At 42.0% G+C, this 58,730-nt stretch overlaps 1 pseudogene; it reads right to left on the reverse strand.

The window, feature by feature from the left end:
* Positions 1 to 24,756: 24,756 nt before the first annotated feature.
* Positions 24,757 to 25,107, reverse strand: LOC144708250 (BTB/POZ domain-containing protein At1g55760 pseudogene; annotated as a pseudogene).
* Positions 25,108 to 58,730: the final 33,623 nt, after the last annotated feature.

Raw genomic sequence — 58,730 nt, forward strand, 5'->3', positions numbered from 1 at the left:
CCTCATTTTAGTGCAAGCAGGCAGGTGTTGCACATGAGATACCTTGTCATCCATGCTGGGCTAAGCTCCTTACGTGTGACTGAGCCACAATCAAAACAAGCCATTATAGATGCTCATTATATCCTTGGGACGAACGACACTGAGCAACTAAACGCATGTGATGACTTTGGTTCATCTACATGGGGGGATCTCATACTTCTAATGAGGAGCGTAGTCACTATAACATGTCGGTCAACACAATGTGACTAGCACTACGTATAATTATGCAAACAGTTTGGCCTACCAAACTAGAAAAAAGTTCCTTAATATTGCCTGACAAGGTAGAAATCTACGTATCAGATGCTGGTTGCTAGTATCGAGAAGAGGGATGTTTATGACATCATGGCATTTAATGTGTTGAAGAAACCTGTGTTGGTTGACAAATACTGGCAGATGATCAAGGATTTTGCAGGCTCTTGTGATGGCTACCGCCCTCACTTTCCAATCAAATTGCCAACATCGAATAAAGCAATTACTATTATTCAAGCTATAACAAGAAATCTTGATAGCATCATGCATTGTATTAGAGATGCTACAATGTTTCAAGTAGTACCATATAATCATGAAAATCATTAGTCTACTGTTTGTTTGGAGATAAAGAACAAGATGACTAAATATGTGACAATCCTCCGTCGCAACCAGGCCTTCATAGTTGCTGCACCCATTGATCCATCCATGAAGCTGCGTTTAGTTGACCTTGACTACCAGGAGGAGGTGATAACTTATGTCCCCAAATTTAGTTACTAAGCATGGGATCACTAGCGATCAGAGCAATGTTCATCCAGTTTATTTTGGATGTTTTCTTCCATCTTGGACAATTACAGCTTTTTTAGTGAAATACTCAATGAGTTATTTCCAGATAATGAGCATACAGCCACTGTTGCTCCCGTGCATGAGCTAGATGTCTATATTACCTCACCTCCTATTACAAGGATGGAGCCATTGCACTAGTGAAAGGTCACATGTGAACACTCATATATAGGGTTATTAGTGATTGTGAATGAATTCATGTTAGTCTTGGCAACAAGTGCACCCTTAGAAAGCGTTTTATCCACCTGTCATGTCATCATCAACTACAAAAAATCTAGATGGACAACAGAGAGCATCAACCTAATCCTAACACTGAAGTGTTGGTGGCAAGCGGATGATGACATCATCAGTAATAGCAACATAGATGATAAAGAGACCAACGAGGACCTGAGAGTTGATTTGGCTGACCTTCTATTTTGCTTCAACCTGTTCAAAGATTTAAACAATGTTTTATGTATTGATGGGCGATCTGCCACGTCAAAATTGTCTTCTTTTCATTAAGCCAGATTTCCACATGTATTTCTATAATGTCTCCAAATGTTATATTCATAAATATTGTTTAAAATACTTCACGTCCAAATGAAACCTAATGTTATTAAAATTTTAGATATAATGCTTTTAAGTTTGAGTATGATAATGACGAATCTAATAGTTATAAATAAATTTTGTGAATCATAAATATTTTATAAAATACTCACGCCCATGTTAATCCCAATGTTCTTAAAATATTTATCAGGAGACGCCTAAGTTTGACGATCATTTTAATTATTATCTTTGTAGTGGTAAAATCCAATAAGTATCAATGTGCTCATGATGTTAAATAATGTCACTCTAGTATTAAACATGGCCCCAATTTGGGATAATACTATAAATATTATATATGTAGTTGTGAAATTCAATAATTATGAAATTAATTTCACTCCAATAGTTATTTTATTACCTTAATAATTTTTTTTTAATATAATGGTATTCTAATTGTAAGAAATATTAAATCACAATAATGGACCCTTAGTGAAAGTTTGTGTGATGTGCGATGCAAAAGTGTGCACAAATTCACAGCAAACATAGACACCGTTTCTTGTGTGACAAAAAATTGCACATATGAGAAAATTTTCAGACCAGACTACACAACCTTCCCTATCTCAATTACATGCTTAAAATGGCAAAATTATAATTTAAGTCAGGCCTGTGGTGAGTCAAATACCTTAGGCTACCAGTTTGGCTCATCAGCGTCATAGAGTCAATGAGAGGGGATAATTCTTTTATGGTGAAACTCTACCTAGCTCATTGGACAATTATTGTGACTCAGTTTGATCTTCCCAATTTAATCATCACTTTGATGACTAAGTAACAGTTGTGCATTCCAAATTTAATCATCTCACACATGTCCATCATATCTCCCTTGAATACTTTGATGTGATTGCTTTCTCAACCAATCATGATCAGATCATGAACATGCGCTCCCAGGAGCAAGTGCATATCAGATGTAATATATATCTATATTGTTGGGTTCTGTAGGCCTATATCTAGATGAAGAAATTATAACGATTCGCAGCAAAAGACTTGAACGCATCGAACGACATCATACCTTTCAACGAATTGCATCCATGATTTCTTGGATCCAGGAGTGAGACGAGTCGAGCTGCTCACGTGTGAAGCCTCTAGACATATCCATGCGACCCTTGGCACGTTGAATCTCCTCCTTCTCCTTGACGAACCCTGTTCTACCTCCGTCGTCGTCGTTACGCCGTTCTGATTGCATCGTGCTTGGAGAGGGGTGTGGAGAGAGTGGAGAAGAAGGGGAAGGCCACGTGAACAATTCTGGTCTGGGTGAATTTGATTCAGGACCTTCCCCTATTTATACTAAGTGGGTAATTTTCATAAAAATCCCCAAAACTTAAGTGTATCTTCCAACGTCCAAAAGACCATTTGCGTGTGACCCTCTAGGCACATGTATTACTCTAGTTAACGACTCTAGCGGCCCAATAACATTTTTTGACCTTCCAAATTAATTAACTACATCAACATGTAGATTAATTAATGCCGGATCAATTTAACCCAATCGATAGGTCGAGTCTCCAACCCGTGGGGTGCCATGCTACACCTCGTGCTCTAGAAGATACAAATGAGTGTATATCGACTCACTCATGGAACCTGTTCGTCATCAGTTACTGTGAATGTATAATCCTCATCCACATAATGCTCCTTGGATGACTTAGGGTATCTTCAACTGTCAAACCCTAATTGGTCATCCGAGTTAGTGATAATGCATTCAAAAGGGAACCCGGGGCCAGCGGGGGGGGGGGGGGGGGGAGGGATCCTACGGGACCATACGTGAAGTATACTCTTTGCTTTTTCCTCTTACTACGGCATAAAAAGTAATACAGTAGCCGAGGCTATGGCGATCCGTGATGGCCTACTCCTCTGTGAGCAAAGGAATCTTCACAATATCGTCGTAGAATCAGACTCACGGATTTTGGTTGATATGCTTCGTCTAGGTACATGCTCCTAGTGGTGATTATCCCGAGTATGGAGAGACATCATGCGGTGCCGACCTCGCACACGATGCTTTCATCATCAGCTGCAGGAAGGCAACCAGACAGCAAATGCACTCGCCAACCATGTGGTACATGTACGAACCCCCTCCTCCATCTTTCTTTCTTCGCAGGCGCTCCCTTCGACAGCTAGAGGCTGCTATCACGTCGATCGTCTCGCCATGCCGACCCTCTGCATACAATGAATCCTCGTAAGCCTACGGGATTGGAGGATTGCGTGGAACGCTGGAGCGACAACGGCAGACAGCGCCCGCCTCGACTAGAGATCTCACCACACCCAACATCACCGAACTCCATCATCATCGCGGGGCGGCTCTAGCGGAACAACGACGTGCACATCTCCCAAGCGCCTGCACGGTATCTTTTATGTATCTTTTCTTTTTCTTAACATGGGCGTGGACGAGTGGGATCAGAGTGTAATTGGGATATTTATACTCGCTCCACGCCTGTAAACATTGATAAACACTCCAATTTATAAATAAAATCCCCCTAGGTGGCATCCAAGGCACGGATGGATTGGTCTACGGGCACAACCCCGGGGTTGGCCGTACCCGACATCGTGCTTTTGCCAATAAAAAAAAATGCATTCAGAAATACCAAGTTCTATGCAAGCGTTCAACGACTTTATCCACCAGACATCACTTGTGCAGCCTCCTACTATCGGAGAGAAGTGGACTTGGTGTAATCAGCGTCAAGCCGATGCACGTATGTACCAACGGATCGACCGTTGTTTCACCAATAGCACGACGCTAATGCAGTGCACCATCATGATTGAGATCCTCCCGAGATATTATTCAGATCACTCACCGATCCTCCTTCTCCCGGATTTGAGTAATCGAGTTCGTCGCCCCCCATTCTGCTTCCAAGCCATGTGGTTAGAGCATAACGACTTTCATCATTTTGTACACAGCCATTGGCATGGAACGATCTCGACATCACCTATGGAGAACTTCAGCTATCGCTTGAGGAATCTCAAACTCCACCTGAAGTGGTGGAATCAACATATCTTTAGAGACGTCCACGTGCCAGTCCAAGCACTCAAGATGGAACTACCTGCCGTGAAGCGACAGTTGCAAGATGTCTGGACGGACGAGGTGGGAGAGCGCCACATTCGACTTAAGGAGCAGCTCGAGGACGCTATGCGGCGCTAGGAGATTTTCTATCTCTAGAAATCGCGTATCCAATGGCTACGCAAAGGTGATAGAAACACACGTTTCTTTCACACTTCGATCCGTCACAGAGCCAGGCCCAATTATACGACTCTACCAGAGACGCATAATAAGGATCGCGCCTAGCTGGCAGATGCAGGAGTGGCATTTTACCGCTCGTTCCTATTCTCACAACCAACTGTGGTGAGTGAGGATCTTCTCGCCTCTATCCCTCACTTGGTGACCAACCAGGAAAGCGGCCTCCTCACAGCCCTACCCACTCGAGCAAAGATCAAGGAGGTCGTCTTTTCCTTGGCTAGGAACAAAGCCCCCGGACCGGATAGATTCTCAGCAAAATTCTATACGGCTTGTTGGGACATCTTAGGCACCAATTTGGTGATCGCTATCAAGAAAGTGTTTACATGTAAAGTCTTCCCTCGTAGTTGGAAATCTACTTTTTTGGTACTCATACCAAAAGTGGCTCTTCCAACTACCTTCCGAGATTTTCAGCCCATTAGTCTTTGTAATGTATGCTACAAAGTTGCATCCAAAATCATTACTAACAGGCTAGGGAACCTACTTAAGCGACTCATCTCGCCTGAGCAGTGTGGTTTTGTCAAGGGTCGACAGATCCATGACAACATCATGCTCGTGCATGAGCTAGCCCAGTCCTTGAACGCTCATATTCCAGGCTCAAATGTCATCATCAAACTGGATATGGAAAAGGCCTTTGATCGAGTCGAGTGGAATTTCCTCACCCTAGAGTTGCGCTGCTTTGGTTTCAACACTGAGTTCATCGATCTTGTCGATGCTTGCATAAGAGAGAATCACTTCTCTCTTTTGATGGATGGAAACTCCACTGGATTCTTCACGGCCACGAGAGGTCTCCAGCAAGGCGATCCTATCTCGCTTACCCTTTTCATATTGATGGAAGAGGTCTTCAGTCGATCGCTCACCTGTGCAATCGATCACGGCCTCATCCAACCGTACTTTACGAAAAGGGGATGCCCGATCTTCTCACATTCTCTATTTGCAAACGATGCTATCCTCTTCCTCAATGGATCTAAAAAATCCATTAAGGAACTTATGAGTGTCCTCACGGCATACAAGCAAGCTTCGGGCCAGCTCGTAAACGCCTCAAAGAGTAGCTTTATAGTCGGTCCTTCCACTACTATAAAGCACACTCAGATCATCCAACACTATACTCGATACTCACGAGGATGTCTTCGTTTTGAATATCTTGGATGCCCTATCTTTTTGGGACCCGCGAGGCATCATTACTTTGATACCTTGTTGGGTAAACTCTGAAAGAAGCTAGAGGGATGGAAACTCCGGTTCCTATCGCTTGGTGGGCGTATCCAACTTATTCGACACATCCTCATGAGTATCCCATTGCACACCCTCGCAATTCATTCACTGTCTTCTACGGTCCTCTACTCAGTGGAATGACTATGCGCACGTTTCTTATGGTCAGGTCACCTCGAGGGAGAGTACCGCCGCCATTGGGTTTCTTGGGCGAAAGCATGTCGGCCGACGGATGAGAGGGGTCTAGGGATCAGACGCCTCACGGATGTCCAGGACATGCTCCAAAAGAAGCTCGTATGGCGATTGCGCGCCACATACTCATTATTGGGTTGTTTCATTTACGCCAAGTATGGTGAGTGGGCCCATCGAGAGGTTGATAGTCGGGGTCCTCGACGATGGCGGACGTGGCACCGCCACTGGCTTCAGCTTGCCCAGGTCACCCGCTGGCACATTGGACGAGGCGAGATTAGCGCCTAGTTTGATACGTGGCATGCTGGTGAACCACTCGCGCACCATCCATAGTTTGCCCCACATGAAGTGCGCCTAACAGTGGCTCAGCTGCTTATGGGAAACACGCAACACCTACTGCAGCAGCATGGCCTCCCTTCAGATATTTTACCTAAGGTCCAGAGCACCTCAATGGGGTCTACTCCCGACTTTGCCATTTGGACGCTCACACCCAACGGAACATACTCATGCAAATCTTCATGAGAACATTTCCGTGAGAAATTCCCCATCCAGCACTAGGGTCGTCGCATCTGGCATCCGGCGATCCTTCCTCGAGTCTCCTTTTTCCTTTGGAGACTCTTGCATCTCGGCCTACCGACCAAAGATCGAGTGACCCGTAGAGATTACTCTCTCGGTTCCCGCTGTCACTGCTGTCCCACAACTCCACATACTAAGACCATGGACCACCTTTTCTTCCAGAGTGAGACAACACTCGCATGCTGGCGCCTCATCACCGACCGTTGTCGTCCACTGACCCTGTCTGAGTGTTTTGGCGAGTTTTTTATCTCGCCAACACACTCTACACGGAGCCCCATCCTACACATCACCATAGCTTATCTACGATGGGAGATATGGAAAGGGTGAAATTCTTCTCTTTTTGCAGGTACGCCCATACGCGTTGTGGATATCATGCATCGAGTTCAGCTGTGGCTAAGGCGCATCCACCATCTAATCCCCCCTCGAGCCAGCAGATCAACACTTGCCTACGACCTCCTCCGCTCTGTGGGCATTTCGGTGACACCCTCCCCCTTCCACATTCAGTATTGAGTTATTTATTGGCTTCCACCGCCAATAGGCATCCTTAAATTGAATGTGGATAGTGCGGCCAAAGGGAACCCGGGGCCAGCGGGGGGAGGGGGTATCCTTTGGGACCATACGGGGAGTATACTCTTTGCCTTTTCTTCTTTCTACGACATATAGACTAATACAATAGTTGAGGCTATGGTGATCCGTGATGGTCTACTCCTCTGTGAGGAACGGAACCTTCACAATATTGTCGTGGAATCAGACTCACAGATATTAGTTGATATGCTTCGTCTAGGTACATGCTCCCAGTGGCGACTACACCGAGTATGGCAGGACATCATGCGGTGCCGTCCTCGCACAAAATGCTTTCGTCATCAGCTGCAGGAGGGCAACCAAACAACAGATGCACTCGCCAACCATGCGGTACGTGCACGAACCCCCTCCTCCATCTTTCTTTCTTGGCAGGCGCTCCCTCCGACAGCTAGAGGTTGTTATCACGTCGATCGTCTCGGCATGCCGACCCTCCGCACACGGCGTATCCTCGTTAGCCCGCGGGATTGGAGGATTGCGTGGAACGCTGGAGCCAGAGGGGTGGACTGCGCCCGCCTCGACTAGAGCCCTCACCACGCCCTTCATCGATCCCACTTGACTGAGGCGAGGACATCTCCTGAACTACATCGTCATCGCGGGGTGGCTCTAGTGGGACGACGACGTGCACACTTCCCCGAGCGCCTGCAAGGTATCATTTATGTATCTTTTCTTTTTCTCAACATGGGCATGGACGAGTGGGATCCGATTGTAATCGGGATATTTATACTCGGTCCATGCCTATAAACATTGACAAACACTTCACTTAATAAATAAAATCCCCCTGGGTGGAGTCCAGGGCACGGATGGATCGGTCTACGGGCACAACCCCAGGGTTGGTCGTACTTGGCACCGTGTTTTTTTCCAATCATAAAAAAAAAATGCATTCGAAAATCATCGGAGAACTCTTCTCCGATATTTCACTACCTTGGCCAAGGACTTCATCGCATCATTTTCCTTGAGCTGTCACCTCTTATACCGAGGGTGGACGATCCCATCTTGACTACTCAATCATCTTCGTGAACTTCTCGATGAACCCAAACTAAGACCGTTTAGAATCCTAAGATTAGAGACTCGTCGGCCATAGCCAAAGTACAACCGTCCGTTCACAAGACGTCTTTGGTGTCTCAAGTCTAAAAACCACTTACACAACCATGACGTGAATCGACCTGATTGACAGTTCGGTATATACCATTCATGGATTCGTACGGCTCAATTCAGTGAACTCTTTCCACTAAAGAGCACCCACTATCTATCCTTAGGGTCTCCACACTAATGGCTACAGGAACGACCATACTTATCATATGAGTGAGGCTAGATAGTGCTATTCTATCCGGATACTTTGATATCCTTCTTGCGTTACCTTTGAATAGGAATGTTTAGAACACATGCTTAATGACTAGTGATCTCCATAGTACGATCTCATCATAATTCACTATGTCAGATCATGTATTCATGGACTTCATTATAAGCATCACACATGCACAATAATGAATATGTGGTATTAATGAACATGGAATGAGATGTGAAATGTGTGATTGGCTTGCCGGCCACATATATTTCCGTCATATATGACATGCTCTTGGACGTTCCTAGTAAAACAAAAAAAAGATGAAAACTATTTAGCTTGGTATACTAAGCTTGAGGTGCCTATCTAAGGCCATATAATGCATTTTTCTGCATCATAGCCATATGATATATCATTTACCTGTATTTATGAAGCCGTCTAGTTTCTTAACATATCCTTATTCATTTATTTCCCCATTGAAAAAGGGTGTCTTGATGTCAAGATGATGCAAGTCCTAACCCCCTTGTGCTACCAAGGCCATTAAGATATGGATGGTATAAGTTATTGCCACTAGTTCAAATGTGTCTTCAAAGTCAACTCCAAGCTTTTGGACATAGCCATGTGCGACCATAATGGCGTTGTTGTGTCTGATCACCTATCCGTTCTTAGCCTTAAGGCCAATAGGTTTTCAACCTTTACGGGAATTCACGACATCACATGTTTGATTCATCTCAATGTACTCCATCTCTTCTCCCATAGTACACCACTAAACCTACTCATTTAAAACTTTGAGAATACTTTCTGGTTCCCCTTCTATCACCAAGCAGTCTCCTTGATCAATATGACTTTTCTAAGTGGCTTCATAAAATTGAAATAAACATGTGAACGTCCTTGGTTAGCTCTCTTCAACAGTGAGATTTGCATCGAATAGGGCTCAACTCACATGGAGGTGATACAACTTCAGCTTCCTACGCTTTGGGAAATGGATTGGGCTCGACTCATATGGAGGTGATAGAACTTCAGCAACATTCATCATAAGTATAAATTAAAATTGAGAAATTGATAACATGCATTTATAGTAACTCAATATGACCATATTTACATGTTTATTTGCATTGCATTAATCATATATGCATGTTATCAAGCTTAAACTGATTAAATTAATTTTTAGAATGATATTCTGAATTTTATGTATTTTTTAACATTTTTCTAACAACAGATTATGAAAGAAAAAAATTTTTTGATATTAAAATGATTAAATGTTTCGAGTCAGAATATGGTTTTTTGGATGTTTCGACATTAAATTTAAGAAGGTATGATTTTTCTAAGTTGAAACATATATTTATTTATATTTTTGGGGCTTTATTTTATTAAATTTAAAGTTTAGAATATATTTTAGGTTTATTTTACATTTACTTGCACAGGTGACGTGGACCAATCAGAAAAAGGAGCTATATTTTACCAACTTATGCATTTTGTGGCCCGAGAAAGCGATGATTTAAACATTAGATATTTTTCTCTCCTTGGAATAGTCAACAATGACAATCAGGCGACGTGGCAGCATAATAGAGCGCCATGCGTACATGTGGGGCAGACATGTACACATGGTGCATAGACGTCACATTTCTATTGGGTTATGAGGAGAATTTGCCGACATGGCGCCACATCAGCTGCAACGAAAGCTATTACACTATATATTTAAATAATAAACTATCATTATTCCTTGTTTTTTTTTTTTCTCGGACGACACGTGGCGCGATGAGAGCCATCGATCACAGATGACGAGGAGGAATATCAGCCAATCATCACATTTAATGCCCCAAAGATACACCCTCGTCGATTGACGTGATGGCACTGGTGAGGATTAGGAGAGAGAAATGTTTGACTTAAATGGGTGGCTATAAATCATCCAACTTCAACGCTCGTCATCCGACGACACTGACCTTGGATCAAGCTGCAAATTTAAGGGCAGCCTCATATTTTTGTCCTTTATCTATCCATATCATTGGATCTATTGAGCCAATGGTCTTTATTAAAAATTTATTTAAGCTCACTTCCTCGTAGTGAAGCTCGTTGAAAAAGAGTGAAGGTTGGAAGGTACATCAAGTGTTCCTTAGTCTCTCAAGTGCTTGGGAAGATTCAACAGAGAAGTCGAGAGGTTGATCTACAGCAGGCCATCGTGATCCTGTTGGAATATAGGGATCTAAGTGATGTTACACGAAGTGTCAGGATCGTCTGCCTGTGATACATGATATGTTGGGATCGTTGGCTTGTGTTACACCACAGAAAATGGGCGTAATGAGATGAAACGAGACAATGACGCAATTGTTTATAATTCAACGAAGTTCACATCGGAAGTCTGCAACTTGGATGGTAGGACCCGTTTGGCAACAGAGGGGTCTAGGAGCCAGATAGACTCTGAATGACCCAACAGATCCACTCAAACACCAACGAAGTGGGGAGGTAATCACTACCCAAAGGTGTCCACAGCCGAAGTCATTAACAAACCCAATCCAATACCTAGGAATGAAATTGCTAACTCTCGTATTGGTAGCTAGCCCTATGATAGTAAGATCCAGACAAAGGTTGAACAAAGACGACAATAGAGAAAATAATTAAGTTTGAAATAAGAGGAGGAGATGGTGTGACAAAGTGGGCTTGACGGGCGGTTGAGTCTTGACCAGTACGCTCAATGGTTGGTTGGGTGCCAGGGCGGGACGGGAAGCCGAGAGGCACCTGTTGTGGTCACTTCAGTCGACAGCGCGATGGGTTGGAGTATGTCAAGCGACGGGACAGCCAATCCTGTAGTATATACACGTGGATTGAGGTTGGCGGCCGGAAGGGCCACCGCGGTGGTGGTGTTGCCATGAGGGCACAAGGAGCGGATGGCGCTGGCGGTACCAAGGGGAAAGAAGGGCCGGATTAGGGGCGCCTAGGGCAGTGGAAGACGAAGGTATAGAGGGTTGACAAGGGCAGGTCGAGGGAGCAGCGAGGGAGGCTAGGAAGTTGAGGCTGATGGCAGTCTAGGGCACTAGAGAGGGTCGCCCAAAATGGCCGGGGGTCACGATCATTAGACCAAAGGGGGAGGTCCTCGCTCGCAACTCAATGTGCGTCTAGGGCAACCTGGTGGCTGAGGTTGGTGGCGGCGTGGGCGTAGGCAGTGACCCTGTGGAAGTTGTCGACAATACCATCATGTGACGGGGGGGGCATCAACAGTTGAGCGACGGCGATGGACCAGCGGACCAAGCGTCGGTGACTGTGGTGCATGGTGACTCGTGCGTGTGTATCTGTTGGTGATGAATCCGCAACTGGGTGGCCCACGGTTGGCCGGGAAGAACCACAGTTGGTCTCACAAACCCAAACGCTGATATCTCGAACGGCGGATCTGGCAGCAAGATTGACCATGCAGAACAGCAATGGCTAGACCGAATGGTCTTGTCGGCACGTGCCGACAACGGCGGCCGCGGCGGCTGTTCTTCCGGTAATGGTATAATGCTTCACAGTGGTGAACTGGCGGTGGCTATGGTGTCGGTCGTTTGACGATGTCTTCCTCCTAATTACTCTAGATAACAATGACTGTAATCTCCATGGAGAAGGAGGGAACTTCAACATGAAGAAATAATTCCAAATTTTCAACAAAGAAGTCCAACTATAAATAGGGGCATACCATCCCTTATATAGGTAAGGGTGGTTGCCCTAATGGACCATTAAAGACATTCCCCTAATGGTCCAAATGAAACTCAAACATGAGAAAAAAAAAGACCACGTAGCCGGAAACATGGGGGCCCATAAAAAGGTCCATAATGACAAAACACAGAAGTAAACAAACTATCGGGACCGATCATCAAGCCGTCTACTTGAAGCTCAAGTCCTTTACCTCGGCTCGGGCTCCACAACGCGGCTGCTGATGAGCTTGAGCTTGGTCTTCCCGATAGTCCTCCATCAGTAAGGTTAGCCTTTCACCTTACATTGAATCATTTCGAACACACTTTATTACTTTATCCATCTTCACCATCTATCACTCTCATCCATTATCATCCTCAATCTACTACGTCATCATCCCTTACCTATCCTCACCTTGACCTTCCGTTCATGTTCTCTCTAAACTGTGACGATCTCCACACAAATATCTCTCCTTTCTATTTCAACCAACACATATTACTACGTGTCTCATTTCTACCATAGATCTACCTCATTCTCGCCATCTTTATCACTTGCGTTTACACCACCTATCATGTCATTATAACGATCGCATCTTGCTCCCCTTTCTTATCCATCTTCATTCCAAATTAGTAAAATCCTAACTAGCCATTTATCATATTATTATATACTTTTATCACTCATTCTATATCCTATACATAAGTCCTCTCATATTTGCTTCACCCTAGTGAGATCATATTTTCCCTAATATCCGTTCCCTATGAAGACAACCCGCACTCATCACTAATTAATTAAATTATTTATGAGCATCGGTTATAAATTTACTGATTAAAATCAAATTCTCTACGACGTCATTTTTACCAAATTTTGAGTCTATCAATTGGCGCTGCTTCCGGGGAACAATTATGATTAGGGATTTGACTCTCTTCCTTGGTGATTTTCTTTTGTTTATTTATTTATTTTAGATTTAAAAAAAGCTAAAAATATAATTTCGTGATTAAATTTATGTTTTTTAGGATAATATTGTCCATTTTTTAGTTGGGATAATTAGTTTAGAACTTTCCTTAAATTCTACTTGAATGGTCAATAGAAATGCAAATGTACCTCATTATGAAGTTGAACGTGGGGGACCTACAATAATAGAGATACAAATGATTATGTGGAAGATGTTGATATAACTGAGAATTTAGGACCGATCAACACAAGACAAAGGTTAAATGAATATTCTACACTTCTAGGATGTGAACCCTTAACGATAATTAATGCTCCGATTGCTGAAGGGTCAAATTTTAAAATAGATCATCATATAATTCAATCTCTTCCTACTTTTCATGGTTTTTATCAAGAGGATTCTTAGAAGTATTTAGAAGAATTCACTTTTATTTCTCAAACCTTCCATCTCTGTCCATGTTCATAAATAAAACATATTCATTACACTGCACATTTGATACTTATAGTGAAGTTCATGAATACATGATCCAACTTATTGAATTATGGTGATACCGTATTCACAGATCACTTGTCTTTAAGCATGTGTTCTAAATATTCTAATTGTAAGGATACTTGAGAAGGATAAGGAAGTATCTGAATAGAATAACACTATATAGCTTCACTGGTGGCGACGACGTCAACACACCTTCTGCGGACACGCCGCCACCATCTCCCGAGACGTCCCGCATCATGACTCGTCGCTAACATCAGTTACAAAACCGACCTGACAATGACCAAGTCAACGCACAGGCATCAATCACGTCTCCACCTACACACACCCCATCACACAATATGACACATCATCAATGACAGATGAGAACTGCCCCTTTACGTGACATGATTACACGTCGTCCACTTTTATTTTATGTCATTTCTCGTATTTTCTCTTTCCTCCAAGGCCTATATGTTGGCCAATGTTGCAAGAAACATTTGGTGAATTTATTTTCAAGAATTGAAGTTCACTTCTTAGAAGATTTTCCCTAGTCCATTCCCTCCTCAGACCTCCACTGCCGCCATCGCCAGAGGATCCCCTTGATCATTGCCCTAGGTTCTTTAATCCGCACTAGTCACCCACGCAGGCCGCCTCGCCAGCCGGCCGCACAGACACCGGCCGCGCAGGCCGCCATGCCGGTCAGTTGGATCCGCGACATCTTGTCGAAGCGCACGTCAATTGTCCCGCCAACAACGCGTCGAGAATTTCAAGAAACCTCTCCACGCACTATTCGGTGCTGAGGTATTCCTAAACTCTTTGGTGTCCCGTGTTCTTCATCCAGTGTTCCTCGAGCTTTTATCCACCGCCGTCGGGTTTGCTTTGGATTTTGGATTTTCAAGTGACTAGTTGAATAGGTTTTAAATCTTCAAGCGGACGATTGTTCAAATTTATTGATTTTGGTGCTTAGCATCACCGCGGTGGTTGAAGACAATACTCTCGCCCTCGACGAGGAAAGGGGCTGCACCACCACTATTTCATTGGATTTAATCTTTGAATTCGATCGTGTGATTTGTGATCTGATTTGTCCTGCCTATTCCTTAATCATCCCGGTACCGAGCACCCGTCGTCACCGCTCCCGTCATCCCTTAGTCATTCTGCATCATTCACTCCTATGATGAGTATGGCCAGTCCCATAGCCATTAGTGTGAAGACAATAAGTATAGACATTGGGTGCTCTTTAGTGAAAAGAGTTCACTAAATTGATCCATATGAATCTCTGAATGGTATTATACTAAACTATCAATTAGGTAGATTCACATCATGGTTGTATAAGTGGTCCTTAGACTTGAGACACCAAAGACGTCTTGTGGACGGTTAATCGTACATTTGAATATGACATACGAGTCGCTAATCTTGGGATTTAAAATAGTCTTGAATTGTGTTCACGAAGATGATTGAGTTCTCAAGATGGGTTCGTCCACCTTAGTATAAGAAGTGACAAATCAAGGAAGATGATTCTCAGAAGTCCTTGGGATAGCTAGTGAAATATCAGAGAAGAGTTCTATGATAATTTATGAATGCATAAGTACTAACTCGGATGACCGATTAGGGGTTTCACAGTTTCCCATACCCTAAGTCATCCTAGGAGTGTAAAGTGGATGAGAAACAATGCATGAATAGTAAAAGATGATGAACAGGTTCAACGAGTGAGTCGATAGACACTCCTTTGTTTCTTCTAGAGCAAGAGGTGTAGCTTGTCATCCCATGTGTTCAAGACTCAACCTATTGATTGGATTAGACCGATTTGATATTAACTAATTTGAATAAAGGTTATTGAGCCATGATTCAATAACTAGACTGATACATTGATGGTGGACGTCATCGGGGACGTCATCTGGTCGGCACCGAGTATGATGGCTCAGTACTAAGCTAGTGGTGTCGAACGGCGATGGTGTCGTCGTCCGATGACTAAACCATAATTGGGTTGATGTAACTACAATGCAATGCAAGTGATGTGACCTACGTGTCGTACGTGAAGGCTCTGATTCGAGGGAGGTGCCGAGCTCCGAGCTTGGATGGGGTCACCGGGTGACAGTGATGGTCGCCTCTCGAACCTCGTTGGAGCGACCAATGCATCTACGGCTGAACGAAATCAACCCATATGGCTTGCACATAACAGACGAACTGGTCTGTACTGGTAAGACACTCAATAATGTTGTAGTTTCTTTCAATTACCTCTCTCACCTACCTAGCCCGAGCACGGTGGAGTCAATACGAAAGCGTAGTTCAAGTGATAATTAAACGAGTGGGGGGAGAGGACAGTGTACCTCATCGGTGCGCGGCTCATCGTGTAGAGTGGTCGATGGCGGTAGTCAGAGAAGGTGTGACAGAGAGGAGCCGGAGAATATGACGACGGCTCAACTAGTGTCAAATGCAAGAGTGGTGGAGGATGGAATGAGAGAATGCGGTAGAGGATGATATGGGGAGGCCCAAGATGGCAAGGAGGCTCAAGTAGTATGGCTGGACCCTGCGGGGACCCGATGAGGTCAACACTGACGGATTCAAACAACAGAGGCAAGCGAAGTCATGCAACCTGATGGGATACAAGTCCGTGTAGATGGCTGACGAAGAGCGACGACATTACCGCGTGGCCCCATGCGCCGCCCGTGCCATCAGACCACCATCGTTGCTCCTCTTCTCCCCTCCCCCCCCCTTCCCGCGTTGGCATTTCCCTGTCGCGCGATCTTCGGCAACGGCCCATCACAGCCACTGCCTCTAGCCACGTCCCTTGGCCTACACCACTTGCATCGCACCACCCGTGTTTGTGCCTGCGGCGCATCATCTATGTTCATGCCGCATCGTACGCGCCATCCGCTGGCATTGTTTCCCACAGTCATCGTTGCCCGCCATCGCCACTGTCCATGGCGCCGCCCGTGCTGCCGCTTTGCCGCGCCGTCGCTCATGGCGCCGTCGCCACTGCCCTCTGTGCCCTGCCACCACACACGCTGCCATCAATGCCGCGCTGTAGCACGCGCCACCGTTGCTGCTGCTTGTGCCGCCGTCATCACCGCCCACGCTACCGACTCTGTCTAACCTGCCTGCACCGTCTAGTGCTTTGAGGAATATTACGACAACTGAACGACACAACCAGAGAGGTACCTTGCTCCCCTAGCTCGCTGAGTTAATTTATCTATTGTTGTATATGTTTCAATTACACTCCACCGCGCTCAGGATAGAATAGGTGAGAGGATAATGGAGACGAGATAATCTATTGAGCGTCTTCCCTAGGTACGGTCCAAGGTCATCCATTATGTGAGAGCACCCACGGACTCCATCCGTCTAGCGCCGTAGACATCGTCGTCGCCATCACGAGGGTTAGTAGGTCACCATCACTGTCATTAGTCACCCGCCCCGAAGCCCAGAGTTAGGCGAACCCCACGAGTCAGGGCCTGCACGTACGTTCGCCTATGAATCTTCGCATCACGTAGTTGCATCTCCGTAGATTCATATCCGATCGGACGAGGTCCGGCATCAAACCAGTATCCAAGCATCGTCTTGGTACCCCTCGTGACGATGTCACAGACGTCGTCCTGCATCAATGAGTTAGAGAGTTTTTGGGAGCTCAATGATTCTGCAAATGGGCTTGAAATCGTGTAATGTGTTGTGGGCCTTCAAAAGGCGGACGCATATTTCAGAATCCAGGTTGCTCAACCTTTTTGATGTAAGTTTGTTGAGTTTTCAATTAATATCATCTCTTGTTTGCGTTAAAAAGTGCCTGATCCTGGCAAAGTATAATGATCCAAACTTGAGAGGAAACATTGAGGGCTCAATAGACTTGCATTAAGGTAAGAGAATCTTAGATTTCCATTTTTCCCAACATTCTCTATCCATTTCCCCTTTCATTCCATCACTTTCTCACTCTAAATGCATGATTTCCCTACTTTCTCTCTCTATAGTTATCTATTTCTCTCTTTTAACCTTCATTCATACCTCTCGTTAGTTCCCCCAAAATGTTGTAAGAACCCAACCATGTTCACCTTCAAATTCCACTCCAAATACCTCTTATACCATTTCTTCCTTTTCTATCTATCTCTTCATTTTGACTACTTTCTCTCTCTAATGTCTGTTTCTCTCTCTCTCTCTCTCTAAAATATGTCCCTTTCTCTCTAGCCACCCTCTGTCATATTTCTAATTCATTTGTCAAGAATCTGGCACAATAATTCCTACTTTTACACTAAAAAATTCAGATTTTTCCTCTACCACCGTCATCCTATGCTGCTATGCAACGCGTGTGCGATAGGCATGCCATTCCACCCTCCAGTCAAAATCGGCTAAATCTGGACTGAATTGGGCCGACGAAGTGGGTCCAACTGGTTGGGCCAGCCTAAACTAAGCCAAACCAGGCCTGCCAACCCAAAGGCCCAATAATGGGTATCCGCCACCCTCCGTCGCTGTTGTTGGCCACAGTGGCTGGTGGCAATCGCCGTAAAGGCAAAATAAATAATTTTATATATTTAAACATTGCAAAAAAATAGCAAAAATCTCTAAAATTCATATAATCAATTTCGAGTTCGTTTAGCTCTAGAAAAAAATCATAAAAAATTATCTAATTATCATATTTATTATTTCAAATGGTTTTTATGTTCATCATGTTTGTCTACGTGTTTGTCATGTTTACCATGTTTGTTGTGTTCGTGTGTTCATCATGTGTTTTGTTTTTGTGTTGTTGTATTTCGTGTTGTCTTGTTTTGTCTAAAAAAAGGGGGCCATGCTAAAGTCCCCCCATATTGTTCTCCTCATAAGCGGCCCATCATGACCCCTATATAAGGGATGATGGGCGCCCACCTTAGGGTTAGACCAGACTGTTTTGTTGAATTTGAAGTTCTCATTCTTTTTCTGGTCTCTTGAGGAGAAAGAAGAAGAAGAGGAAGAAGGAGAGGGGAAGAAGAGCCACCCCGCACTGCCACCACTTGTCAAGCCCTCGGCTCCGGCTGTGATCTCTCTAGGTCACCCGCCCTTGCACCTCTACCGACCTCTCCCGATGTTTGCTTGGAAGCTCGTGCTTGCACCACCATCCGATCGCCCCGAGAGCTTGCTCGACCATCCACACATGCACCGTTGTTTGCCTGCTCGTGACGTTTGTTAAATCACCCGCGCTTGCACCATGATGTCGGACGTCATCGGGAACCTCGTCTGGTCGGCAGCGAGTATGATGGCTCGGTACCGATAAGGGATGAGGGTATCGAACGCCGACGGCATCATCGTCCGATGGATGCAGCCCTAATGGGTTATGTAAGTATGACGTGATGAATGGATTTCCTACGTGTCGTACATGCAGGCTCCAACTCGAGGGAGGCGCCGAGCTCCAAGCTTGGACGCGGTCGCCAAGTGACTACGACGGTGGCCTCTTGAACCTCGTCCGAGCGCCGAAGGCGTCGACAACCGAACGAAATCTCTCTGTAGGGCTCGCACATAACGGATGTACTTGTCCACACCGGTAGGACACTCAAATGTTGTAGTGCTCCAATACCTCTCTCACCTACCTAGCCCGAATGCGGTGTAGTCAAAAAGAAAATTTACTGCAAAAGGTAAATAAAACGAGCGACGGGAAAGGATTTTGTACCTCATCGGTGGTGGCTCGTCGTGCAGGATTCGTCGACGGTTGGCAGCGGTCAAAGCGGGTGTGGTAGAGGGGCGCCGAAGAGCGGCGGCGCCTCCATGAGCAATGATGATGCTGGAGCACTATTAAAGCTCAGAGGAAGACGGATCGTGGTCGGGGCCGAGATGAACTGACTAAAGTGTGATGCTGAATTCCAGGAGCACCCGTATGGGGAACTGGCGCGGGCAAATTCAGTTAGGCAATGCGAGCTGCGGCTTGGCACGTCGACGACACGTATGATGACCCCCGAGAAGTGGTCAAAAGTTGGCGGCTAACAATCAGGGCCATGGGCAGGACGTGCGGTCACTCTCGATTCATTTCGGGTGAAGAAAGTAACCCTGGCTGACCAGAGAGGGGCCTGGCTTCAGCAAAGCATCGTCACCGATCAGGACTGTGGAGCTGCACCTCTAGAGATGTGCGGACGTCTGAATTCTGATCGACACTACGGAAGATCGACTAGCTGATGTCGGTCAAACTTCTGCGGTGCTCTCACAGCTGCAATTACCGGCGACGGGCTTCTTCACACTAGCGTGGGGTCCTCCACCAAATCCTGGGAGCCCGTTCGATGGCGGATCATTTCTTCTCTAGATTAAATTGGTCGACGCCTGCAGAGCTCCGTTCGATCGGCGAACCCGTTGAGTCTATCAGACTGAGCGTGGCCTGGCCGGTCAAGTTGTCCAAGGATCAGGCGCAATCCCGTCGGAGATGACCATTGCTCCACAAAATCACCAGGACTGACCACTACGGGGAAGCGTCGACCAAGAACTTGACCAACGTCGTTTGCAGCGGTCAGAGCGGCGGGTATGACTGCGCGGGGTGAAGTTGATCGCCTTAGCGGTAGTTTGTGCTGGAATTAGCAAATCGCCCACCGGCGGGGCAGCTATTTAACCATTGCTGGTGTTGATGGCAGCCGTGGGTGTTCTTCCCTACGGTGGAGTGCCCATGCGTGAATGGGGGCTCCGACTATGAGAATTGGCCGCCCAAAAATAAGGGACGACGATGCTCACAATCAGAGCAAAATCATGGGGTAGGGTAGCGTCAAGACCCCCCCTCCTTCAATTTCCACCTTCTTCCCTTCCACTCCCTCTTCCTCCTTCCTCTGTATTCTTCTCTTGAGCGAAGAAGGAAGACCAGAAAAAGAAACGTCAATTCCTTTGTTGATCTCTCCTGGTCTGCCTGTTTAGGGCGCCCCCTCTTCCCTTATAAAGGGGGAAATGGGTCAAGAAGGGGGAAATAGGTCCATTAGGGGAGCCCTTCTATAAATGGGCTCACCCATTACAAAAGAAAAGAAAGGAAAGCATAAAAAGAAAATGATGCAGGATGACTAAATGTGACGGAACTAGGTGATGACGTGAATTGGATGCTAGACGACTAGAGACGACGGAATAAAACAGACCACAAAACCCACGGTTGGGTTCGAAAACTAAATCTGGTGAAAATACTGATGGTGCAGTCCCTCTCCTCGTCGAGGGGGGCAGTACTGTCTTACAAGCATTATAGTGATGCAAAGCACCAAAATCAATAACTTCGAAAGGGCGATTGCTAGAAGATTCAAAGGCCTATTCAATCTATTCGCTTGAAGATTCAAAATCCAAATCTAATCCGAAGGCGGTGGATGAACACTCGAAGAATACTGGACGAAGAACACGTCACCAAAGAGTGTAGAAGTACCTTGGCACTCAATAGTGCGTGAAGAGGCTACGGGGAATTCTCAATCCGTCATTGGCGGGACGAATGACGTGCGCTTTGACAGGGTTTCGCGAATCCAACTTCGCGGTCAGTAGGCAATAAGTCAAGGGGGGAGTCACCCCCTTGCGGGGTGCGGGGCAGCGCCCCGACACCTAAACGGTATGTGCGGCGACTAGTGGCTGGGAGGGTGTCCGAGGGACGGCGGGCACGGGCTGGTGGCCGGGGACTCTACGGGCACAAGCGGGTGGGGCGTGGCAGGCGCCTGCACAGGGCAGACGTATGTGCAGGCGGGCACCTATGTGGGGCAGACTCCTGTGCAGGCGGGCGGCCTGTGCGGGTGAGCGACTGCGTGGGGCGAGCGCCTGCGCGAGGCGGACGCCTGTGTAGATGGGCAGCCTGTGCAAGTGAGCGCTTGTGCAGGCGGCCTGGCGGGCGGGCGCCTGCGTAGGGCGTATGCTTGTGCAGGGTGGCCTGGCGCGGGGCAGCGGCTTAGGGCACGGGGCGTCCTGGGCGTGGGGCAGTGGCCAAGGGCGTAGGCAGCCAAGGAACAGGGGCGCGGAGGCTAGAGCGCTGGGTGCGGGCGGCCGGGCCGCAGGGCAGGAGCCAAGGGCGCAGTGCACGGTGGCGATCAGCGGAGGCGGCGGTCGGAATGGGACAGGGAGGATGGGGCGAGTCTTCCAAGAAGAAAAACTCCAATTCTTGAAATAAACTTACTAAGTATTCTTTTGCAACATTGGCCTACATATAGGCCTTGGAGGAAAGAGAAAATAAGAAAAAAAATAACTGTCTAGGACGAGGCGACGTGTCGACTAGTCACGTCACGAATGGTTCTGTAGTTGTCATTGGCGACGTGTAATGACGCGGGATATGTCATGCGTAAGTAGAGGCGCGTCGTCGTCGGTGCAATGATGTGGTCATCATCATGGTGGTTCTTCAGTTGACATTGATGACCAGTTAGGATGCAAGGCGTCTCGGATGAAAGTGGCAGCGCGTCTGAAGATAGTGCGTTGACGTCGTCGCCTTCAGAAAACGAGAGGGAAAGGCAAAAACTAGGTGCCCCTCCCTGTGACAATGACGAAGGATGTACGAGATGAGTCGCGAACACGACGAAAACACAACGACGTGACGGGAAAACATAAAACACGAGAGAAAGAAAAATAAAAAAGAGAAGCAAGAATTGAGCATTTATCACCGAATCTTCGACGACGGTGGCGGGCGGCATGGATGACATCGTCGACGATCTTTGATGGAGTGCGCTATCACACAGCCACCCAATTGCCCTGTGCACTTGTTCAGTCACCCCGCGCTTGCCTTGACATCAGGTCGCAAGCATCACTACCTGGTCGCTCATATCGCCCATTAGTCCCCCATGCCTGCACCATCACCCACCGCCCACTCGTACGCTATATCGCCGTGCTTACATTGTCATCAGAATGCCCGCATCTTTGCTTGGTCACTCACATTGGCACCGAACGCCAGTCATTGTAGCATCGCATGGCCACCTGCGTGACCGCCTAGTTGCTCACGTCGCATGCCGATCACCCGCAACAGCACCATTGTTGCCCTTCCGCATTGCTCGTTCACCAGCTACGACGGCATTGTCACCCCGCCGCCTCCGTCAACACCCGTTGTCATGCCTGCACTGCTACCCGCACCACATGCGTCACCACCCATTGTCGCGCCTCCACTACTACCCACACCGCTTGCGTGGCTGCTGTTCTGTTTGCCCGGCCAATTGTGTGGTCTGCCTGGCCACCTGTGCTGCTCACCCGGCTGCCCCCGTTGACAACTTGGGACTTGTGTTGCTTGCCCGGTCATCCGCACCACCTGCATCGAGCCACATCGTACATCCTGTGCCGTGTCACCCATGATTTCTCACTCCGGGACCTCTTCTCCTCGTGCTATGGCTCTTGCGCCACGTCATCTCCGCCAGTCACTGGTTACCCATCCTGGAGCTTAGAGCTTGGTGAAACCCCACGAGTCGGGGCCTGCACATACTTTTGCCTACATTCACTACATCACGTAAGTTCAACCCCGTAGGGAATTACCCATCAGACAATGTCATCGATGACGACCAGCATCACATCCATATCTCTCATAATTTTGTAAAAAATCATCCCCATTTATACCTTCAAATTCCATCTCAAATTCTGTCTACACCCTTCTTCACTTTCTCTCTATCGCTTCATTTTCTCTCTATCTTCTCATTTCGACCTTTTGTCTCTCTAAAATTAATTATTTCTCTCTCAAAAAACCATTCCTATCGCTCTCAAGATACTCTGTCATTTCCATTTCAAATCCCAAAAAACTCATATTAAAAAATCAGTTTTAGTTCCCCCCGACCCCTTGCCACCGCCACCGTGTGCTGTCGTGCATTACTGTGTGGCATTTGTGCAGCAGGGGTACCCCTCTGGCGGCCGATCCGCGATGAGTAGCACACACAACTATAGGGCACATGAGAGCCCTGTGCAGGACTTAGCCAAATCAGACTAATTCCTAACCATTCTGCCAAGCCTGATTGGGTTGACCCAGTTGGGCTGACCCCATTGGGGTGACCCAACTGGGCTGAACCAATTGGGCTGACCCAATATGTCGCCTAAACAGGCCAGACCAGGCCCGCCAGCCCATTCGGTCCACGTCCGCCAATGTTGCTCTATAGTTGCCGCCACCGCTCCACTGCTGTCGGCGGCGCCGGTGCCACCACTGCCAATTGTCGGAGCAGGTAATTTTTATATTTTTATAATTTACAAATGATAAAAATCAGGAAAAAAATGAACAAAAATCATAAAAATAGGAAGTTTTATTTTCTACATTTAAAAATGCCAAAAATAGGAAAACTCCTAAAATTAATTATATTAATTTCTAATTTATTTGACAGCTTAAAAAAATCTAAAAAATATCTAACTCTTCTTCTAAATAGTTCTAGTGATTTTTGCTATAAATTAAATTCCAAACAGTTCTAAAAATATTTATTTTTGATTCATGGTGTTAATTAAAATTAGAAAAATTAGTTTAAAATACTTTGTGTTTTTTCTTTGTACTATTTCCTTCAATTTGAATCGTAGGAAATAAGATAAATTAATTCAAAATTCAGAAAACCAAAACATTATACTTCTCACTTTTAAATTCATTTTCTTCATTCCAAGAGTGAGAAAAAATTTGAAATTAAATTTCTACCTCGTAGTGGTCTACCCTTTACTTGCTCTATATTAATTATATAGTATATAATTAGATATTTCCAAAAATATTGTTGGTCCATAAGTCATAATTAAAACAAAACATTTAAACCCTAAATTTGAACTTATCAATGCTACTGGAAGAAGGTGCCATTATGTGTCTCTCCTTAGTGGATGCCTCTAGAACCGTGAACCAGATAACTAGTGCATGGGCACATAGGCCATCCAGAAGTTTGAACTTATGAAACTTTTTTTCCCTGTTTGCCGGTAAGGGAGTTAATGTCAATACTCTTGGATGTAAGGCCTGCCAATTGCCATGCATAAATGTTCTTCCTTTGAAGGTGTAGTAGGAGATAGAAGTTCAAGTCCTTTGGTTTCATTCATATACCAATTTTGCACATCAATTTTCATCAGAGTCTTGTGAAAATCTCAGTTTTTTACATCCAACCGTTGAAAGCCTTGTGTACTAAAAATAGTCCCCACTAAGAAGCGAAAGATGATTACTACGTAAAATTTGTCTGTCCATACGCGGACAAATTGTGGGAAAAAACTTCCTGCTTTTGAAGCAACATGTAACGTCATTAAACCACTAAATTTCGTATACAAAACCTTTCAAAAACCCACTAAGGATGTTCCAAAAGTTCCATCTTTTCACCTGCCCTGTCAAGTGGCTAGAACGTGGTTGAAGACATCTGCCACAAGCTCTCTGTCAGCGGTGGGAAGGAACTCATCCAACTCCTCGCCTAGGTCACAAACCCTTCCAAACTCCACCAGACACTTCATGCATGCGTCCTTCAGCACAGGAAGCTGATAAAGATGTGCCATCTGCAACCTCCTCAGCGCGTTACCCATAGTAACGTCCTCGGCCAAGCTGTCGTCACAGGCTTCCCATAGATCGCTCACATCATACTTGTCCACCGCAAGAAGAAGCTGGAGGCGGTGGGCATGGAACTTCTCAGCGGCGACGCTGCCATAGTGGTACTGGACAAAGACCTCGCAAACGGAAATGGACATGTCGGCAATGTTGATAGTTGAAAGTTTCCTCTCTTAATTGTCGTGGGAGAACATGCTACGGAAGACGGGCGAGCGAGCGGCGAGAACGGCAATCTGGGCGGTCATGGCCCCATCTGGGGTCTTGATAGTGACGTCAGTCCTGATGCTCTCAGCGAGCATTTGACGGAAGGTGATTAGCGCGGCTCTCTTCATCGTCGCCGATAAGTGAGTGTGAGCCCAGCCCGGTCTCAGTTTGCGCGTGCCGCCCTGTATTGGCGAAGATGAGATAAGGCTTTATATGATAGATATCACTGCACCTAAACAAAGTTCTAGTTTTCACATCTATCCAAACAAACTTAACCGTCTCTCAGCGTGCGCAATTATATTCTCTCTTGTTCTTCCTTTGTGTCTCTATTGTTCTTAAATTGATCGAGTAGTTCGATCTCTTTCTACTCTGATAGCACTATAGTTTAAAATCAACATTTGATTTAGGCCGAAAGAAATAATATTGATTTTTATAAAGGTAGACATACATCAACCCATAGGCACCCATAGGCAACAGTCCTTAAAAAATGTACAAGTGCAGCGATATAGATAGAGATGCAGGTTTTTTCCTCGTCACTCGCTATTTCTCGTCTTTTTTAATCCCATTAGAAGGCCACGTACTGTTGAAACTCGTTGAAGAGAACAACGACCCAAGACGCTACAGTGAAATGCACAATCAACTCGGACGAGATAAATGTGTGGGCGTATAGAGACAGATAACAAGAACGTCTTACGTCACCGACGTGACGTCAACGTCCAAGGCTCTCGTTGCAGGGCACTAGCTTCTCATGTGGCGCTGCAGAGCAACTCCTTCAACTCCCAAGCCAAGGGAGTGACCACCAAGGAATAATGAAGACAAACCAAGGGAGAGAGAGAGGAGAAGAGAGGAAGAGATAAGAAGAATGAATAGAAAACTCATATGCCTTTCCTTTGAGAACAGGTTTGCCCTCTATATATAGAGGGCCAAGTACAGGCTCAGGGAATGTGAAAGGTCTGGAATATGACAAGCCATGAGCCTTTTCATATTCCCCAAGCAAGCCTCTTCATATTCCCACAAAGAGACAAGAGGGGAGGGTTAAGCCTTTTCAACTTCCCCTCCATTATTGAGGCTTGACTAGTCAAGCCCCCCTCTCTCCACATTCTCGTAATGGGGGGGCTGACAAACCTCAACACGTACTGGTTGATGCGAGGAGAGCTTGAGGTACGTGATTTACCACCTTCAAGTCGATGAACTCCACATCGATGCTGAACTTATCAGAAAGCCAGGGCTTGACATTTAGAACCCACTTGAAGTCCTCTCTGGGCTTGAACTGTCTGTTCTACAGCTTTGCGAAGAACAGGTATCAAAGGCGAGTTTAAGATTTAGGGTTGGGATTGGGAATCAAATGTGTAAGTGCTTAAGATTGCAATACAACATCCTGGTTAACGATGAAGTGTAGCACCTTTGCTATCAGCTATGGCTTCTAACACACTCGATAAGTGCGTGGGACCAACAAGATGCGTACCAGGACTGTCCTTTACTAATTTTTAATGACAGGGTTAAAGCAATCGACTTTCACCCGTGAATCTGTGAGTCCGTCAAAATCTTTTTGCAATTTGGTTATCAGTTGAAACCGGACCGTGAAACGATGGTTAATCAGTATATGACTACCTCAAAGTCTTTAAAGTATATATGTCTTGTCACTAAAGATGGTTATTCGTTCGCCTGCATCTAAACTAGTGGGTATCTTGTGTACGCATATCTTGTACAACTATCCATAAATTAATGAATGATACCTTTAAGAAAGGCAGTGAAGGTACAGTAAAAAAACTGTAATCATTTGAAGAACGAATCATAGAGACTGAGAGATAGATCGATTGGTAATTAAACGATAACCAGGGTTAAAGTGAGATCAACTAATTAAAATGAGTTAACGACGAATTGAATAACTAATTCCTTCCTATGTGTTGATGAAAAAAACAAAAAGCGAAGGACAAAAGGTACCTTGGTGGAATATTTGACGGTGCTCGCCAGAGAATGAGACGACCCGGATGACGAACGAGGCGATCACTGGATGAGCACCCTTGATTAACGAGGCTTTAGAGTGAAACCTGATTGTTAATGATCCAAGGGTGCTCTCCATGGAGAGTTGCCTGGAACCGATATTTTATGATGCATGGAAATCCATCAAGCTCTGCTCAATCTTATGAACAGGTATCAAAGGCGAGTTTAAGCTCTCCAGTATTTTATGATGCGTCACGTAGACACATAAAGAAAGATATGGGTAAATGATTAAAAAAAATCAAAGTTTGAAGGCAGAAGATAATGCGAGAGAACGGTCGGAGAACAAGGACAAAGAAAACTATTGAGATGAAAGAGAAACATATTGCCACGACCATTTCCAGAGGCTGATCATGAAGGGATCCGACTTACGGAGATTGCTTGTGGAGGGCTTCTCGGTTCGCCATTGGGCAAGTCGACCACTTGTCTAGACTCGGTTAGCCGACTCGGTCATCTTTTAATACGCAGATTGAAGGAAAGAGGAAATGTAGAGCGACAGTGACGCAGGGAAGAATAGATGGGGACAGTTGATCCGCACTCTCAAACTTATATTACCGTTTCTTTTACCGCCATAACTTCTCCACATGTCTTCTGAAAGGCTTGTAATGTGTCGAACTCATAAAATGACAGCTGTAATGTGGCAAACTGCTTACGCGTAATTCAATAGGTTTTACCCATCAAAGATGAGCATATTTATTTTATTTCTGTGATATTCGTGGACCTATCTATCTGGGGAATGTTCGGCAATCCCGTCTTATGATCAAGAACTTATTGGGCCTCTCGAAAACCCAACAAAAAGGATCAAAGAATGACATCCTGAATGTCTATAGAAATATGTATCGAGATAGATCTTTTATACATACATAAACAAATATATGGATATGGATATAGATATAGATATATAGATATAGATATAGATATAGATATAGATATAGATATAGATATAGATATAGATATAGACATAGACATAGATATAGATATAGATATAGATATATTGACATAGATATGGACAACCCCTTTGGATCTTGGAGTTTGGCACACATCAACGAGTCGGGGCCCGCAAGTACGTCCACATAGGGCACGTATCATTCGTAGTTTCATTCCCCAAGGGAATTTATTCGTTGAGACGTCGTTGACGACGTCTGACACCACTATCTAGGTAACCGAGCATCGTCTCAGTACCACTGGATGACGTCCTAGACAACGTCTGGCATCAGTATCCCATTAGGGCCAGTCCAAGATTTATACCCACAGTTGAAAGTATCGAAGCACAAACCCCTAAAAGCATGCTCTAGGGTGGCCTAGTTGGGCTACCGCTAGGAAAAGGCAAAATTACAGATGTAATTTTGAATGCAGGGTGCAGAGCTATTTGTTTATATTTTAGGAATTGATGGAAACCAAACAATCGGAACAAATAAGAACTCAAAGCTATTATAATTTTATGTTCATTACTCCAAAAAGTGTGTTATTTTAGTCATTCAAATTCACTGTTCCCCAAATGTAGGGGGATGGAGAACATTAGTGAAATGTAATAACAAAGAGAAAATGAATGTAACTTTGATGATATGAATGATGAAAAAGATGAAGAGGATATTTTGTAGAGAATTTATTCTTGAATTCCAAGCTTTTCGTGTGTCTCAGTCGCCTTGGATCCTAGTGTAATTACATGATTATGCATTTTTTACAAGGGTTCACAAGTGTCACCCTAAAATACATATAAATATCAATCTGGGTCACAGAGTATGCCTTGATCACACGGAAATCCTTTCATAAGTGTCTCTATAAATAAGAAAAATAAAATTATAAAATATGTTTACACATGGCATGATTACTCGAGTTTCTTTCTATATCTCCAAAATTTCTATCCCTCAATTTCTTTAATATTTTTTTCATTTTTTGATAACTCCTTGATATGAATGTGTATTCCCATCCATTGGGGAAGTTCTGAGGTTAGTGGATAGAGCCAGGTCATGGCCCACAACTGAATAACTGCTTTTTAAGCTAAAAATTGGAGATTTCTCCCTTTTCCCCAAAAGCCTTATGTATTTGCATTAACTTCCGATAGAGTGCTCTAGCATAAAGCAAATTATCTAACTTAACTCTATTTTCATACGTGACCCTAAAAAAATTATATGTAGTAAAACTGCTTGAATTCTCTGAAGCAAAGGATGTTGTAATTGTATTTGACCAGTGATGGATATTATGTGGTCCTCAAGCCAATCATACCACCATGTTTATTCACTTCATTGAAATAAACATAGATTCATTATTATTCTCGTTTCATGTTTGTAATGAAGTCCCTGAATACACGCAATAAGCTACTGAATTACGAATTGATATTAGCTTCTACTCCACTAAAATTTGTTTCATGCAACAATAATCATGTCCCCACAACCCAAAAATCAGCAAGCCCATCCCACAGTCCACGTAATGTTTAGTATTTACTAGTATAAACTATATCATTATAATGCATGCATGATGTTTTATAAAGAAATACATGAATGCATGCTATGACTCATTAAATTATGATGATACCATAACACGAAGGTCGCTTGTTTTTAAGTATGTGTTTTAAATATTGATATTCAAAGAATATTTGAGAAGGACATCAAAATATTTAGATAGAATAGCAATAGCTCATTATTCTTACAGGAGCTGTATTGACAATCTCGTAGCCATAGGTGTGTATAATCTAAGGACATACAACAAGTTCTCTTTACGATAAGTGTTCATTGAATTGACCTTGATGAATCCTCAAATGCTACTGTAGCAAAATCAAAATCAATCAATTCACATCATAGTTTTTTTTTGAATTTTTGGCCAAAAATACAGTGTCGGGTACGGCCAACCCTGGGGTTGTGCCCATAGACCGATCCAGACGTGCCCTGAACGCCACCTAGGGGGATTTTATTTATAAAGTGAAGTGTTTATCTATGTTTATAGGCGTGGAGCGAGTATAAATATCCCAATTACACTCGGATCCCACTCGTCCACGCCCATGTGCAGGAAAGGAAACGATACATAAGTGATACCTTGCAGGTGCTCAAAGAAGTGCTCGCGTCGACGCCTGACACGAGCCCCCCACATGATGATGGTGGAGAGATAGTGGAGTTGTCCCCGCCTTTAAGAAGTGCATCGATGAAGTGTGTGGCAGGGACCTCATCTGAGGTGGGCGCAGTCCACCCCGCTGTCGCGATCGTCGGATCAGGCGTGAGCACTCCCACCTTGAGTGTGATAACTTGCAAGTTAACATGATTAATTAATGAATTTTACATTATATTTATGTGCTTTATTACATGGAATTTAACCTCATTTCAGTGAATAAATATTTTTAACAGGGCTTTAAATACTTGGCTAAAGGTTGATAAGGGCTCTCATAAATTTTCTGGATTTTTCCATATTTTTATATAATGTTTTGACCAATACTTAGCCAAGATATGATTTTTTAGCATTTATTTATATATATATCAAGGGGCGTCCACGTCATTTGCCCAAAATTTGGGCAAATACATGGATGCATTTTTATATAAATATGAAAAGTTGTTTTTAATAATAATGAATAAAAAAAAGCCGGCGAAAAGTATTCAAAATATATACATATATCTTGAAATGTCGGTTACCCGCGTGCATTAAATGCACACGCTAACTGACGCACACGAACTTTTGCATGTTGGTCGGTTAGCCGCGCACATTTAATACACGCGCAAATCGACACCTTTTTTATTTTTAAAAAAATGATGACGACGTTTAACAGCGTCGATTCGCCGCGTGCATTAAATGCACGCGGAAATCAATGCCGTAAAACATAAATAAAGGTGGTAAGCTTATCGCCCATTTGACTATTATTATTAGTTTTAAATATCGTGGTCAAAAAGTGTGGCTCATTTTGTCGTTTTCTTTTTCTAGAACACAAATTAAATAAAAGAAGGCGACGTGGGTCATTTTTATCCACTCAAAAGAGACTCAAACGCCCAATGATTGCACGCCGACGACGAGGACAATCATGTGTCAGAATGTGATCTGAGAAGGCAGTAAATGAGAAATACTCATGCCAACCAATAGGAAAGCACCATTTCCTCACTTATTGGAGGAGAGATAAATTAAATCTAACAGCCTAGATTAATCCTCACTAAAACCTTCATATCTTGAAATCTAGACGTCCGATTGGGCTGAAATTTTTAGGGTAGGTTCGTCTTTTCTCCCTCTACAATCCAAACGTACACTTCAAGTATATCCTTCGATACGCAATAAAGCTTAAATGTATGACCCTCTAGACTAGTGTACCAGTCTAGTTATTGGCTCCATAAGACCAGTAAATCTTTTCTGTCCAATAAATTAGTTTACTACATAAAACATATTTATTAAACCAATAACAGATAGATTTAATCCAATAGATAAGTTAAGTCATCCAGAAAGGAAGGGCCAAGTTACATTGTATGTTTTAAAATGTACAAAAAAATTTATCAGCTCTTTGGAGGAACTTCTCTATCATAAGTTACTTACCATCCCTAAACAGTATGAAGCTAGTAGAATGACTAGCAGTATGATCATTTGTCAAAATACAGTAAGTGTTCCTGTTTAAGACACTTATATTGGAAAATTAATAGAAAACTCATATTAAATTCCAACTATCTTGGCTAAGGATTTGAATGCATCTTCTTCCTTGAGTCTATCTTATCTTATTGATGGAGAACAAGACCTTGCTCCATCAAAGACGACGCCAAAGACCCCGCCATCATCGGCGACACCCACCGGCTCGAGCCCCGCCCGATTGGTCCACCAAGGCAAGGGCGAAAGGTATCTAGATAGACTTGACTTTCTCCGGCCATTATCCTTGCAAAGGCCCTTCTTGTTTCGTCTTCCCCCTTCAAACCCTCTTCCTTTTATTCCTGCTGTTTTGTTTTAAGAAGTATGTATTAGTGGACTTAAGTGGGGGCCCCTTTCCTAATGGATTCCCCCTCTTTTGGTTACTCCTTAGGGCCCATCACCCTCCATACATATGGGAAGGAGAGGGCGCCCTACGAAGATGAAATCTTTGAAAGTTTTGGAAAAGGAAGGGTCCCCATATCGTCCTCTTGTGAGAGGACGAAGAAAGAAAAAAAAGAAAGGAGAAGAAAAGAGAGTGAGAAGAGGAACGGGAACAAGGTCGACTGATGTCGCACGCTCCAAGCTTCGTTCCATCGGACCACCCATGGCCGGTCGCCAGGCCCGCTACCGTCAGAACCCTAGGTCTTTAAATGGAGGTCTGGAAAGGGGCGAAAATCACTTTTTGAAGCTCTCTCTAAGAATTTGGCCAGGAAGGACACACAAGATGCTTTAGAAGTCAACAGTTCTTTATTCTGCACTCAAAGTTGTAAGTTTTTGATTTGTATTTCAATCTTCTTCTTGAACGATTCTAAAACGCCAAGGCATGGGCGAAATGTACATGCCCTAGAAGTTGGTTTTGAATGAAATTAGCACTGCATTTTGACTCTAATTCAATATCTAATTTTATACCCTTAATTCCACAACAATTTTGAACATTTCTGCTTCATTAGATTTTTAATTTAGGGTCGGATTTTATCTTTTCCACAAATTCTTCACTTTCTCTCTCTAGGTTAATTTGTCTAGTTTCTCCCTCTAGATTTCGATTTTTATTGTTTAGGAATTTGATTTAATACATAAAAACCTAAAAATAAAATTTGATTCGAAAATTCATCCATCTTGAAGTCCAATTTAAAAATCTCTTTCTTGATTATTTAATTCCCAATTTTAATTCATAAAAATTGTCTTAAAATTTTATAATAATTGGGAAATTAGTAATCCGAATTAGTCTGATCTTAAAATTGAAATATTCCTATCTTGATCTTTCTGACCGAAATATTTAGAATCAAAATCGATTTCGATTTTGATTAATTAAAAATATTATTAAGAATAATTAAGATTTAATAATTGCAAAATTAATTCATCTTTGAATTAATTCATTAAAAATTCTTATTTGTTTCCTCCCTGTGGTTCGACCCCTTGCTTACTCTATATTCCATATTTAGTGATTAAGGGAAATTATAAATTTTATTGTATAAGTGTAACCCCAAATCAACGACATATTTACGTGCATTTTTAGGCTTATGAGAGTGCTCCTCGCGATCTGCCACTCCCGCGGGGCCTCCTTTAAAAGTGTGCGGTGCGTGCGGAGGTTCAACAAGCTGAGACATTTGACGCGATAGCATCCCCTAGCGGTCGCAAGGAGCGTCTGCCAATAAAGGGAAAAGGAGGAAGGGAGTGACGTGTGTGCCGCGTGGTTGGCGAGGGCATCTGTTGTCTGGTTGCCTTCTCGTAGCTGATGACGAACGCTAGTTATGCAAGGGCGGTACCACATGATGTCCTGCCATACACGGTGTAGTTGCCATTGGGAGCATGTACCTGCATGAAGCAGTTCGACTAACACCTGTGAGTCCGATTCTATGATAATATTATGAATGTTTCATTCCTTGCAAAGGAGTAAACCATCACATATCGCCATAGCAATTCACATCATAGTTATGTAAGTAGTATTTAACCACGAGGGACCAAAGACATCATGTGGAAGGAATGTTATGTTTTGTTTAGGACCTACAACTAACTTATACCTAGAATTTCTAACCATCTCAGCTCAGATTTCATGAAGGTGAGTTACTGGTCAATGTAGGGTTGTTTGCCCTTGTATTTAAGGAGACACCTCAAGAATAACAATGCAATGATATCCTTGGCACACATAGTAATTTCCCAAAGAATTAATACCAACAAGGATGACTGATTATGGTTTGAAATTTGATTATATCATAAGTAATCTCACAATAAGTAACCCTATTAGGAATTTATGTACATGGTAATGAGTGACAGTATAGGTTCCATGTGATAGTTAATATATTTCTTTATATGTACTCGTTTGTATCTTCTAAAGCCTACTTTATAGTTTGGTACCCAATGGCTATAAAACCAAACAGTGGTCCCCAACATTGGTGAATAAACTTTATTTGGCTATTGGATTCCTTACCGAGACTAATACATGGTCCTCAAAATTTTCACCTAAATGGTTTTTATGACGTCAAAATAGGAGGAATACGATTAAATAAGAGAATCTATGAAAAAATCCAACATATAAAATAGGAGAAAGCCCTAGAGAAACTTTATCCGGGCCAAAGTTCTTTAGGCGCATTTCCTTAATCTCCTTCTATGCTTTGTTTACACCCCAACTCACTCCAATTTAAAATGGAAAAACAATAATGGTCAATGATAACATGATAAATGTGATGGAAATATATGGCCGGCAAGCCAATCACACATTTCATATCTCGTATCATGTTCATTAATAGAAGATATTCATTATAGTATGTGTGTAGTGCTTATAATGAATTCCATGAATACATGATCCAACCTAGTGAATTAGGATGAAATCATAATACGGAGCTCACTAGTCTTTAAGCATATCTTCTAAAAATCCAGATTCAAAGGATACGTGAGAAGGACAGTGAAGTATCCTGATAGAATATCACTATCTAGCCTCACTCATATGATGGGTATGGTCGTTTCGATAGCCATTAGTGTGGAGACACTAAGGATAGATATTGGGTGCTCTTTAGTGGAAATAGTTCACTGAATTGATACGTACAAATCCCTGAATGGTATTATACTGAACTGTAAATCAAGTTGCTCCACATCACTATTTTGTAAGTGGTCCTTGGACTTGAGACACCAAAGATGTCTTATAGATAGACAGTTGTACTTCGACTATGACCTACGTGTCTATAATCATGGGATTCTAAATAGTGTTAGTTTGGGTGCATTAAGAAGTTCACGGAGATGATTGAGTGGTCAAGATGGTTGATAAGCCAAAAAATATGGGTAAATTTTGTAATTTTATGATCCATTCTCATTGTTTATTTTAGCTTATACAATACAATTTATAAAACCTTAACTGAAGATGTATAATGATAAGTATAGGTATCATCTAAGGGAAGCTAGTAATGAATTTAATTAGTGATCCACTTGAAAAATTTGACCCTAATTAGAGTTGATTTAATCTTCAACGAAGAGAAAATCACCCTAATTAGATGAAAATTTTAGAAAAGGGGGTGTAAGAGATGGGAAGAATAGAAGACATGAAGAACTCTAGATTGACTTCTTTGATCCAATACAAAGGATCAATGGGTCAATTAGAGGAGTAGATGAGTAAATTTTGTCTTAGATTGTTTTGGGGAGGATTTGGAAACCAAATGGACTAACTATTATATCATAAAAATCTAATTGATCATAGAAATTGAACCTTATTATATTTTTTTCTTAGTGTGCAAATGGAGTAGCTAGGTCAATTTCTGGGTCTCTCCTTTCAGTCCTAGAAAGGACTTGTACATGCCGCTCAAGCCAAGTGATTTTGAAATGCAGACCAGGACCAAGAGGAAAAGTCACAAACTTCACTAAAATATAATCCAAATTACACTAAGATTCAAGTACAATGAAGTAAATATACCAAATAGAGCCAATCCAGGATGAAGCTCCTCTCTGTCTTGCAGTTGTGGAAGAACCACCTCTAGAATGACCTCCTCTTTGCAAAATTTGGCTTTTATACTTAGGTTACATGGTAAAAATTACCATTTTAACCCCATTTAGTAATATATTTTTATCCATGAATGTAGGCTTGATTCGAATGATTCAATCGCACAGAGAAGGTTGAGACGAGCGCATCAATAAAACAAACACCTCAATTGCACTTCAGGCTCAAAAGTATTAATAAGTGAAGATCCATTAATCTAAACCGTTGGATCAACTTTCATTGATTTAATTTGATTTTTTCTACACACAATGTTGTTTCCTTCTCTAATTGGCTGACGCATTTGAATTTAAAGTGGCAGGTTCATTCTCATAATGCCACTTAACCCGAGTCCTAAAATCAAAATACAGAAAAAACAATAAAAATAGACACAATATATAGTGATTTGCACATACTTGTGCGCCTTGTATATTATGATGGATATATGTGGCTGTCAAGCCAATCACACTACCACGTTTATTTAAGTCCATTGAATAAAATATTTACGTTCATTATTATTCCGTGTGATGTTTATAATAAAGTCCATGAATAGATGCAATGGCTTAGTGAATAATGATGAGATCATAATACAGTGATGACTAGTTTTTTAACATGTATTCTAAATATTCCTATTCGAGGATAGTCGAGACGGACATCGAATTATCCAGATAGAAAAGTACTAGCTGATCCTACTTATTCGATAAGTATAGCTGATGTTGTGGCTATTAGTGTGGCGACACTAAGGATAGATAGTGGGTGCTCTTTGGAGAAAGAGTTCACTGAATTGATCCGTATGAATCCGTGAATGGTATTATACCTAAACGTCAATCAGGTTGATTCAAGTCAGGGTTGTATAAGTGATCCACTGATGTGAGACACCAAGGACATCTCTTGAGTGGACGACTACATTTTGACTATGACTTACGAGCCTCTAATCATGGGATTCAAATAAATTATAGATTGGATGTAGTAAGAAGCTTGTGGAGATGATTGAGTGGTCAAGATGGGATCATCCACCATCGGTATAAGAGGAGATTGACTCGAGGAAGATGATGCAGGAAAATCCCTAGCCGGGGTAGTGAGGATATTGGAAAAGACGTTCTCCAATGATCCCCGTTACGCATCAGTACTAATTGAATGACAGAATAGGGTTTGACGATAAACCATGCTCTAAGTCATTCGAGAGTCTCACGCGGATGCTAGATTATACATATATGATAACCGATGGTAGTAAAGGTTCCATGAGAGAGTTCGAGACTACTCGGTATCTTCTAGAGCACGAGGTGTAGCTTGGCACCACACGGGCTGGAAACTTAACCTGTCGATTGGGTTAAATCGATCTTTATTTAATTAATCTATATGTTGATATAGTTAATGAATGAGGTTGGTCAATAAATGTTATTAGGCCATTAAAGTTATTAACTAGAATGATACATGGGCCTAGAGGGTCACACGCACAAGGTCATAAGGGCATTGGTGGATATATATTTTTTTGGAGGGTTTTTGAGAAAAACCTTAAGTGTAATATAAAGAGGGAAAGGGTCTCATTTGAAGAACCCATGCAAGCCTCATTTGAGAGCCCCCTCCCCCCCCTCCACTCTCTTCTACACTCATCCAAGGAAGAGTGTCTTCATAATGAGGAGATCTTCTAGATTCTCAAGAAGAAGTGAAGAAGAAGACGTGGGGATCCAAGCGCCGAGTGATCGCGTGTACATTTCTAGAGGCTAGACGTGTGAATGGCTTCAAAATGATCTCGGAGCAGCAAACTCAAGGGTGGAACGAGTTCCCAAAGGGTACTACAAATGTTTTGTTTTATAGATCGATTGAGAATTGATCAACCACACTTCCGCATCCATGGAATGTATTTTTCCATGGATGAACCAAATCACAGAACCCAACATATTACCCCCAACGACAGAGCGCCACGTCACTTCCATGCGTGCGTTTTGTATGCACGGCACATAAGGTGAACTTACTGCCCAGAGAGAGAATTTCCTAGAATTTTGCAAAAAAATCTCTGATTCAATGTGCACACACAAATTGATGCAGCCCAAAAAATATTTATGTATATGCCCTTTTTGCTTCCTCTCCCTCCATTTTTCCTAAAAAACCATGAAACAATCTTGGTTTATTTCAATAAAACCTTAAAACTATTTGAATTACTTACAACCACGACCAATAGCTGTTTTAAGGGCATAATTGAATGCAAATTTAATAAAAACCCCTCTGACTTTAGAAATTGCTTTAAAACTCATATTTTCCTTATAAATCATTTCTTCCGCCAATAAATTCCCAAAACTTTCTAATAAAATTTTATAAATTTCTTGAAAATTTAGCAAATCGTCCTCACATTAATAACATCAAAATTAAATTTTGAACCTCATAATTTTATTTAAACATAACTATTACAAGCTTGAATAGGTTCCAAAAATTTCATAAAATTAATAGAAAATTAGGGAAAAATCAGAAATTTACTTGGAACATTAATTACATGTAAACATATAATAAAAACCTATTTTAAATTATTTAAATGCATAATATTATGTTAATTACTTGAATTAAATACCAAATTTAGGGTTTTATTAATGGGATCATCCACCCTTGGTATAAGAGGTGACAACTCAATCAAGATGATGTGATAAAGTCTGTTGATAAGATAATGAAATATCGGAGAAGACTTCTCTAATGATTTCCAAATGCATCAGTTCTAACTCGGATGATCGATTAGGGTTCGACACTTGACCATAATCTAAGTCATCCTAAGAGCATCAGGTGGATGAGGGATTACACGTACACAGTAACTGATGATGGACAGGTTCCATGAGTGGGTCGATACACACTCATTTAAATCTTCTAGAGCATGGTGTGTAGCTTGGTACCCCACGTGTTGGAGACTCAACCTATTGATTGGGTTTAATCAATCCGATGTTAATGTATCTATATGATGATATAATTAATTATGTTGGAAGGCCAATAAAGGTTTTTGGGCCAGTAGAGTCATTAACTAGACTGATACATGGGCCTAGAGGGTCACAAGCAAATGGTCTTTTGGACATCAAAAGGCAGACTTATGTTTTTAGGGTTTTTTATAAAAAATACTCACTAAGTATAAATAGGGAAGGCTCTGAACAGAATTCACCGACGGCAGAATTGTTTAGGGGTCTTTCTCTTCTTCTCCATTCTTCCAACATCTTCTCTCCACTCCAGATGTGATCGGGACAGTGTAACAATGGCGATGGGGATTGAACGAGGATTGTCAACGAGAAGGAGGAGACCTGATGTGTCGATGATAGTGTGGATACATCCAAAGGCTGCACACTTGAGCAGCTTCACTCGTCTCTCTCTAGGATCCAAGAAATCACAGATGTGATTTGTGCAAAGGCACTTCGTTTCAATGATTTATCGATGCGGATCTATTTCATCTAAGTCTATTGTTGCGGAATGTTTTGATATGTTCATCCATATCAAGGCCTTTAAATTCCACAAAAATGAGTTATTAATTATATACATTTTGTATGATTTTAAAATCATTCATCCTGATTTTATCATGTTGTTACCTAATTTAATAGATTAATACATTAATTATAATTTTAATTTTCTGCATATTACGAACACTTTTATCTAACTCATTGATAACATGGAAACTATTGCAAAAATATCATGCATAATCATAAATACCTGCATCTAAATGTCCATATTTGCATGTTATCATGATTTAAACTTAATACAATTTCCTATAGTATGCATTTATGATTTTTCAAGATTTTTGATAATTTGTACAGATTTTTCTGACTTTAGATTCATGAAGAAATTAATTTTAGAAGGCAAATACTACTTATTTATAGATATTAATTGTGTTTCCTATTTTTCTCGGTTTCTTACACATTTCTCACATTTTGCAACACCAGATTTGCAGAGAGATTCCTTTCTTACTATCGAAGGCAAGATGAGCTGGCGACAGCTGGAGGAGAGACAAAATAGAGAATTCGGATGGCCATGATTCATGAAAATTTAAACCTTGATATCTCGAGATCCAACCGCCAGATGACCTGAATTTTTTAGATATTAATTGTCTTTCCTATTTTTCTCAGTTTCTTACACATTTTCTCACATTTTGCAACATCAGATTTGTAGAGAGATTCCATTCTTACTGTCGAAGGCAAGATGAGCTGGCGACAGCTGGAGGAGAGACAAAATAAAGAATTCGGATGGCCATGATTCATGAAAATTTAAACCTTGATATCTCGAGATCCAACCGCCAGATGACCTGAAATTTTTAGGGTAATTTTTGACTTTCTTGCTCTTTCTGTCCACTCAACGGATTTGTAAAATAATGTCAAGAAGAGGGGGAAACTACTTTGAACTTGTGCAACCCTAGTTGGCCAAGAAGGACACAACAAGCTTTTGGAGTCAAATTTTTCAGTAGTTCTTGAGTTATTCTGAAGAGTTTATTATTACCCTTTAGATCTTCTTCTTGTTTGCTTGAGAAAACTCCAAGCATGGGCAAAATATTCATGCTCTAGGAGCACTTATCGAGGGGAGAGTATCACCTTATTTCAAGAGTCCAATCTTAAATCAGACACAAATTAGATAGGTCATATATCATTATTAGGATCTCATTTAGATTGAATCTATTAGTACCCACGTCCTTTTTAGCACTTAGATTCAGTTTCCCTTCAGGATCTTGTTTTCCCCAAGGGAGAATCAAGATCAATAAAGGGTAGAACCTCTTTCCATCCATTTCTCCACTTAGGTATTGATCCTTTCAAGAAAATCTAGTCCTAAGCACTAAAATCATTCTCATCATTCATTCAGGTGATCTGAACCTTCCGATTTCTTGATCCCCTTCTCTCCTTTAGCATTCTCTCTCTATTTATTAGGCATTCCATTCCTTTCTATGATTTCTAGCCCCTAGAAATATAAAATAGATTCTTATTTTGAGGAGAGCTGCCTCCCCGTGGATCGACCCCTTTCTCATTCTATAATTTCTATATTTTGAGAATGATAAGTTTATAAATTTATTGCATAAGCTTAAACTTACATTTAATCGCACCATTTTTAGTCTTATCACTCATGTTGAGTTATTTAAAATATATAAATTAGATACCAATAAATACTTTCTATCTCCACATGTGTAAAAAAATTTCAAGAACTAAATGGTACAGTTATCACTGGTCTTGAGCATTTATTGGAGCCGATTTCCAGGGCGAAAAAGCCGAAATAGGTCAAACATCATTTTGGGATTTAAAAGACAAATAAAATGAGTTTGGCCCATGTTTTCATAAACACAATTAATATGATATCACTTATTAATAGAGGGTAAAAATAAGAAGGAGAAGCCCTCAACTAATTGGAAAAGTGAGGTGAAAATGATAACGAAAGAGAATAGAAAACTTATAAGGATATTTAAATAATTATTGTAAATGTATGAATACTGTATTCTACGTGCAATGCTCCCATTGTGGATGTGCTCAAGCAATTGAAAGCCAGAAGGACAGGACATTCTCCATGTCCCACGTTGTTAAGCCTGGTTAATGTAAGTTTGAAGCTTTCATTCAATCTCTTCACTTCTTTGCACTGGAAAATGTATGATCCAAATGAGACGGTAAGCATTGAGGGCTCAAGAGTCATGCATAAATATCTCTATTTTCATACCACAACCTCAAAATTTTCCCTCCTCTCATTTTCTCACTATAACTATTTTTTTCTCTTCTTTATCTCTATATAATGATCTCATTGATTTAATTTGTTGCCATAAATTTTAATAAAAATATTAACCTTTTTCAAATTCCAAAACATCCAACATGATTATCTCACTATCTCTTCATTTCCAGCACTTTTTCCCTCTAAAATGCATCTCTTTCTCTTTCTAGACCTTCACCTACTTCTCTTGTTCATCTATATAAAGTATAAAAGACAATTCATCATCTAGTCATCCAGATCTAGGGCTTTCTGCCCATCGCCACTCCTTGGGACTTGATTGGGCTCACTTACAGCAAGCCAGTAACAGGTCCATCGATCCACTCACCAGTCTATGGGGGGAATAGTTGCACACCACATGGGTCCATTGGGTGCTTACTCTGTAGGACTTGGCTAAATTTTGGATTAATCTAGAACAGGCTGAGGCGCCCAGATCCCATTCTACACTGATCTTAACCGGTCTACACTCGCGTAGACCAGGCCAACCATCCCAAGTTAGCCACCCCTCTCTGCCCCCGCCCCCCACGCCGCCCGCCACGGCAACCAATCCCCACCGCTTGTAGCTGGAAAAGGAAAAATAGGCTTCCTTATTGATTTAAAAATTCAAAAAAAAAATTAAGAATATCCCGCAAAAATATTATTAAAATCTGGCCATTCTAAACGTCTAGTAAAATTATAAAACATTAACTAAGTGCCTTATTTGTCACTAATGGTGATACATTTATTCTGAAAATCTACACAAATCCAAAATAAGATATACACCCCTGTTAAGTCCAAATAAATTCAGGAAAAAACAGTTTAAAATATTTTAGTGACTTTGTTTGCATTTCTCCTTAAAATAGATCCAAATCATAGATGTAAATTTCATAAAAGACAAAATAAATTGAAATAAATGATTTTAACTTTGAATGGCTTTATTTTATTTCAAACATCAAGAGAATTTTGAAACTCAAAGTGGTTCCTCCTAGTGGATAGACCCCTTGTTTGGCCTACATATACTTTACAGTATTCAACTGGAATTTTATATAAAATATTGTTGTTAAAGTCTGCAAAGCAGCAACATAACCCCTAAATTTGAACTTATTAGTCAATCATAAAAGGGTTTACCATGATGGAGAAGGAGATTTTACAAGCAAAACATTTTATGGATACATTTCAAGGCTAAAAAACTAAACGCCTCATATGACTTGCTTGAGAACCTGAGAAATTACAGATCCAATTTGTGCAAGTGTGATTCAATCATCAGATTTTAAATTCTTTTAAAGGTATTTGATGCAGGGTGATAGGGGAAACCAGGTAGGAAATACTATCTAGTGTAGAGTGGGATAAATCAGACCACAATTCACATGATCGAATTTCAAGATTTAGGTCTAGTGTAAAATACTGATGGTGCAGCCCCTTTCCTCGTTCGAGGGCTGGAGTACTGTCTTACAGCCACTGTGGTGAAAACAAAGTAACCATTTCAATAAATCGATCGCTAGAAGATTCAAAGACCTAATCAACTAATTGCGAGAAGATTTAAAAGCCCAAATCAGCTAATCCGGCAGCGGTGGAAAAACAATCGAGGAACACCGGAAGAAGAACGCCGTCACCAAAGAGGATAGAATTTACCTCGGCACTAGAGCAGTGCGTCACCAAAGAGGATAGAATTTAACTATAAATGAATTATAATTTCAGTGCTGGGGGTAATGAAATACTCAAATAAGAGAAGAGAATCGAGAGTTATATAACAAGAGATGCTGATCTGGATTTATTTATAAACCAGGTGTGACTCTAAGGGAAGTAAAACTTAATTGGAGTCATATCATCACATTTTTTCTGTAATAAGATTTCTACTTGAAGATAAAACACTTATGATCATTGTCAAATTATGACTAAAATAAAATATCCACTTTGGTTACAACTCCTCTAAATATTTAACAATGATTTAAAGTGAACTCTGACCATAATAAAATTATGTATGAGAGCTCCAATCACTATCCTATGGTGATCACAAACTCATACTCACTAGATATTATAATAAAATGATCAATTCTGAAAAAAAAAATAGTATTTTGCATTCTAATCTCAACTGGATCCTAACCACAACGGAAACACAATCAGAGACTTTGTATTTTAATTTTGTTCAGACTACTGTTTTGATTGGATCATGTAATATATAACATCTCCACAGATGTTAGAAATTTATTTATGTTGTATTTCGTAAGAGATGCTGATGTGCCTTTGATAATCACCAATGTGTGACTCTAACATAAATGATTTTTTATCACACTAAGACTTATGATTGTAATATTAATCTGCTCTGATCTGTCTTAGTAAAACTCTGATTGGATTAGATATCTGAATATATTTTAATTATTATCATAATTTACCAATGAAATAAAATTAACTATAACTAGATTCAAAATATGCTCAAGATCTCTAACCAGTATCACATGGTGATCACAATCCTGTAATCTTCAAAAAAGGCCTAACCACAGGTTGAATTATGATAAAAGTTGGTTACTACAAGAAATAGATCCATATCAGGTGGTGATCACATTCCATACTTACCTGATGTCCTAATCAGGTGCAGTATAATGATAAAAATTATTACTATAAGAGTAAAAATTGAATCGGAATTTGATTCTAACTTATGAGATATATAATTAGAAACCAAATATTTAGAGTCTTATTTAATAACGAAAATTAACCAAGGGATATCATTAACGAAAGACAAAATTTGATTAGAGTGGGATTTATGATCAAAGCTTCAATTTGATTACTCTGATATTATAGTCATAACTAATCGATCATCATACTATAAATACGATGAAATCAAATAGCCGATTATATTCCACATCTGGCTAGTGTTTAGAAATTATATAATTTTGTCTGTCTATGGTTAAATTCTTCTTGGGGAATCCACTTGGTGTTAGATGGCTCAAATTCCTGTGGTCTAATGATGGTTTAATTATACGCTACTTTGTCCTATAATTTATTATTATGAGAGTAAAAAATTAATCCAAATTGGATTCTGATTGTATCAGGTACATGATCACAAAGTAATATTTTTATTTGGATCAGTCTAATTATGACTGAATCCCATATCCTTTTGATATAAGATAAATAAAATCCCATTAGTTTCTAACTCATATTGGTATATGGCATCGATCTGCAATGAATTGTGACTAGAATTCAATTCTACTCAAGACCTCTAAGGAACATCATAAGTTGATCACATTCTGATTCTGAGCGGAAGTGCTGATACACAAGTGGATTCTGATAATAAATTTGATTTATGTAACAGTAAAATGATGATCCTTATTGGGATCTAATCAAATCTGACACATGAGTAGTAGCTCAATGTAAGAGTCTTGCATATCAAATAAAATTTGGCTAAGATTAGAAACTTTGTAGTCTACCAATTTCACAAAAAAATCCTATTTGGCTTTCTCTAATATTTGGTATTGTATCTAACAAAGATACAATTGTCATTAAACTCAGATTGATGATTAGAAATTAAATATAATCATCTTTATATTTTAGATGTGATTACTAACCATAATCAAAATCCCATGTAAAATTCAGTATTCAATTTACAACTCATATCAACATTTAACAGTGGTTAGAATTGATCTTTGGCTGGAGCCAATTTTCACTTGAAACCTCAAATCACTATCAGGTTGTGATAACATGCCCCTTATAACTGTAACATCTAATTAGAGGTTAAATTCTGAAATTCTCTGATTTACACAAGATTAAAATTTTGATACCAACTGGATCCTAATCAGATCAGATACATGATCAGGAACTTAATAATTTAATAATAAAAAAATTTTTGTAATAATTTTTATTGCATATTAAATAAAATATTGAATAGGATTAAGAACTGATTTGTGTGATAATATAATATGAGATGCCAATCTGGCTTTGCTTATAATTCAGGTGTGGCTATAACAAGAGTAAACGTTTCATGAGATTCAGAGTTATAATCAGAATTTTACTCAAATAAGAATATCATAAAAATAAAATTCAGGCCAATTGAAATATCTGTAGATTCAAAATATCATAAATAGTTCAGAACTATCTAATATGAACTATTACTAGAGTCCATTGTGATTAAGAGTGCATTCCTGTCGACTAGGTATGTGACGTGTCACTTTGTGTTCTTTTCTTTTGATGGCTCACTCCTCGTGTATGGGCCCATCCTTGGTTGTTTTAGTTCCTTCTTGTCGTCTTTGGATTGTAGGGAGGCCCCTCCTGCATGAATACAGGCCTCCCCCTCGTATGTGTTTGTTGCTTAGTGTTCTAATTGTACCTTTTAAGGGGAGGTGAGGGGGGAGAAGAGTCCATCTTGACTTCTCTTTTCCCCCTAGAAGACCCTTTTAATGGAAGCCCAATAAGCTTCCCCTTAAAAGGGCCCATTAGCCACGCCTAACTGCCATTACTTTACTATAAGGGGGGAGGGGTGGATGTGGGATGGTGGGAGTGATGCATGTTGATTTAAAGAAATCGGATGTAGAATTGTAGAAGCAGTTGTTTTTTTTAATAAGAAGAATCAGACGTATGTTTTGTGAAGGGTGTCTTCCTTCCTCCGTGACGAGAACAGCTCTGGTGTTTTTCTATTTCTAGGCCAAATTAGAAGAGGCTTGCGACTGCTCCCGATACCTCTGTTTTGTGATCCAGTACCATGATCATTGGGTGCCCTCTGGCGCACTCACCGACGATTTGCGATCTTGTTCCACCTTCTAGGTTAACCGTGTGGAAGAGCTTGCCGAGACGTTGTTGATCACAGTACTTTGTTGGTCTTTCTGCCCGCCGACGACCCCCGTGCAATCATCGGAAGACCTTGCGGCTACTGCTGGAGCCCTGCACATCCATAAGAAGTCGACGTCCACAATCGCGGTCCTAAGCTGAAATTGGCCATTCAGGCATCGACGGGAAGCCATCCAACCCTCGCGTTGACTGTGTTTTCTGTTGAACTAACAACTCAGATACGGTGGTAGTAACGTGTCATCCTGGTAATAATGAGAAGAGTACGAATATGTCGAAGGAAGACACAAAGGCGCCAACGGGTCTCACCTCTCATCATCATCAGCAGCCTCCAAGGCACAAATAAATTCACATGCGTCTTCCCCATACTTGAGTAATGATCACTTAACCTAACCATGGTTGAGTTAACCTTACCATGGTTAGGTTAAGGAACTTCTCGTTGTCTGTAACTACGCACATACGATGTACAGAACGATCATCTTCATCATTCTACTTCTATCAATTTTATCTTGTTCAATGGATCGTGTGATCTTCTCTCTTTTGTTAAAGAGTTCAGCCCCTTCTATGTCTCTAAGGGTGCAACCCTAAGTTTATCATGGTATCAGAGCACCTGCTTGAATCAATGGATCAAGAGCTCCTCATAGAGGAAAAAGGCCTCTACGAAGCATCGTCTGCAGACTCACAGTCTGCTCTTATAAAAGTTGTCACTCCAAAATCTCCAATCATGATACCACCCAATGTGGTTCCATCGAAAATTATATTGTCTGGAAAACTCAGGTATTGCCAATCTTAAAGTATCATCGGTTACTAACACATATTACAGATGCCCTTCCTCTTGAGGCACGAGACCCTGAAGATGAATAGTGGGACTTCGACCAGAATTTCCTGGGGTTCCTTTTGTCGTCTATGACTCAATCAGTCATCGGGTGCGTCACTGAAGCTCCTACAACAAAAGCAGCATGGGATATCGTGGCCGAAGACTTTGTATCATCAGCAGAAGCTCACATCCAAGAACTATTGGGAAGATTACACACTCAAACCAAAGGTAATCAAACACTCGAAGAATACATTACTCAGTTTCGAGTCATTAGCAATGCACTGGAAGCATCTAGAGAAAGAGTGGATCAACGTACACTTACTCGAGCACTACTCCGAGGATTGGGGCCTCATTATGCACCCGTCATTACAACAGTACGTGCTAGAGCACATCTAATGACACTTGAAACAGTAATCTCTCATCTGAGAGATCACGACGCTATGCTTGTGCGACATCAAGCACACAAGGAGCCCAAGTTTCCACCAATGGCAAACCAAGCCCAAGCAGCTCCAGTCAACAACAACAATCAAGGAAAAGGTAAAACTGACAACAGTCGAGGCCGTGGTGGTTTTGGCAGGAATGGCAGTCTAGGCGGAGGCAGAAACAACAATCAAAATCGACAAGCTCCAAGATGTCAAGTATGCTCAAGAACTGGTCATCGAGCACTAGAATGTTATGATCAATTTAATTGATCATTCATACCACAAGATCCTCACACGAATCAACAATTTTTTGCTGACAACAGGAGCAACTACAGTCGACAAGCAAATCAATTTGACCAACACCGTCCGCCTCCTCCACAAGCCTACATCACTACTTCTTCCACATCTCTGTCATCATCATACTGATATCCAGACATCGGGGAAACCCATCATGTTGCGGCTGATCCTAACCTCCTGATCGATCCACAAGTATACACGGGCAACGACAAACTGTTTATCGGAGATGGATCAGGTTTGCACATTCTTTCATCAGGTCATGCATATTTACAAACATCATCTAGACCACTAACACTTCAAAACATTTTGCATGTACCATTGATTACCCAAAATTTATTATCTGTTAGACAATTTACTGCTGACAATAATGTCTATGTTGAGTTTCATCCTGATCAATGTCTGGTTAAGGATCCTCGTACCGGGGCAGTTAGTTCTCAAGGGACGCACTGAAGCTGGGATGTATCGCCTAGACATCGCAAGTCAACCACAAGCATATGTCGGGGAACGAAGAACTACAGATCCATGGCATGAACGTCTTGGTCATCCATCTTTCAAAATTTTGGCCACAATGATTTCCCGTTTTGGTTTACCATTCCAGTCAACTTCCAAAACCTTATGTTCGTTCATCATGTGCTCTATCTAAAATGCACAAGTTACCATTCTCTTTGTCTATTTCTAAGACCTTTAAACCTTTGCAACTAATTCACTCAGACTTATGGGGTCCCGCTCCAATTAAGTCACATTTAAATTTTCCTTACTACCTTATTTTGATTGACGATTACAGTAGGTACACATGGCTCTACCCGTTGAAATCCAAAAGTGATGTGTACGCTACTTTTCTTCAATTTCAATCATTCGTCGAACGTCAACTCTCCACAAAAATTATTTCCTCCCAGTCAGACTGGGGAGGAGAATTTCAAGCACTTCATAACCATTTCAAAGACTGTGGCATTCATCATAGAGTGTCCTATCTGCACACGCCACAATAGAATGGGACAACCGAGCACAAGCATCGGCACATCATTGAAATAGCTCTAACACTACTCACCCGTGCTTCTCTTCCGCAAGTCTATTAGGATGAAGCGGCTTCCACAACCACCTATCTCATCAGCCGCATGCCGTCGCCAGTATTAGAGCACCAGTCTCCTTACGAATGTCTCTTTCAAGGTACGCCTGACTTAATGTTTTTCAAAACATTTGGTTGTCTGTGTTATCCAAATTTGCAAGCATATGCACCTAGCAAATTATCATTAAGATCAGAACGCTGTCTCTTTCTGGGATAGAGCGCACATCATCACGGGTACAGATGCCTATCCCTTACATCCGGTAAGATTTACATTTCGTGTGGTGTCCTCTTTGATGAAAGTATCTTTCCATACAAGCAATCACAATTCTCACAGCCTATCAATTCTTTCCAATGTCCTTCACCTTCATTAGCATGCATACCCACTGTCTCACCCTCTAACCAAACACAACATATCAATCCATCCAACCAGCCACCAAATCCACCAGTCGCATTTGACACCCAATCCCCTATATTACCATCGCCTTCACCTTCTTTAGATCAACCTGTGTCTCACTCAACTGCTTCCGAACGCTCCAACTCTGCAACCATTCCCTCTTCCGCCTCAAATTCTTCACCACCATCCTCTTCATCCCCACACTTCCGCTCTCTCAGTTCTCTTTATCGTCAAACCCATCATCTTGCCACCACTACAACCCCCCTCACTGTCTTATTGCCTCCACTCAACCCTCCAAACCTCAAACCTACACTCAAGCATCACAACATTCTTCCTTGCAAAAGGCTATGCACTCCAAGTACCAAGCTCTTGTCTATAATCACACTTGGATCCTTGTGCCCGCTCCTCCTTCCCCTTCCTCCATCCTTGGATGTAAATGGATTGTTTGCCTTAAATTACACACTGATGGTACAGTCGAACGCTACAAGGCACGCCTTGTTGCCCAAGGCTATCGACAAACTGCTGGCATAGGCTTCAATGAAACGTTCAGCCCCATGGTCAAGGTAACATCTATTCGTTTATTATTATCTATAGCTGTTTCTCGCCGCTGGCATATCCACCAGTTGGATGTCTCTAACGCTTTCTTTCATGGTGACTTACCTGAAACTGTGTATATGTGTCAGCCACTGGGATTTCAAGATCCAAAATTTCCAAATCATGTTTGTCTCCTTAAAAAATCCCTTTATGGCTTGAAACAGGCCCCCAGAGCCTGGTTTCTTAAATTGTCTCAATACCTCATCCATCTTGGTTTTACTGCTTCACGCACAGATTCTTCTTTATTTTTTAAAATCATGGCTTCGACCTCACTTTATCTCCTCATCTATGTCGATGATTTTCTCGTAATTGGCTCGGATTGCCGGGGTGCTGTCGATCTTATTTCCCATCTTCATAAAGTTTTTGCAATTCGTGATCTCAGCACCGCTAGTCACTTCCTCGGTCTTCAACTCATCTCTCATCCCCAAGGGCTATTCCTCTCTCAATCGCATTACATCCATACAATTCTAAGTCAGGTTAACATGCTAACATGCAACCCCACAGTAACTCCGGCACCAACATCTCTCACGGCATGCAAAACTGACACATGGGATGCCGCATTATATAGGAAAATTGTACGATCTTTATAGTATCTCACTCTATCTCGTCCTGACATTTGTTTTGTTGTCAACAGAGCCTGTCAACATATGCACAATCCGCAACCCACGCATTGGAAGGCAGTCAAACACCTATTGCGCTATCTTAAAGGAACACAACATCTAGGAGTCATGTTTTATCATAATTCTAATTCCTCATTAAGTTTATTCAGTGATCCCAATTGGGCAGGAGGCACAGACGATCGTCGGTCCACGAGTGGATACTTAATATATCTCGGCAAGAACTTGATCTCCTGGAACAGACTCCAGTTTTATGGTGCAACAATCTGGGAGCAACTTACCAATCTCGAAATCCTGTTTTCCATGCAAGGACCAAGCATGTTGAGATTGATTTTCATTTTGTTCGTGAACGGGTAGCAGCCGGCCAACTCAAGATAATGTTCACCTCCAGTCAGAATCAACCAGCTGATACACTCACCAAGAACTTGTCAAAGCAGCCCTTTCTATGTCTACGACCCAAGCTCAACCTTGTTCCACACATGAGCTTGATGGGGGATGTTAAAGTCAACAACTCAGATACGTTTGCGGTAACATGTCATCCTGGTAATAATGAAAAGAGTACGAATATGTCGAAGGAAGACACGAAGGCGCCAACGGGTCTCACCTGTCATCATCAACAGCAGCCGCCAAGGCACAAATAAATTCACATGCGTCTTACCCATACTTGAGTAATGATCACTTAACCTAACCATGGTTGAGTTAACCTTACCATGGTTAGGTTAGGGAACTTCTCGTAGTCTCTATGTACACACATACGATGTACAGAACGATCACCATCTATCATTCTACTTCTATCAATTTTATCTTGTTCAATAGATCGTGTGATCTTCTCTCTTCTATTAAAGAGTTCAGTCCCTTCTCCGTCTAAGGGTGCAACCCTAAGTTTATCAGTTTCACCCTCCCAGGACAGTTCCCTGGCTCTCCTTGGTGGCTGCCCCCCCCCCTTGATATCTCGCACAAGGCCAGCCCAGAATGCCGAACCCGGTCTGATTCTTACAACGCCGATACGAACGGTCACGCCCGTGTAATACCAAACCGCCGCTCCTCTGTCATTTGGTTTATTGGACTCCAGTGGACGACAGTGCCAGACGGGGGTCCCTTCTGCGATCTCTGACGAAGTTCGTCGGGTTCTCGCCCTTCAACGCCAGATATTCCGTCATCACAAGGCCATTCTTGTTTGGTTGACGACATCTGGACGACGTCCGGGCATCTTCTGTGTCTCATTCAATCTGGGGTCTGCGACTTCTTCGCGTATCTATTCTCAAGAGCTTTGACTTAACCGTGGATGTGGGTATCGACGCACTTACACCGGCTAGTCCGACTGGCCTATTGCTCCAGCAAATCCTGCACCGAGGGTGCCCCTCGACTTTGTCTATTCCTTTGATCAGTGACGAATCTAATTCGTGATTGGATTTGAGTTCAGCTAGCGGCACTATTTATTGCCAAGTTATGCTGTCGCCGCCTTCTTCTCATCAGTCGTCACTTTGACCATGGATTCTGTCACTTGCTTGACTACCGTGAAGGAGTTCATCATTCATGCTGGAATCACCCTTCCTGATGGGTCCAACTTCCTTAGAGCTGCTACTGTTCATCTAAACATCTCTTCTCAACATAAGTCGGCAGGTTACATTCTTCCACTCCCCCTTTTACAGTATCATTATCTTCGTTAGTGCCGGTCTATGAATGCTTCTCTGCGTTGAGTGAGTTTATTGTGTTATAAATAGACAGTAGACTTGTGTTAAGAGATTTTCTTTGACGGTGCCTGATCATCTCATTCTCGTTGTCGGTGTGGACAATATTGGGACGGAGAACGTTCCTCCACTCCGTCGGTCTTCAAACTGATTACTTAGATCATTGGGAGCATGGTCGTGTCTCGACTCTAATCTGTGGCGCTGATTGGGTTACGTCTTAGACCAATTAGATGACATCGTACTTCTCATGAATTTACTCATGTACAGATCATTTGATTTCATATTAGCATGCCTATTCGTCCACCCCATGGTGTAACTCGATCCATTTGACCCCAGGTATATGTGTTACATCAATAAGAGGTGATGGTCTGACATTGGATATGATGAAGGAGCATATCTAACAAGAGTAAAATGTCGATCAGACTCATATCTCTAATAAAACTAGAATCAGATCTGACGTATTATCAATCGATTGTCAAAAATATTTAATCAGAATTCTGAATCGAAAGTCAAGTCAGATCAAAATATCTAACACAATTCAAAATCCTTAAAATATTTCGAAGTTGAATGAAATTAATTTTTTTGAAATAGAATCAAATTTGATTAAAATTACACAGCTTATGTCTATCATAGAAAATAATGAACTATTTAAACTTAATTAGATTAGATACATAATGCCTAGGAATATGAAGTCCGTTTCTTCTTAACTTAATAAGAGCTGGTGATAACACCCTAATTTCTGTCTTTATTTCATGTTATTAGCACAATTTTATGCATTTAAAGAGCTTAAAATGGGGTTGTTATCATATATTTACATGAAAATAGTGTTTTCAAGTGATTTCTGATTTTCCCCTAATTTTCTGTTAATTTTATGAATTTTAAAGGAATCATTGAAGCTCGAAATAACTATTTTTGAATGAAAATGGCATATTTAATATTTAATTTCGACATTTATCAGCATGGGGATGAATCAGTGAATTTTCTAGAATTTTTTACGAATTTTTAGGATTTTTCTGAGATTTATTTGAAGAGGAAATGTATTTATTTCAATGAAAAAAGGTATATTTATAAGAAAAGAAAAAGTACTTTTATAATTTTTGAACATTGAAGGGCCGTTTTGCAAACTTTCGTTGCAAAAAGACCCTGAAAACAGCTCTCGGTCGCCACTACAGGCGTAAAGATCTAATTTAAAATTCTCCAGGGTTTTATTGCAATTACTTATTTATTGTTTTAATATTTTAGAAGAAAAGCGAAGGAGAGAGAATGCGCAAAGGGGTATATCTATAATTATTTCTGGGCGGCGTCGGATAACAAATATTTATTTTGTCAAGGACTTACATGAAAATTGCAGGCCGATTTCTTGGAGCGACTACGTGGCCTCATCACGACCGTCAGATGAAAATCTGACGGCGACCAGTGATAGAGGCCAGTTGCAGTAAGATGACCGCCCGTGCGACGCATGCGAAGCGCATCCACGGGCGGTGACGTGGCAAACTACTGAAGGGGAGATCGGTGAAGAAACGCACATGGACGTGCGTATCGAAATGTATGCAAAACGCGCCGTTTGAGTTTTCTTTTTTTTCTTATTTTCGCAGGGGGGTACGTGGTGCAATGAGGATGCGCCCGCCTGGAGGAGTTGAAGAGTCATCGTCCACTAAGCAGACGACACGTCAGCGATCGGGGAAAAAAAATATAATATGAATAAATAATTTAAATCCAATGGTTAATCTCGGTTTAAATTCATTTATTCATAACTTTTGATCCAAAACTCCGATTGAGACGATTTTTATGGATTTTCTCGTAATGATACCCTCTTTCTATCTGTATGGTTGGATCAGTGAGATCAAGCCTAGATTGATAGATATTAGTGAATTACTAATTAGGGGTAAAATGGTCATATTTTCCATTTTACCTTGGTATAAAAGCCAAATTTCGAGAAGGGGGGATCATTCTTGATGGTTCTCTATCACAACTGCAAGACAGAGAGGAGCCCCAGCCTGGATCAACCTGTTTGGTACTTTTTCCCTTCATTGTATTTGAATTCTGATGCATTTTGAATGAAACTAGTTAAGTTGTTTGTTCCTTCTTCTTGACTCTGATCTGAACTTCTAAATCGCTTGGCTTGAGCGGCATGTACAAGCCCTGATTAGGATTGAGAGGAGAAAGTGAGGAATTTAACTAGGCATTCAACTGCATTCCCAAAGAAAAATTCTAAAAAAATTAGATTTAATTTTTAGGAGATTAAAGTTCCCCCATTTCATTTCTGAATCAGCAAACTCACAAAACCAACCAAACTCAAATCAAAAATTTCTTCCAACCTCTCTAATTGACTTCTTTGACCATTTTATTTGGATCAAAGAAGCCAATTTAGAGCTCCCCATTTCTTCTTTTCATCTCATTTCTTCTACCCCCCTTTCTAAATTTCTCTTCTAATTAGGGTGAATGATCCTCGTTGAAGATCAAATTCACTCTAATTAGGGTTAAACTACCAAGAAAACCATCAAATTGAATTCCTTACTAGCTTCCCTTGGACGACACTCGTACTTATCACTGTACACTTTAAGTAGAGTCTTTATAAATTTTATTGCATAAGCCAAAATTTACAACGACAAGGGCTAAGAACTGCATAATTTCTACCCCTATTTTTGGCTTATCAGCTGGTGATCAGAGTTTGGCTATAACAAGGTATGAATCTATTCATAATGAAGCCCTGATTGGACTATGGTGTCTGATAATAATTTAAATATAATCAGATTCATATTCTAATGAGGACCAATTTTTTACCATTGTCAAAGCCGTATCAACTGAAATATTGGATTATACACTGTAATCAATCATAAATAATGATCTCAATTGAATTATGCGGGAGTCAATGTATGCTGACATCCTATGTTAGAACGAGTGATAGTGAAAATCAGTCATAAGGGAGGAGGAAATAGTGTTTAATAATTTTAAATTTAGTTTTTATTATCTTAATTTAAAAATCACCCCTCATTTGATTCTAGGACAATGTTTTACCTTGCTTGAGGAACCCGCCTACTTGGGTTTTTTAATTGAATTACACTCTGCCAAACTACACACTTCATCTAGTTCAGTCTTGTGTCCTGTATTAGTCCTTACTCTATTGTCTCAAATTAACAATTCTCGAATACACCCTACCTACCCAAGTTAAAAGGATTTGGACCCTATGACTACAAGGAAGGAGGACCTGCTCGAGTTTGTCACCTTTAAGCTATGGTTCAGATTTGGATGGTGGGATTTCATGAGGTCTCTCCAATGACTCATGCACTGTGTAATATCGTATAATAACACTTGCCTTCAACTAGGACACATACACACATGTCTTCCAAGTATTATAAGGGTATGTGTGTGTAAATTGACTATCTTACATAACCCAATCCACTTTCCATTAGTATGCTAACCTAGGGTTACCTATGTTAGGTCCATCTAGATATTCAAATTTACACATGACTGTCCCACAATAAAATCATATCATTGATCAAAATAAAATTAAACAGTGTAATGTGATCCAAACTTAATCATAACACAATTCAGCTAAATAAGACATCACAATCAAGCTTACAATTTACAGTATAATTTATGGGTTTTTGTTGAAAACCAAATTATTATGTCAATAACTCAATATATATATCTATTTTATTATCAACCTCAAATAGTTTTTTATTTATTTCAACCAACAAAACTACTGTATATTTTCCCAAAACTATTATATTTTTTGCGCTATTTTTTCTTAAATAGTTTATTAAAAATTATTTAATAAAAAAAATAACTAACGTAGTCTACTTAATTTAAACCATATCAACATATATTATCTAATGAACAATTCCACCTACTACTTCTTGATTTCTGTTTTTAAGTGCAGGATTTGTGTTTCACGTCTCATGCTGGATTTAATGTTCTTTTTTGAACTAAATCTTATCTCATGAGATTAGATTGTATTCTGTCAGGTGGTCTACTCATCCTGATTTCACCTATTTGATCTGATCTCATCATATTGATCTTGTTTGTCTCGATCGATCTGGTTGAACCAGTCCACCCAGTTCATTCACTCAACCCCCAGTGTAACATGTTGGGCTGATTTGATCTTACAGCCATGTGGCACCAATCAGCGAATGTGTGTGCCCATGACATATCAGATCTAACTTGGTATTTGGGTTGCCCTATGCATAGTTGGCCTTCCGTAGTGTGGTCTGAACAACCACAATGGTGGCAGGGCCACACTAGTTGGGGAAAGCCACACGGGGTCATGGTAGCAGGCATGACGGTGCGCATAATGGTAGGCGCGGAGGTGGTGTGTGGTTGGCATCGCATTGGCGCAGCAGCAGCCACAGGGGGGCATGCCTCGGGGAGGTGGCTCGCAGGGGGCCACCGCCGAGGGACGCACTCAATCTCTCCGAGCCGCTCGTGCCGACGCACGCGACCCCGACTTTAAATACTCGTCTTAAGTTTTTATCATTTTCTTGTTTTGCTTGTTTGTGATAAACATTCGGACCCGGCCATGTGTTAGGCCTCGTCCCCTCTCTTTTCATGTCCCGTCTCTCTGTTTCGTGTAAAGAGGAGGGCCACGTCTTGCGACGGACCCCCTCCTCTCTTATGACTCCTTGGCTCCCTTCCCCCCCTATATAAGGGGAAGGCATGCCCCAAGGGTCAGTTAGTGACTTGTTTGAAAAATCCCTTGTTTGTTCGCTGAATAGTTCTTTTGGTCATTTAGAGTAAATTTAGAAGGGGGTCCTTCTTCCTCCTTCGGTCTACGGTTAGAGCCTGTTCGACTACCTCTGGTGAATCCAGAGCTTGAGTCTGATCCCCGAACATCCGCTTAGCTGGTGGCACCCACGACCTCCCTGCCCTCCGGTCCACCCAAAGAGGAATTTGCAGCTCGGATGTCCCCTCTCCGTTCGGTGGTCGTCGCTCCGTCTCCGCAGCAGAGATTCGTGAGCCCCTCGGGGTTTCCTCGTGGCATCCTGTGGCTCCGGTCCCCTCTCACCGCGCTGGACTGGGAGCCCTCCCACCAAACTCCGCCACCACGGGAGAAGTCGTTCGGGCGCGGGTCCCTGTCTCCTGATCCCTCGGTTGGATCCCCGTCGATGCCGACCATTCCTGGTGAAGAACCGTCGGCCTCCCGCCCTTCCCGCTAAAGAAAAATCCACCGTGGCTGGTGATTCCCACCGGATCCGCCTCACGGCGTCAACCGTCTGCTTTGTCGTGTGCTCGTGCCGCTGAATCTCCTTTGCACGGTCCAACGTGCGATAACAGTTCCACTTCCTTCTCCGCGGGCTGTCTTCTCCATTTTCTCACTGGAATATTCCGCCGCGACCGTGCGCGTGTTTGACTGGCCGTGATCGGGTCAAATTCCCCCGCGCCCGTTGAATCCTCTCGTAGCTCACCGCTCCTGCCGGCTTCCTGCGCCCACGCATGCCTTGCTGCCGCTGTCATCTATAATTCGATTGTGGGTTGTGCCCTTAACAGGGAAACCACCTCAGCCTTTTGTCCGCGGGAAGATCATCCCAGCGACCAAGCCTGCCAGTCATCGCGCCCGCAGGCCCCTCGCCACTTACGCTCCCAGCCAGCCCTGTCTGCCCGACGCGCGCCCAGCCGAAACCGGGGTCGTAGCCTGACCGTTGGGTCGTGCCCCTGGCGTGGATATCATCTCGGCTGCTCATCTGTGGGAGGGCTTAACCAGGTTCTACTCCTCTCCTTCCCCTTTACTTATCAGTATCATTACTTCTTTCAGTACTGTCTTCCCCTATCGGTTCCGCTATCGCCTTCCGTCACCGCCGTCGATAGGATAGCGACTATCGTTGAGTGTTAGGAGCTTCCTTGTGATTGACGGCTAATTCATAGCCGCTGTTGGTGAACTCTCGTGGGTAGGAGCGTGCCCCTCACGTCGAGCTCGATCGTGAGATTCAGCGGGTCATTTGGAGTCGATCCAGAACTGTACGTTCCCTTTCGGAATCTACTGATCTGTCGTCCCTGCGTCAGCCCGCCCTCGTCGTTCTACGAGGAGATTTGGACGTGCATTCATTTCATAATTAAGACACATTGAGCATAACTGTGACGTAACACGAACCGTCGATCCCGGCGTTACCGTGTTACATCAAGCGGCGGCTCTTTTTCTGGCAGTGGTACTGGTTGCGGCGGGTCCTCCGACGTTGTCATCCTCGAGACTAATCTAGAAAGTGGTAAGATAAATCTCCATGATAGAGAGGACAGGAACCCTAGAGAGACAAATAACTCAACTTCAATTTTCTCAAATGGAATTCCCAAAACGAGCGTGAGGGCATACCATCCTTTATATAGGTTTTGGAGGTGGTTGCCCTAATGAGGAAAGTTAAGGGAACTGTCCAAAGTGAAGGATGTTCCCCTAATGGCCAAACAAAACCCAAAATGCGGGAAACAGAAACAGGGGGTGACGCCAAAATACAGGGCCCCCCATGAAATCCATAAAATTAAATGGTGTACGTGGAAATAAAACGAACGCTAACGACCTGTTGTCAAGCTTGAAATCTGAGGCTCGGATTCTTCATGTCAGCTCAGACTCCACAATGTGGCTTCTAATGAGCTTGGGCTTGATCTTCCAGATGGTCCTCCATCACTTAGTTTAACCATCTTCACCATACATTACCTTCATTTATTACC

This window comes from Wolffia australiana, chromosome 10, assembly GCF_029677425.1.
Source record: "Wolffia australiana isolate 7733 chromosome 10, ASM2967742v1".
Lineage (NCBI taxonomy): Eukaryota > Viridiplantae > Streptophyta > Magnoliopsida > Alismatales > Araceae > Wolffia > Wolffia australiana.